Source organism: Gouania willdenowi, chromosome 3 (assembly GCF_900634775.1).
Source record: "Gouania willdenowi chromosome 3, fGouWil2.1, whole genome shotgun sequence".
Classification (NCBI taxonomy): domain Eukaryota; kingdom Metazoa; phylum Chordata; class Actinopteri; order Blenniiformes; family Gobiesocidae; genus Gouania; species Gouania willdenowi.
In genome coordinates, this window is record NC_041046.1 from 43,802,410 (window position 1) to 43,872,005 (window position 69,596).

General features: G+C 37.2%; 1 protein-coding gene and 1 long non-coding RNA gene across 5 annotated transcripts in view; one reads left to right on the forward strand and one right to left on the reverse strand.

Moving 5' to 3' along the window:
* The first annotated feature begins 9,055 nt into the window (after positions 1 to 9,055).
* large2 (LARGE xylosyl- and glucuronyltransferase 2) lies at positions 9,056 to 60,711 on the forward strand. 4 transcript variants are annotated; one of them, XM_028436215.1, is made up of 16 exons: positions 9,056 to 9,124; positions 12,819 to 12,890; positions 39,433 to 39,675; positions 43,534 to 43,823; positions 44,884 to 44,966; positions 45,460 to 45,583; positions 47,570 to 47,741; positions 48,723 to 48,827; positions 48,898 to 49,010; positions 50,388 to 50,513; positions 53,814 to 53,969; positions 54,692 to 54,855; positions 56,092 to 56,370; positions 56,464 to 56,610; positions 57,398 to 57,593; positions 58,138 to 60,711. In XM_028436215.1, exons 3-16 carry the CDS (start codon positions 39,576 to 39,578, stop codon positions 58,333 to 58,335), a joined length of 2,253 nt encoding a protein of 750 aa, XP_028292016.1. In that variant the 5' UTR covers positions 9,056 to 9,124; positions 12,819 to 12,890; positions 39,433 to 39,575; the 3' UTR covers positions 58,336 to 60,711. The 4 variants fall into 4 exon arrangements, with proteins under 4 accessions (XP_028292016.1, XP_028292024.1, XP_028292009.1 ...); XM_028436223.1 differs by lacking the exon at positions 9,056 to 9,124 and adding an exon at positions 9,149 to 9,182; XM_028436208.1 differs by lacking the exon at positions 9,056 to 9,124 and adding an exon at positions 11,777 to 11,824.
* An 8,066-nt stretch (positions 60,712 to 68,777) lies between these two features.
* Positions 68,778 to 69,596, reverse strand: part of LOC114455176 (uncharacterized) — a 5,766-nt gene continuing 4,947 nt past the window's right edge. Inside the window, exon 3 of the long non-coding RNA XR_003672654.1 lies at positions 68,778 to 68,901. This is a non-coding gene — a long non-coding RNA (uncharacterized LOC114455176). The remainder of the gene's footprint in view (positions 68,902 to 69,596) is intronic.

Consider the following 69,596-nt stretch of genomic DNA (forward strand, 5'->3'; position numbering starts at 1 on the left):
AAAGTTAAAATACTCATCATTTTTTTTCAAACCTAAACTCTGCTGTGATCATCAGTTATCATCACCTTACATCAACTGCTCATTTTTTGTCATATATGACGATGATTGACAGCCTCGGATCTTGCGTAGCTCTCTTTGTGAATAGCAGTTACGTCGTGAAGGGAAGCCGAGACACCATTAAACTTTTCCGTCTTTTCTGAGCTCCTAGTACTGGTACTAGCCTCTATGAAATACTTAAGTTTGTGGTGTAGCTGGGCTGCGTAAGTCATCAGGGCAGTACACTAAATGGGCGGGGCGTGTTACCAGGGCTCCTCCCGCCGGACCCTACTGCGCAGACTCTGGCTCCAAATTACGTCAAAATTTGCAAGATGGAAACGGCCCTAAGCGCCGTATTTTGTTCTTCAAGAACGTTGAGTGGGAACAGCTACAGTCCACGCCCACTGGTTTAAAACCTTTGACTTTCTGAGCAGGAACATCAGTGACATCTTGGGTTTTGGATGAGATGGTGAACACGTTAACATGAGAGCTTTAATTCCACTTTAATTCAGAATAAAAGTTAAATCCTCTTTAAATTGACCATGTAAATACCAAATTCCGAATAAAAATGGCCATTCCAAATTCATCTTAAATCCAAATTAAGTGGCTGGTTTATTCTGATTTTAATTCCGAATGGAATAATTCCTTGATCTTGTAAATGTTTAATTCTGCTTTAAATACATCACATTCTCCCCCTGTCCAATCAGAACCCTTCCTAACCCACAGATCTAAAGCAGAAATGAATAAAGGCCATTAAACACGTTTTCCATGTAAATGTCAATTCAGAAATACCATTTCCATGTAAACACGTAGCAGAACACTTTAATTCTGAATTATTTAATTCTGAATCATTAATTTCAAATTAAAAAAAAACATCACATAACCGTGGCCACTGTCCCAAAACCTGTTGGTGTAGGTGTAGTTGGTGTCATAGACATAGATTATTAACATTCCAGAAGGTGAAATCCATCATATCGCTTCATATTACGTCAGATTTTCCGTTTCTCTGACCACACATTTATAAAGACAAATTACATTTAAACATGCATGTGAAGCTACAGTATGTTCAGTGTCACATTGTCATTTCCACTTGATTTTTATTGTTGATTTTTGGAGGAACATTTTTTGAATGATAATAATATTACAATTACCATTTTAGGAAGTGAGTTCCATATTTTCCACCTGTTTTCACAGAATATCTGAGGGTTTATTTACATGTCATGAGATTTGCTACACTTACAGGACATTTGTTTCACAGAGACAAATATAGTGAAAATGTGTGAGATTGTCCCAAAATATGTGGGTGAGCGTTTAGTCTGTGTTCTATTGATATTTCCACATCCAGGAGTGAATTTCGTCATATTTTGAGATATCTTGTGAGATTTAACATTTCTGGCTCCAGGGGAAAATACGTGTGAGAGGATCTTTTGTGTCATTGCAATTTCCACTTGATTCCAATTGGTCGGTGCAAGATTCGGAGAAACGAGGCCCGTCTTGGTTAAAGTGGAAGGAAGGGGGGGTGGGTGAGTCACTTCCCCTTCAAACATATGCTCGTGTTTGTTGTCACGTATTTACACATTAGAGCAGAACGTCACAGACGTGTTCTCCAGGTGAACGTCAGCCTGACAAACTGTCAGAGTCTGAGAATAAACGACGTCCCAGTGGAGCGACGATGGAGTGATTATCAGTTAGTGACGCTGAAGGTGTCCACCAACAATAAGAGAGTAAACACACACACACACACGTCTGTTACTGATGTGTGTGTGTTAGGTAATATTTTGTGTTTCTGTTGTCATATTACACGAAAACAACAAAATTACACAAATTAAAAGAAAAATATATAAAATGATTTCAAAAACACCGAAGTCAGCATCAAAAATACACAAAATTGTAAAACGACAAACAAGAAAAATACACAACGATACACAAAAAACAAATATATAAAATACACACATTAAAAGAAAAATATGCAATTAGTTTAAAAACACAAAACAAGAAATACACAAAATGGCAAATGCAACAATACACAAAAAACAAAAATATAGGAAGATACACAAAAAGACCAGAAAAGTACACAAAACCACAAACAATACACAAAAGAAAAATATATAAAATGTCAAAACACCAAGAAAAATCCACAAGTTGACAAACGCAACAATACACAAAAACAAACATTTCTAATAATGCACAAAAGGACCAGAAAAGTACACAAAACCACAAAAGATACACAAATGAAAAGAAAAATGTAATAGAATGTCAAAAACACACAAATCAACAATAAAAACATACAATGTATGTCAAAAAATATTAAAAAACAACAAAATCACACAAAAGGACAAACACAATACATAAAAAAATAAAAAATCAGAAAATACGCAAATTAAAAAAAAAATATAAAGTGATTAAAAAAAAAAAAACCACACAAAACAACAAGAAAAATTCACAAAATAATACCAAAAATATACAAAATGGCAAATGCATCAATACACAAAAAACAAAAATATAGGAAGATACACAAAAAGACCAGAAAAGTACACAAAACCACAAACAATACACAAAAGAAAAATATATAAAATGTCAAAACACCAAGAAAAATCCACAAGTTGACAAACGCAACAATACACAAAAACAAACATTTCTAATAATGCACAAAAGGACCAGAAAAGTACACAAAACCACAAAAGATACACAAATGAAGAGAAAAATGTAATAGAATGTCAAAAACACACAAATCAACAATAAAAACATACAATGTATGTCAAAAAATATTAAAAAACAACAAAATCACACAAAAGGACAAACACAATACATAAAAAAATAAAAAATCAGAAAATACGCAAATTAAAAAAAAAATATAAAGTGATTAAAAAAAAAAAAAAACACACAAAACAACAAGAAAAATTCACAAAATAATACCAAAAATATACAAAATGACAACCACAAACAATACACAAAAGAAAAATATATAAAATGTCAAAACACCAAGAAAAATCCACAAGTTGACAAACGCAACAATACACAAAAACAAACATTTCTAATAATGCACAAAAGGACCAGAAAAGTACACAAAACCACAAAAGATACACAAATGAAGAGAAAAATGTAATAGAATGTCAAAAACACACAAATCAACAATAAAAACATACAATGTATGTCAAAAAATATTAAAAAACAACAAAATCACACAAAAGGACAAACACAATACATAAAAAAATAAAAAATCAGAAAATACGCAAATAAAAAAAAAAATATAAAGTGATTAAAAAAAAAAAAAAACACACAAAACAACAAGAAAAATTCACAAAATAATACCAAAAATATACAAAATGACAAACACAACAATACACAAAAAACAAAAATATAGAAAAATACACAAAAGGACCAGAAAAGATAACTATATACAAAAAACAAAAATCCACAAAAAGGAGAGGTGCTGTGACTGTAATGCTAAGCAGGACGGAGCAGCAAAGACTGTATGGATGTGATTGATGGTTAAATTTCCCTGTGACTGGTTTCCAGCATCAGATCCAATAATGTGACAGGATGAGGATGAGAGCCCAGAGGAGCGTTAATCTCATCAGGTCAGCAGTGATTTGAAGCTGCGCTGATGGTTTATTCCCAGCGTTCCCTCAGTTTGGTTGATGTAAGACGTGCCACGGCTAGCGCTGAACCTGAGCTAATCAGAGTCAGAATCAGACATGTTTTTAATGGCCAGGTACAGTTTTAAGGACAGTACAAGGAATTTGTCTTGGTAGTTGGTAATCAGAGCGTAAAGGGAGGCAGCTGTTGGAGCCATGACATCACATGGTGGAGATGGTGGAGCTCCTGCACACAGAGACCATGGTGTAGATGGTGATGCTCCCTGAGGCGTGGGACGTATTATCTCGTCCTCATTCCAAAGGAAAGGAAGGAGGACATTTTCCTATTTTAGTAACAGCATGTGTCACTGGGTGTTGGAGAAAAACTCTCTCAGGTTTTCACTTTTCTCACACGTTCGTCTCGTTTCACGTCTGTCACATTCATTAGAGCATATTTTAGGATGTCTGATTGGCTTTGGGAACTCACCTCATTCCCAGGAGACGCCATGTTGTTCTTCCTCCTCCTCCTCCTCCTCCTCTCTGAGGAACATGTGACAAACACAAAAAGCTCAGATTGAAATATGATATTTCACCATAGACTCTCTATAGGAGCAGAAATACACAGAGTAATCCTGAGGTGACCTCAACATGATATGTGAACTCTGATTGGCTGAAAACACAAAAATGGCGACGCCCACATATAAAAGGATTTCTGACACAAATTAGTACCAAAGTTTTATTATTCAATTGACCTTTTTTCAAAACCCCGCCCACAAACAGTCATTGTCCAATCATACGTCCAAGGAACCGTTACCATGTAAACAATTTCCGACATGCTCAGAGCAGGCCCAATGGTGAAGCGGTGTGCTCGTGGCTTGTACACGTCAGATACCAGGTACCCAAGAGTTTGGCTGGGGGAGTCGTGTTCTTTTTGTTCCCGAAAGCCTAAAACACAACTGGAGCAATGTCTACAATCAACTATAAAACTATAAAAACGTCTCAGGGTTGTGTGTGTCAGTATGTGTGTATGTGTAGTATGGATGTAACGATTAATCGTAAGGCAGTTAAAAATCAATTCATAAGTATCACGGTTCACATCGATACTGTGAAAATGGAATCGCAGTACTTTTTTAAAATATATCTATTTATCCTTCTTTTGTCCAGAAGTGTAGGCGGCGGGCGGAATCTGCTACTACTTTGTTTCTGGCTGCCTTCTACTCTTAAACATGTTCATAAATGATTCCTTACCCCTTTAGCACTGAAAGAACATCTGTAATATTACGTGAATATCTGTAAAAGTCACGTTTTTCTATTAGCTCTGTCTGCTAGCATAGCATCTCTTCTTCACTGCTACATGCCAACCGACCACTAGGTTACCACTGCCCTCTGCTGGTCCAAACAAATATCTGATGTAAAATACAGTGCAGTGTTTGTTTTTTTTTAAAGTCCAATTGTTAAGGCACAAAATACATTTTCAGTTGCACTTTTAAAAAGAAAAAGAACTATTATGCAGTTTTGCATTGTTTACTATAGAACCAGAATTTAAATTAATAGGCTTCATCTTCATTTGTATTATTCCTTTATTTATTTCATTCAAGGTTTATTTTTAGTTAAATTGCATTGTTTTGAATAGTTTATCAAGGAATTATTTTGACAATGAAAAATAAAAGGAAAATAGTACAGTAATATTTTTCAGTCATCATTTGTCTACAGTCCCATTTTGTAAAATAAATCTTGAGAGAATCGTATCGTGAATCGTATCGGGAGTTGAGTGAATGGTTACATCCCTAATGTGTATGTTTTTAATGTTATCTCATCTTGTCTGCACTAATGTGTATGTTCAGCAAAATGACAATAAAGCTAGATTTGATTTTGATTAAATAACTATACATTCACATACCCAGTGAAGGAGTATACAGTTATTAGCAACTATAATATTACTTTTTTACTATTAATATTTCAGTCGACATCCTCCTGAAGCATACAAATCTCCCAGTCTTTATGAATCTATATTAACAGGCTTTGTTAGCACTTAGCAGCGTTATTAGCTGCTATCTTATTAGCTTTAGTTTCAGCTAGCTATAGCTAATGTAACAGATAGTTTTATTAAGATCCATATTAGCTGTGGTAACACTCTTATAGCTTAAAGAGGATATGAACAATATAATAAAAGAAAACTTACCCAGCACTTCAGGAGCATGACTGGTCCAGTATGTACAGTATTAGCTTCAATAGTTGTAATGTTCTCTTGGTTGTTTATTTCATATATTGAATACATCCCTCCACAGCATGTGTCTGTATTTGGAGGATATTATGCACATATTGCTCCAAAGAGAGTCATGACGGACAGTAAATAAGGGGGGCGGGTCTTTTGCAAAAGGTCATTTACATTTGTCAATGACTCTTTCTTACTATGGATTTTATATTTTGTTAAGCGCACTGAGATGATTTTGTTGTAATTTGCGCTATATAAATAAAGTTGAATTGAATTAATTCTGTTATTGATTTTTGTCGACGATGCCAACTAATCGTTGCCCTTAGTCTGTAGTGGTGAGTGTTTTCTGGAAGATGATGTGGAGCTGTGGGGGTCTCTCTGTGGGGGTCTCTCTGTGGGGGTCTCTCTGTGGGGGTCTCTCTGTGGGGGTCCCTCTGTGGGGGTCCCTGATGGCTCTGATAGAAACACAGAGTAAGAAAGTAATAAAGTGACTTTAGCGCTTTGTTCTGAAAACGGACTCAACAGGAAGTCCCAGCCCTCAGTGATCTTTGTGTCATCTCATCATCAGAATGTTCTAGAAAACTCTGCAGTTTGCTTTTGTTCACCTCTGAAACTCTCATAGGTCCAGTGACCACACACACACACACACACACGCACACGCACACACACGCACACGCACACACACAGTTGATTTTAACCCTAATTTTGTCACTGATTTCCTGTTGAATAGATTAATCTTAAATGTAACAGATAAATTAAATATATTAGTTTTGATCATATTTGAATTATTTATTTTTTATTATGTATTTCTATCTCTCTTCCTGGCTATAACTCACATGCCTGGGTGTTGGACTGTTTTTGTGTATTTTCTTCTCATTCTTTATGTCACTTTGTGTATTTTTTTTTTTTTACTTATTTGTGTAATTTGGATTTTTTTTTCTGTATTCCTGTGCATTTTTGTTGTCCTTTTATGTGTTTTTGTTTTAAATATTTGTTTTTTTGTGTATTTTTGTGATTCTGTGTATTTGTATTGTTGTTGTTTTTGTGATCATTTTCTGTACATTTCAGGTAAATTAGTGACTTTTTGTTGTCGTTTTGTGTTTTTTTCCTTTTTCAGTTACTATTTACTCTTTATTTTGTGTCATTTTTTACATTTCTTTTACATCTTTCTGTAATTATGTGTATGACAGTCTCAGTGTTTTGTGTACTTCTGATTTTGTTTTGTTTATTTTTATGTACAATTTTTATTGTACAATTCAGACAATTTTGTGTATTTTTGTAGTAATATTTTGTTTTTTTCAGATATTTTTGAAATGTTTTTGTGTGATTTTTTTGGTATAATTTTCTGTATTATGTGCATTTTTTTGTCACATTGTGTTTTATTTTTTTGTGTGTTGTCATTTTGTGTATTTTTGTTTGTTATTTTCTTGTTCATTTTTTGTACATTTCAGATCATTTTGTGTAGTTTTGAATTCCTCTTTTGTGTTTTTGGGCATTTTGTCTTTTTTCTTTTGTTTTATCAAAGTTTTCTCCCGTTTTGTATATTTTTGAAGTGCATTGGTATGAGGGCGGGGCTTATTGAGAAAAGTGACATAGGAGCTTTAATCTCAAGTCTCCATTAACATCCTTTTTTCTAAAGAATCTGAAACATTAAAGCTGCAGGAATGTAACATATATTTATGAATATAATGAATAAATTGTGGCTCATTGATTGGTTGAGAGCTCTTCTAACTGATGGTCTTTCCTTCCTCCCATTGGTCGATTCCCGTCTTAAAGTGACAGCTTTTATCTCTTCATTCACACGTCAGACCCAGTGACACATGGTAAACTGGTCTTGTTAGAGATAACGTACGACACTTTCTATAATGAAGCGTCTTCTCTCGCCAGGATTAGGTTTTTACATTTTCACTGTCACGCTCTCGTCTGTCACTCACCACTGGTTGGAACGTAGCGTTAGCTTAGCATCTCCTGTCAGTGTCGGGGCTTTAAACAATGTTCCTCTTCATACTCAGACTCTATTTCACCTAATATTTGAAACAACTCTGACCTGCTGAAGTTATTTGTTAAAATATGCACATATTTAGGTGAAATTTAACCCTCATTATGGCACTGATTTAATTTTAATCATATTAGAATTAATTTATATATTTTTCTTTCTCTCTTCCTGGAATAAAAGTCACAGATAAGTCACTCCGGGCTATACGTCACATGCCCCCAATGCTTGGAATTGACCACATGTGATGCTGATTGACAACCTTTTTCAGCCAATAGGGGGCCTCCTTTTTTAAGCAGTGCTCTGGTTTTTTAGTTTTACAATGTAATTATCTCGCTCTACAACATAAGTCACTTTTAAATATTACATTTCAACAAAATACTGGCAGAGCATCAGTTTTAGTTATAGAAATGGAGATATAGATATAGATATACATAGTTCGATATATATATAGATGATGATGGTGGATGTTGGTCTATAATTGGACAAATCACTTGGATCAAAGGTTGTTTTTTTTTTAATGCGCTTTGATTATAGTGGTTTTAAAGGCCTGTGGTACATAACCTGTTATTAAAGATGTGTTAATCCAGTTCATTTTCATTCATGTACCCCGTATGACAATTTGCGTACCACTGGGGGTACCCGTACCCCACTTTGGGAAGCAAGGCACTAGACACTAAAAACAAATGACCTTAACTTTATGTAATTTATGTGGCATTTATTTCCCATCAATTATGTTTACTGTCATTTCAAATGACAATAAAAAGTCTTAAAAAGTCTTGAATTTAATTTTACTTAAACTGTAGAAAACCTGTTTTCACTTCAACCTGCTCTTATTTTGTAGTTTTCTGTGTTTTTCTTCATGTTCCAGACGAGTTGCTACAGATCTTTGCTCTCTGATGTTTTTTTGATGTTTTTCCTGTAATACATAATGCAGATAATTAATAGCTAGTGCACATTCAGCAGTTTTTCCGCTTTCCCTGCTTTGATTTTGGGAGATGCTGTCTAAATAATTTGGTTAGAATATTTTGGCCTCCCGGCAGAGAGGCAGCCATGTGGCCTCCGCCCTTCCTCCTCCGTCTCCTTCAGGGGGAAAGAATGGAAATGGAAGCTTTTAACCCTCCTCCACTTTGCCTTTCCCTCCTCCTTCCCTTCAACTGCAGCCAAAAAATCTCTCTCCCAAAGTCCCTGAACTCATCTAAAAATCTCTCTTTTCTCTCGCTCTGTTTTTCACAGCTGCGTCTTCTTTCACCGTCAGCGCCTCATCGAGAGGTGACGCTTAAAATCATCCTGAAACTTTACGTGAGTGAGAACCAAAAGCTTCAGTGAGAGATGGACGTTTGTGTGTGGACGGAGTTCTGTGAGTTTAGAAACGATGTGGAGACGTGACGTGTTTGACACAGATTATACTACATATTTTCACACTTTTCACCATAACATCTCATTCAAACGGGTACATAAACAAACGGACATGACAATTTTCACACTAGATCGCTCCTTCGCGCTCCATCTTTTAATATTTAGGCGTCCTGTTTTCACTCCTGAAATCTAGTAATGTACATAATACTTTTATTAATCTCCATTGAGCTTATTTAGCAGGTTTTTTGGGACGTCAAATTAGTAAAAACCATTAAAACAGAAACCGTTTTTCCCCTGAAATGGAATTTAGAAACATAAATAGAACATGTGAGGCTGTACACCAGGTGTTCTCAACCTTGGGGTCAGGAACCATATTTGGGGTCACTAGACATGGGGAGAGGGTCACCATATGCCTTCAAGATATTGGGATTTTTTTTGTTTTTGGAACAATTTGAGCGCATTTTTGCTTATTTTTACCTCAACTTGCCGTATTTTAACATTTTTTCATCACTTTTTCTTGCCATATTTTTGCTGCTTTTAATGCATTTTTGCCACATTCTTCTCCATCACATTTCAATGCTTTTTCTGCAAATTTTTTCTACTTTCGAGACATGTTCAGCACTTAAAAACCCTTTCCGCCACTTTTCCACCTAATGTCACATATATTGACTCATTATTGTCACTTTTAACCTCTTTTAACCATATTTCATGATTATTTTTGCCAATTTAACCACTTTCACCAGTTTAAAGTAATTGTTCCAATATTGCCACTTTCAACCGTTTTTCTCTCTGTTTTTTCCCACTCTTAACTTTTAACCAATTTTTATGTTTTTTTTTTTTACTTGTCTGCACATGCTGTCAAAGGTTTGCATTTTTTTGTTTGTTATTGCAATTAAATAAATGTCATTATTTTATTGCACAATTGTGACCATCACCAGCCCTCCCTAAGGAAGGGTAAGAAACACTTTATTAAAGGGGGATATAAAAGGAGAGGGCAGTGTTACACCGGGGTGGGGGGGTGGTGGGAGGTGGAAGAGAGCAGGGAGGAGCGATTCAAGGAAGAGAAATGGAAGGGTGGGAAAGAGTTGATTACTGTAAAGTGAGATGTGAAGTTGTAGGCGTGAGGCATAGCTATAATGGTGGTGGCTGTGGACAGAGGGAAGGAGTGAGTGGTAATACCTGAAACAGGTTTTTGGGATCAACGTGTCTAAAGTTAAGCCCACTACAAGTTTTATCCCACAGTCCAAGGCATGCTAGTGCATCGTAGACCGACGTATGTGCAAGAAACTGCCACTGCAAACCCAAGCGCCGCCCCGAACTCGAGGACGCAGCCAGAATAGCAGAAAGAGCAGGCAACCCCCCCCCGCCGAGCAGCCCCCCAGACGCCCCCAAGACACCAAGCCGAGAGGCAGCCACCGCCCCCCACATACACACCCGAGAAAGCACCCAGAAGCCGAGGAGCCGGCGCACTCCGCCACCGCCCCCAACCCCCAACCCCAAGGCCCCCCACCGACAACTTCTGTTTTTTAAAATCCCATTTCACCACCTTTTCCACCATTTTTTAGTCACTTTGAACCATTTTATTAGTGATTAAAACCAGGATTTCCATCTTTAAGATGACTATAATAATAATAATAAACGTTCCTGGATAACAGTGGATATTATTCAGATGAATAAATAAATGTGGTTATCACAGATTCATAGAACAATAGACCATCATTTTACTGACTTTATGGAAAAACCCCAAAAATCTCTCTCCTTATAGATGGTCCTGTCTCCACATGACTGTTCTTCAATGTTCATGTCTGTGTTCAACCACCTTCCAGGTCATTGAATCCCACGTAGCCGTGTAATTACGTAGCGTGAGATTATGAGAGAAATTTGACATATTTGTCCTTTTGTTATTTGATCCAAAACAACCACAGATATTTCTGAGTTGTTGGGAAAAAAGTTCAGATTATTTTTTCAGAACGCAAATAATGTTTTTTTCGTCTGTTTTACGTCATCATGGAACATTAGTCCTTAAATGTGTTGTTATGTGAACTGATGCATCATATTATTTGTCCAGAGAAAATATCAGTGATTCTTTCTGAGGATGAATCACGACTCAAAGGAAGTTTCTCCTCCTCGTCGTCGTCACTCGTGTGGAAATGTAGTATTTTTTATTTTTTTTAATATGATGAGTGCTGTTGTATTTGGCACTTTATTAATAAAATGGAATTGAATGACAGACCTGTGACCTGTGTGCGTTGATGGATGGAGCGTGTGCTGTCTTTGATTGAATATCTGTCTGTGCTTTAATAAAGCCTGAAGCTGTGGAGCATTAATCTAAGAGTGGCTCACAGACACAAGCAGGTCGACGGATACGGATACAGAGAGGGAGATCAGTTACTTCTGTCAGGAAAACTAAGACGGACTCCAATTATACCAAAGCCCATCGTCTTATTTCACCTTTCAGACGTAATTACCAACAAACGAAATGTTAAAAAAATGCCTAAAAAGGATTAATTAAGTTAAATGTTAAATATAATTCTAATTTTATCTGCTTTGGAAGTTGAAATATGGTGAATTACATGATTTTTCTTCCTTTTCCAGAGAAAAACTGGCCTTGAATAAGATGGGAATCAGAAATTTTCCATAACAGTGAGTGTTGGATATCAGTCGTATGAGCTCTGATTAATTTAGTGGTTCTCAAACTGCACAAACACACAAACACTTTTGCGTGCGCACGCCGCACACACAAATACCTGTGTGCACACACACAAACATCCGTATGCGCACACAAAAACTTGTGCGCACACACACAAATATCCTTGCGCGCACATACAAACACTCGTGCACACACACACAAACACCAGTGAACAAACACAAACACTCGTGCATGCACACAAACAAACATTGATTAATTTGTATTTATTTTGGGGAAACTTTGCGGGAGAATTGGCTTGCGCGCGGTGTTTGTGTGTGCGCGCAAGCAAACACTCGTTCACACACACACAAATTCCAATGCGCACATACACAAACATTGGTGCGCAGCGCGCACACAAAAATTTGGGTGCGTACACACACAAACAACGGTGCCCACACACACAAATTACTTAATTTTGTGATTAATTTTTATTAATTTTGTGATTCATTTTTTATTAATTTTGTGATTCATTTTTATTAATTTTGTGATTAATTTTTAATAATTTTGTGATTTATTTTTTATTAATTTTGTGATTCATTTTTATTAATTCTGTGATTAATTTTTATTAATTTTGTGATTAATTTTGTGTAAACTTTGTGGAAGAATTAAGGCAAAATTGCTGGATTTTGGAAACATTTTGAGTTTTTTCAGCAATTTGTCTTTAAAAATGATTACCATCATGTGATGTAAACATGTGAACTAAACATGTGAGCGGCGCGCTTTGCAAATATTGTAAAGTTTAATTGAATTTGTGTATTTTGAGGTTCTGCGATATCTACAATCGAATTAGTTGATAATTTACATTTTTACACATTGATTTTTCATGTTTTTACTTTACTTTGGGCCAAATTGGATGCTCTAAAGGGCCGTAATTGGCCCCCGGCCTTGAGTTTGACACATGTGCTTTATATAATCTTAGTGATGTTGTGTGTTGTGTTTCTCTGACAGACTGAGTGGATTCTACTACAGTGTCTCACCGTCACCATCGTTTTCCCACCTTTCTTCACACTCGTGGATCTGGTGAGTTACGCTCTTCATCTTCTTCTTCTGTTTGGGTCCCACGCTGGGACGTGTGTGTTGGAGTGTGTGTCGCTGCTGTGTGACATCAGTAAAGTGTGGGTGTGTGGGTGTGTGTGGGTCCAATCCCTGAGGCTGCAGCAGCAATAATTCATGTGAGTTGGAAGCGTTGGAGCTCATGGACAGATTGATGCCCCAGTGTTGGAGGCTTTGTTGTGTTGTTTCCATATGGTTCTGATGGAGCTGATGATTCTTCCTAAACAGGAGAGACTTGTTCTTATTGATTGTTGTTGTTTTTACTCTGAGCTCCAGCTTTTAATCGAGACGCATTAAACAAATCCACCTTCTTTATCAAAGCCTTTAAAGAAAGTCAGCAGCTCAACTTAATCACTGCACAGGAAACATCCTCTCTCTCTGTGTGTGCGTGTGTGTGCGTGTGTGCGTGCGTGCGCGCTGTGCATCCTCCCACACTTTCACACCTTGACAAAGTAGCTTTACTTTTAATTAGTCCTCCTCCTGTTCAGGAAACACAATCACAGCGTTTCTTCTGTGTGTTAGTGTTAATGGCCTGCACTTCCATCTCTAAGGGGGAACAAAGGGGAGAGATTTCTGGGGTCCATCCATAAAGTCAGCAAAATGATGGTTCATTGTTCTATGAATCTGTGATAACCACATTTATTTATTCATCTGAATAATATCCACTGTTATCCAGGAACGTTTATTAATATTATTATTATTATAGTCATCTTAAAGATGGAAATCATGGTTTTATTAACAAATAAAATGGGTTCAAAGTGACCAAAAATGGTGGAAAAGGAGGTGAAATGGGATTTTAAAAACCACAGAAATGAGTTAAAAGTTGCACTTTAGAGTGGACAATAACGGACAGAAAAAGTGTTAAAAACGGTTCAAAGTGTTAATACTAGGTGTGTGCTTTGAAATGAATATGATACGATTCACGATTTGCATGTCATGATAGCATATATCCCAATATTAAACAATATGATATAAATGTGCGATATATTGTGATATCAATTATTACTTTACAAGTACAAACTGGTATGAGATACAATTTATTTCATTATTTTTAAACTTGCGAGAACAAGTAAATGGAACTGTATTTCAAGTACAAATATCAAAAATAAGAGCTATGTTTATCAAACTGTCAAATCACATTTTTCAAAACACTTTAACTTTTGCTTGTACAGCAGATTCTGATTCTGTCAATTTCTTCAGTTCTTTAAAAAAAAGTAACCACATGTGTCTATAAAAGGGCCCAGTATGTTCCAGTATCAACTTCAGCTAAAATGCATTGAGGAGTGTTTGCTTCATAATTGGACAGACACTGTGTATATCTCAGAATCAATGTTGTCTTAAAGTCAATATTGGCTTAAAAGTGGCAATTATTAGGAACAATTAGTTTAAACTGGCAAATAATGGGCATGATCAATGCTGAATGTGGTTAAATTGGCAAAAATAATCATTAAATATGTTGAAAAGAAAGGGCGCACGGTGGCTTAGTGGTTAGCACGTCCGCCTCACAGCAAGAAGGTCCTGGGTTCAAGCCCTGGGGTGGACACTTGGGTCCTTTCTGTGTGGAGTTTGCATGTTCTCCCCGTGCTGCGTGGGTTTCCTCCGGGTACTTCGGCTTCCTCCCACAATCCAAAAACATGACTGTAAGGTTGATTGGAGTCTCTAAATTGCCCATAGGAGTGAATGAGAGTGAATGGTTGTCTGTGTCTCTGTTGCCCTGTGATGGACTGGCGCCCTGTCCAGGGTGTACCCCCGCCAAGCGCCCTATGAGAGCCGGAGATTGGCACCGGCAGACCCCCGCGACCCTGTTAAACGGGAATAAGCGGGTATGAAAATGGATGGATGGATGTTGAAAAGAGGTTAAAAGTGACAATAATGGGTCAACATATGTGACATTAGGTGTAAAAGTGATGGAAAGGGTTTATAAGTGATGAACATGTTGTGAAATATGATGTAGAATGTCAGAAAAGGCAGTAACGTAGCAAAAAAATGCATTAAAAGGAGCAAGAATGGCAAACATGGCAAGAAAAAGTGATGAAAATAAGTTAAACTAAGCAAAACCTGTATTTACAAGGCAAATATGTATTTGGCATTTGAAAATTGGAAAAACTGGCAAAAATGACAACCTGCATCTGGATTTGTTGACAAGTTTGTTCTTTTTACTAATTAAATTGAAAGTAATAATGTAGGAAAAACAGAAGACTGACCTTGAGTGAAGGTCAAGGTCACACGTTGTTCAATGGTACCAGTCTGAGCACTGGATCTCAATTTATGGCCAAGTTTTTTTTTGTGACAGTTTTTTTTGGTCCAATGAAATAAAATACTCCACCTGAGATGAGCTTTTCATAAATGTTAGCATCAAACTTGTATGATAAATATTGGGAGAGATATAGAAAATGTTGGTTTTTAACACTTGATGCGACGTTGACCTTGACATTTTGACTCCATAAAAGGTCGACTCCACATCCTTGACATTGTCCCTATGAGATGACATGTGTCATTAGTGCTGCATTAATAAGTCTATAGGAGGAGTTATAGGACAAAGGAGTTCCAGAAGAAGAATTAATAAGAATTCTACGATAACAATTTATTTGGACATTTTCAATGACCAAAAACAAATATAAGTTTGTTTTAGTTTTAGAAAAAGAGTAGAAATAACGTCTGTTTTTACTACCCATGCTGGAAATTAAAACGCACAAATTACTGCAAAAAAAAGTGAAAGACATACGTGATGTTCCAAAGCATGTTGATGAGGGTTCAGTACATGTCATATATTATTATTAACACTTGATTTAGTTTGGAAAATAATAAAAAAAAGAGTTTTAAACTATTCATTATCTCCATTTTTGTTTCAGGAAGAAGTCAAATCAGTTATTTAAGCAACAAAAATACACAAAATGAATTTCTAAATTACACAAAACAGCAGCAAAATGAACTTTCCTTTATTAATGCTCTGATTGCTCATTATTTTAAATGCTAACATGAATGTAGGTCATGTGACCCTCTGATCAGATACAGTCACATGTTTTTTGTTTCCCACTGTGATAAATGTATCTAATATTAATGTAGACGCTGAAACAGGAAGCTATAGCAGACTATAATAACTGTAAATAATAACTGCTATAACGTATTCATGCAACTTTAAATCGACTTATACTTCAGTGCGACATAGTCGAAATGTTCTATTTAAATACACAAGAGGCTCCTCCCTCATTTTCCAGATTTTTTAATGTAATTATTTAAGCAATGTTATGGCTGTAGTAAATATGTTTTTTCATAGATGTATGAGCGATAGTGAAATACAGTTATATAATTTTATTGTAAATAAATTGGTTGTTTTTAGCAGTTTTATTGAAACTAATGAGTGACTTTTTTGCAGTGCAGACTCACTCATGTCGTCACAGAGTCTCAAACACAAAACGTACTCCACTACACCTAATCCCATGACCTTTGACCCCGCCCCTTCACTGGTACCCCTGCCTCTGATTGGACGTGTGACAACCAGAGAGGATCATGTGATCTGTAGCGGCGCCGCCTGGGCTTTGTTTTAATGAGGAGAGATTTCAGAGTCTAGAGTGAATATAGTCAACGTCTCATCTATTATAGAAACGGCACCAGATCAGGACAATGATGCAGAGCGAAAAGGTGCAGGTAGAAATAATAATAATAATGAATGAAAAACAATATATAATAATAATATAATAATAAGAACAATTCATAGTACATTAATACAACATTACACATATAACAAAAATGCAACCTATTATTATTATTATTATTATTATTATTATTATTATTATTATTATTATTATTATTAATAATAATAATAATAATACAATATGATAAACAAAATATGATAATAATAAAATATAATTTTAATAATAATATAAAATATAATAATAAGAAAAATACATATTACATAGATACAACAATGCACCTTTAAAAAATAAATGTTTTTATATTATTATTATTATTAATAACAATAATGTTAAGTACAATATGTTTTATTATTATAATGTATTTATACAAGGTGTTTAAAAAAATTAATTAAAAAACATAACTTTTAGGATTTTTTTATAAAAAACTAAATTAAAACGAGGTTTTTTTAAAAACCATGAAGCCATTATTGGTAAGAAGCGTGAGGAGAACATGCAAACTTCACAGGATCCTCATCCTTTTTGCTCCGTTATTGGACAAATCAGGCGTGGGATAAAGAGGAGGAGCCTGAACGTCCAATCAGCATCAGGCTGCAGCGTACTGCTGCTCTCATTATTGGATGTGTGTCTCTTCCTCTTCCTCTTCCTCTTCCTCACAGTCTGTGGGAGAAGATGAATATGTGAGAGGAAATGAACTCTCAGCTCTACTTCATCATTTAACCTCTCCTCCTCCTTTATCAGTGATGCTCCTCCTTCTTTATCAGTGATGCTCCGCCCTCACTCTCTGCTGCTGACACATGAACCACAATCAGGAAATGAGATCCAGGAGAATCTTTCCTAGCGCTGCGTTCTTTAAGGATCCTCCACTGTTTTTACAAATGTGTCCTAAAACCTTTCAAATATCCCCATTAATAGATCAATATCTAACAAAATACATTATTTTACACCATATCCCTTTAATAATGAAACTAGTTTATTGTTTGAGAACCTGTGAAATGATGTCATTGATACTCTGAAAATTAAATCGCAGTACTTTTTTAAAATATATCTATTTATCCTTCTCTTGTCCAGAAGTGTAGGCGGCGGGCGGAATCTGCTACTACTTTCTTTCTGGCCGCCTACTACTCTTAAACATGTTCATAAATGATTCATTACTCCTTTAGCACCAAAAGAACATCTGTAATATTACGTGAATATCTGTAAAAGTCACATTTTTCTATTAGCTCTGTCTGCTAGCATAGCATCTCTTCTTCACTGCTAGAATAACTGCATGCTAACCGACCACTGGGTTACCAGCGCCCTCTGCTGGTCCAAACACATATCTGACGTAAATACAGTGCAGACTGTTTTTTTTTTTTAAGTCCAAATGTTAAGGCACAAAATACATTTTCAGTTTCACTTTTAAAAAGAAAAAGAACTATTATGCAGTTTTGCATTGTTTACTATAGAACCAGAATTTAAATTAATAGACTTCTTCTTCATTTGTATTATTCCTTTATTTATTTCATTCAGGATTTATTTTTAGTTAAATTGCATTGTTTTGAATAGTTTATCAAGGGATTCTTTTGACAATTAAAAATAAAAGGAAAATAGTACAGCATTTTATAAAGGAATATTTTTCACTCATCATTTTTCTACAGTCCCATTTTGTAAAATAAATCGATCGTGAGAGAATCGTATCGTGAACCCAGTATTGTGAATTGAATTGTATCGGGAGTTGAGTGCATAATTACATCCCTATATATATATATATATATACTGTATGTGTGTGTACTGGGTGTGGTGGTTAGTACAGAGTGGTTTCCATCAGTCCTGCCACTACTGCTGATGGGATGTAAATCATGAATGACCTCCTAGTATAAATATGGATTATATGTCTACAGTATTAGCCACGGCTAACAAACACACATAAATCAGCCTTTCAGTGACTTCACCAACAAACACACAAAGTGCTTTAATATTCTAACGTTATTATTATTATTATTATTATTATTATTAGTCTGTCATATTATGACATTTTGCGAAAAAATTTATATTTCTGTTTAAGGAGAAGAAATGTGTGTAAATGTGACATTTTGTCCAAAATCATGAGGTTATATTTTGTGTCGTTGTGTTTGGTTTGAAAAAATTGTACAAAATAAAAAAAATTTCCATTTCAAAATGTGAATTCCATATTTTCCATTAGTTTCCATGACGACAGAGAGTCATCCTCCTCTCATGTTCACAGCTGGCGTGTCACGCCTCCATCTCTGTGTGTTTCATGTGACACACGCACAGGTTAACAAAATAAAAGACACACACAGGTTAACAAAATAAAAGACACGTGCAGGTTAACAAAATAAAAGACACGCGCAGGTTAACAAAATAAAAGACACGCACGCGATAACAAAATAAAAGACACGCACAGATTAACACATCAGCAGAAGGATGGGATTTATTTAGTTTTTATTCTGCAGAAAACCACAGCTTTCTCATCATTTCCTCCTGTTCTCATTGGTTCACACGGGTTTGTTTTAGTGTTTCTGTGCCTTCATTTAACACCATGTTAGACAATAGGAGAAGACGTTACACATGTGATGTATGTATGAAGGATGAAACCTCAGTGTAAATAGACAGTAAACATTTATAAACTACGGCAGAGATGGAAATTGATCACATTGAGGCAACTTTTGTGAAATTTTGGAGTCGTTATTGAAGTCATTTTCTGTGTTTTTGGAGAGAAAGAGTTTTTGTGTTTTTTTTTAAATTTGAGTTTTTTGTTGGGATTTTGAATGTTTTTGAGGTCTTTTAATGTGTTTTTGCAAAACGTTTGTGTATTTTTTTTTTATCATTTTGTGTATATTTTTGTGTTTTTGTTGTCATTCTGAGTATTTTTTGTTAGTTTATGTTTCTTCTGGTAATTTGTGTCTGTATTGAAGTTGTTTTGTGTATTTTTCGGTGTACTTTTCTGTCATTTTGTGTATGTTTTTGTGTGTTCTCGTCGTAATTCTGAGTATTTTTTTTATTGTTTCATGTCCTCAATCATTTCATTCATTTTTGTAGATATTTAAATTGTCTTTTTTTTCCTCTTATGTGTGTTTATTGAAACCAACCTCCTTCGGACGCTCTAAACCCAACCTGGCAACGCAGCTTCTGCAGCGGTTTTAATACTTTGCTCACTTACAGTTGCGTCTTATTTCACCGTAAAATAAATTCAGACATGTTTATTTATTGTTTACTGATTCATTTGTATTCAGGTCTGTTTGTATAATCATTATATAGAATGAGATGAAAAAGAACACAGGGATTGTCTCAATTCAGCGTTCAACAGAGACGAAAAGGCCTTTAAAACCTGGACTAAACATAGACATAAAATAACTAATTAAACAGCGTGAGAAGTTTTTTGTGTGTGTGCGTGTGTGACCACACACACACACACACACACACACACACACACAGGATCAGCTTTAGCTCAGGGCTGAGTCACAGATGAACAGGTAGGACGTACACAGTGTAGGTGATGCTGAGAATAGACTCTCAGCTGCTCCTCTGACCCTCTCTGCTGTCCTCACGCTCAGAGAGTGTGTGTGCGTGTGTGTGCGTGTGTGTGCGTGTGTGTGTGTGTGTGTGTGTGTGTGTAGCCAGAGGGCAGCTTGTGTTTACGATGAACACGACGCAGAGAGCTGCAATAAACAGTGATCCTCAGCGTGTGATGTTTATTAAACAGCTGAACATGCTGCAGGTTTCTGATATCATCCAACATTTAATTTCTAATATTTACTGATAGACCCGCCCACAAATGGTCACATTACATAAATGGTTTTCAAACCCTTTTTGGGTATTTCCTACTTTTAATGAAGATGAACTTGTGCCCATTTCCCCACAATAATCCTGACAAAATAACACATTTTCAAATGTATTAAATTAATGGAACACGTAACACCGTATTTCATAATGAATGAAATCAAAAACTAAATCAAACTAATTACCTTCATAGAAAACTAACAAATGTAAAAGTGCAGTAGACAAAAATACAGGAAATTAAAAAAAAAAACATAGTTTACAAAAAAGTTCATTCAGTGCACGTATGAAATAAACTTAGAGGGAACAAATAACATCAAACTCAAAAACTAAATTAAATTAATCACATGTAAAAGTGTTGGTTAATTGCTAATAGTTAATGAGTTAAAAACACAGGAAATGAAGGAACATTGTTTGTAATCTGTAACTTTTTCAGTCAGTTTAACTATTGTTATACGTTGAGAAGCACTACATTGTGTAATAGAATAATAGAAATGACACATGCATTTAACTTTTAATGTGATTTATTTCACATAAAACCTCATCTGTGCAAAATAAGAAAACTAGACCCGTGTTAATTTGTTTAGCAATTTCTTTTTATTTTGAGAACTTCATTAACGAGACGGGATTTTTAGCAAACATCAAACTTCTCCAGTTTTCCACTATCACGAAAAACGGACAGAAAAAACGTATCGTGTTCTGAATCTAAACCATTTTTCCCCTTTGTTTATTTAAAATCAGACACCGAAATACTTCACATATCACACATTTACACACTATCGTTCACCAAAAAACATGTGATTTAATGTCTAGAAAGTTTAACAGATGGAAAAATAAGTCAAATTCTGAATAATAATAATAATAATAATAATAATAATAATAATAATAATAATAATAATAACTATTACAGTAATATTAATAGTTTATAAACAGAGAACTGCTCTGAGTCTTTCCTGCAGTAATGCTAACAGGCTGCTGTGCCTCAGCAGCTGAATGTAAAAGAGCAATATTTAGTTTTTCAAGGTTTCAAATTTATTCTACAGTTCATTTATATTGACACTGGAATTAAAAAAAAAAAAAAATCATTATTTAAATTAATTGTGCTCTCTTTGTGCCAAATAGAAGATCTGTGAAAAAAAAAACAAGTGTCACATGGACCCATAATATATCTGTACCAAAGGACATGAACGGATCTATTCGTTGTACATCTAATATATCAGTGTCTGGAGGGAATCTCTAGGATCTTTTTTTAACCACTGGCGTCGTCATCGTCTTCTTCTTCACTGGTTGTAAATCACACTGAGGTAAAAGGAAGCGCGTTAGCAACTTAACACCAACACTTCCCTTTGCTCTGACGGGGTCAGAGGTCAGGTTTACCCCCCCTAGTGGCAAATAAACAAAACATGAGGAGTAATGTTTAGAGTCTCCCTGGTGATAGACACGGATTAGCTTTCCTTTACACCTGCTGCCACGCTTAGCCTTTATAATTCAATCTGAGCGGGTTATACACACACACACACACACACACACACACACACCCATCAAAGAAGCACATGAGATGAATATTAACTATAATAATAATAATTATCTGTAGCGTCACTGAGATCCTCTCCTGCCCTCAGGCGCTGTGCGTGTGTGCGTGTGTGTGTTTCTTCCGGAGACGAGATAAGAACTTCCCTCCCTCTGCTGATCTCCATCATTAATGAAGCATTATTCAGCAGAGCTTTGTTAGCTCAGGCGTGTGTGTGTGCGTGCGTGCGTGTGCGTGCGTGCGCGTGCGTGTGTGCGTGTGTGTGTGTGTGCGTGTGTTCCTCCTGCAGTGCTTGATGATGGGAACGCTCCTCCCTGCCTCCAGGCGCTGTAGAACAGGGTTCCTACTGGGAGCACTGGGGGAAACATGGCAGTGACTATAAAGTTCTGATCAAATCCTGCAGCTCCTCCTGAGTCGGAGTGAGGATGAGGATGAGGATGATGATGAAGATGGAGGTGGAATCATGAAGCAGCCATAATGTTAATATGACTCTTTGACTCATAAAGTTAAAAATAGTTAGTAGAAGATCTCTTGAGTTCTGAGTGTAGTGTGTGGTGTGTGTGAACCATCTATAAAACCTGGCATCAGCTGTGTTTATGTAGCGCATTAGCACAGGTTGATGTGATTATGGGTTATTTGAGTTATTAATAATGACGTTTCTGGGGGGTTTGTTTGAGGATCTCCTTTGGAAAACATTAAAAAAAGGACCAAATATAAGCGCAATTGTCAGTACACCCACACATGAACCCACCCAGCGCTCCTCCCTCATACATACAGCGACACAAAATTTCCACACTTATTGTGTTTATGGGTTATTTTGAATCATTAATTACGTTTCTGGGGGGTTTGTTTGAGGATTTCCTTTGGAAAATGCATTTTTCTGACAGAAGTGTTGTTTTCGTCTATGGAGGTTGAAGTATTCTATCCAATAGGCAACCCACCATTTTGCCCGCGTGATGTTGTTCAGAATGTTTAGTGCACGTGGCAAATAGCATGTGTGAAAGCAAACCAAACCAAATTAAAATGCAACAAAGTAGCAGATTCACCACCTGAACCGCACCGAGTTCACTCTGGTGTGAAAGCACCCTCAGACGACATGGTTATAATGAACCATATACATGTGGACATTCACACGGACACACAGACGTCGGCGAACGAAACAGACTTCATCGGTACATGAAGCACCAGAGCTTCTCTCATGACACACGGATCATTATAAAGTAAATTTTTCACTCAACGTCCTGTATTCAATTCAATTCAATTCAACTTTGTTGTATATTGAGCTATACAATAAAATCATCTCAATGTGCTTATCAAAATATAAAATTCATAATAAGAAAGAAAAAACCCAACAAGATCCACATAAACAAGTATTTAGCGACAGTGGGAAGAAACAACTCCCTTTAACAGGAATAAATCTCCATTAGAACCAGGTTCAGAGGTGGCAGCCATCTGCGTGGACTGGTTGTGGTTAGTAAACAGAAGGACCAACAGAACAGGATAGAGAGATAGAACATCAGAGTGTCTCAGACTAGTTGAGCCGTGAACCACAGAACAGGAAGTGACATCATCAGCTTCACAACATCTGAAACAGAGCAGAGAGAGAAGGACGAGGAGAAGACACTGACTGCAGAAAAACATGATACATTATTATAAAGTCTGTGTTGGCCTTGGGCCTTATTCCCAGTGCCTAGTCAGCACTTATTATAAAGGTGATCAATCTCTTCCTGTTTATTGATAAGCTATCAGTGACTCTAAGGTCTGTAAATGTGAGCGTTCACAGACGAGCTCTAGTGATGAGGTTATGTTATGATTCAGTCCTGTTCATGTTTAGTGGAGGTAGAACAGCTGTTGTCAACCACTGGCTCTTGACCAAAGTCAAACTATATTTTTGTCGAGCTGCTGCTTCAAAACTACAATCTAAATAAAGTGAAAACAGTTCTCACGGGGTCTTCTATGTTGGAGCCGACAAAAAAGGTTTTGTTCTGTGTTTTTTTCCCGATAGACGTGAATACGTCACGTTCTCCCCCTGTCCAATCAGAACCCTTCCCAACCCCCAGACCTAAAGAGGAATTTAATAAAGCAATATTCCACATTTACACATGTCACTTCTGGCACAACATCTGAGGTATTACAACATGATATGATGGACTAATGACTAGCTATAGCTGTAGAGGATATCAATATCCCTATGACCTATGAAACACTATGTTTTGGGGACAACTTTAAGCATATTTTCCGCTGTAAAACAGGTGGACCAACGGCTGGATGCAAAGTCTGGCATGACCTCAGCACATGCTTGTCTTGGTGCATTTCTTCTATGTATAGATATTAAAGTAATGACTCCATGTTTGGCATGATTTCAGGAAATGTAATAGCATGTAGCGACATCTGATTAAGGGAAGGTAACGAAATGGAAAAAAACAGAAAGCTGTAAACTGATACAGAAATAAGCCTAAAATTCTGAATTGTGAAACAGAAAATCTGAGCCTAGTTTAAAGGACAAATGTGTCAGATTGTTCCTTCAAAGTAAGAGCATATGTCTGCTGAAATAAATGGCATACTGTCTAGCAAGTGTTGCAAAAATGGACAGACATGTCAAATCTTATAGTGCATTTTTTTATTGCGTTGTTTGCAATAGTTACTGTAACTCCATGAACCGTAATAAGCAGGTTTGACATGTTTCGGGAACTTTTATCATCAGTTATAGGATCTAATTACAGGAAGCCACTGGAACGGAAACAAAGGGAAACTTTTGAAATGGAAAATGGGAAGTCTTTCTTTCTATTCTTTTCTTTCTCTTTCTTCTCTTCTTCTTTCTTTCTTTCTTTCTTTCTTTCTTTCTTTCTTTCTTTCTTTCTTTCTTTCTTTCCACTGCAGAGCACTAGGAGTAATGTTGTGTTTACGTTGTAGAGACGGCGTCACTTTGTGAGCTCATAAACCGTTTAAAGGTCCAGGTGTTAATATACACTGGTGACCAGTAGCAGGTGTTGGTCCCAGTAACACAGCTGCAGAAATCCCATAAAACACACAGAGGTCACTCCCTCCCATAGACGTCTGCATTCCACAACACAACGCTCCTTTGACTCTGTGTAACCTGACACCTCCTCTTTCTACCTGCACTCCACCGTGGGCTGGACTATGGGGACAAATCAGAGCCCATTACACGGCGTGTTTGTGCACGAGGACGAGGAGGAGGAGCTGAGTCAGGGAAGGAGGGCGTGGATAAGAACAGAAGTGGAGGAACTGGGACACAAGTCTTTTTTTATTCGGAGCGTGGACGCGTTTGTTCTGCAAATCTAGAACCACGTGCACGCTGAGAGGAGGGAGGTCAAAGGTCACTGCTGCTGGTGTTTCTAAGTGAAGCTCTCCGACGGGACACGGAGCAGGTAAATCTGACGGATGAATGTGTGCACACAGACGCTCCGCTTGTTTCCACATGAAAGGAAACACCGTTAGTTAGAGGAGTGCACTGACCTGAATCCAGCACGTCAGGAAGGAACGTACGTGCACCCTAGTTTCTCCTGGAATCGTGCTAAACATGCTAAACATGCTAATAGAGATGAAGAGACCACTACTGTTATATTTTTTAGTGAAGCACCACAATCCGTCCACCAAAAATTGCCGTCTGAAACAGCATGTTGTGATGATGTGACAAACCAGTGCGGTCCTTAGACTTTGTGTGCGTCTCCAAGAACATGCGTGGATAATAAATAAAGCAGAGAAGCTGATCTTCATCAAGAACTTCAATGCATTATCGGTGGTGGAAACTGAAACGTATCATCTCTGCGAACGTGACATTCAGTGGAATCGGCGGGTGACACATGTTGGTTTGCTACACGTGTAGACATTCAGCCTCTGGTTTGAAATATATTAAAACATTTGAGTGAGAATTTCACTTTCAGTCAAATATAGCAGAGCTCAGTTTTCCAGATCTTATATCACATAACAGCATTCTTTTTTTTTTTCTCTCAAATTGTTGAAAGAACTCTAAATTTTTCCAAAATCTGGCAAATTTTCCTCAAATTATTCCATGAAACTTTCCAAAATGACCAAAATGAGCTTAATCTAAGTGAAGATTCTGCAGGGACTGATACACTCACATTCTTTTTCATCCATTTATCATTTATAGGTGGAATTGCAAACCAGGGCACATTCATGTTTGAATTTCAACTTTTTCCCACAAAATCTGTGGCCCACTTAAGATCAAGCTGGTCCGTAATCGACCCCTGAACTAAATGAGTTCCATACCCCTGTGTTAAACATTCATTCATCTGTTTTCAGGTGAGAAAAAGATTGTGCATATGTGAGATAATGCCTGAAATATTATAGATCGCCGTTTCTGTTTCAGAAGGTGAATTCTATGTTTTGCATCGATCAGGGAAAATGTGCGTGAACGTGGTCAGAAAGAGTGTCTGTGGTTGACTGGAGCTGCTTCCAGAGGAGGATTAAACCTGATTGGTCTTGGTTTCATTTGTTTTCACACTGAGCTCTTCAAAGAAAATCAGGTTTTGACCTGAATGCAACACGTCAGGAAGTGTGTGCGTGTGTACACAAGTGGGCTGAGGGCTCGCCCTTTGTGTGTGTTTTCATCTTTAATCAACATGTCCGTGCTTGAAACATTTACTTAACACAAGGCTTTAGTGTCAACTTCTGAATCAACAAGCTATTGCTTCTTTTCAGTTTTTCTCTCGTGATCTGAGTGATATTTTCTCACTAATATGGAAGTATTGTTAACACTGTGTGGGGTTGCCATGTGTGACTCTGTATAGCAGACAGGGTTGCCAGAATGGCAGGTTTTCTGTAGCATATTTGGAAATTTTTACCCATTTTGCCTCAAAATGTCCCACAACCTTTTAGTTTAAACTGTTGTTTTCTTCCAACACTCCTTCACACCTGTATGGAAACTGGATGGAGGGAGGAGCCTAATGATTAACCCTAAACCTGACTTGAATTACCCATAAACTAAATCAGAAACCATAACTAAACTATTGTCAAAATGCATTTTTAAAAACGTTCTTTAGTTCCAAACTTTGATTAAAACAAATGTTGATATTTTTACTTTCTTTAATTGTATTTAATGTGTTTAGTCAAAATGTGTTGAATACACATTTTAAATCTGTGACTTTTATTGTTCTACTTCAAGCAGTAACAGATTACAAGCCTCCATGTTTCTCCTGCGAGGCTTCACCAGCAGCTCTAAATGCATTATTCACAATCTACATCTGTTTGAATTAAACATACAGCGCTGATTTAAAACCACTCCCTAAACACGCAGCAGGAATACTGTGTGAACCTGGACACCAGAGACAGTCTGTGATCTGACATGTTATCACCAAGTAAGAACCACAACAACAGGGAAATCACGCTGAAATCTTACCAAACATTTGGTTTTTGAGGAATCTTGGTTAGCGTAAATGTTTCGTAGCGCAGAGATTTGATAAGATAAAGATTAAGTAACGTAAAGATTTTAGCACAATGTGCCTGCGATACCCGTGCAATGAAATCTTGCTCCATGAAATCTCTGCGTTCCAAAAACTGCTTTAATAAAACTCTGCTTTAATGAATCTCTGAGCTACTATATCACTGTGCTATGAAATAATTGTGCTAATATCTGCACTGGGAAATACTGTGATACAAAATGTCATAAATCTTTGAGGTTAGAAAACTCGGCAAAATGAAATCGTCAGGTTTCAAAATGTCTGCGCTAACGAATCTTGTGTAGCGTGAATGTTTCGTAGCGTGAAGATTTAATAGGATGAAGATTAGGTAACGTGGGATTTTAGCGCAATGTGTCTGTGATACTCGCACAAAGAAAACCGCGTTATGAAAACTTCACTCTAAGAAATCTACCAACTAAGAAATCTTTGCGATACAAAGTCTTGACACGATGGAATCTTTGTGCTGTTTTATATTTTGCAAAATATCAAGGCTACAAAATATTTTATCACTACAAAATCTGTGTTTTGAAATCTCTGCGCTTAGAAATCTTTAAGATACAACAAATTCTTTGCGCCACAAAATCTTTGCAATGCAAAATCTATTTGCTTAGAAATCTTTGCAATGCAAAATCTATTTGTGATACTAAATCCTTGCGATTCAATTATAATACAGTTCAAACTTTCTGATACATTTAGTTGCTCCCTAAGCCAGACGAGTGGCTTTAACGGATAAACCTCAAACTGCTGTCAGTAATCTTTAACGTCTCCGGTCGGGTGTGAAAAACTCCACCCAGCTGAGAAACAATGGACACGTCCAGGGGGGGCTGCTGGGAAATGAAATGAAAGGTCGGCTCTGGTCAAACACACACTAATCCGTCCTCAGCTGATGAATCCCAGTCGACCTCACGGAGCCGCTCCGTCACACAGCAGATGGGCTCCAACGCACCTCACTGACCCACAGGGACGCGATCGCACTCAGAGCGCGTGGAAACGCGATCCAACAATGTCCAGCATGTGCTCACAGGAGTGTAGTGTAATTACACACACACACACACACACACACTATTCAGGAGTCATTTTGTGACTCATCTAAAATGGGCAGGAATTATAAAACAATGATCTATGAATAATGACACTTACAGCTTTTTACACAAAATGACTCCAAAAACACACCTAATTAATCCAAAACTCACTGGACTCCAATAACTTATTAACTGATACACAAGAGAGCAACAAAATACACAAAAATACGTTCTAACATGTCTCCAAAAACACACAAAATGACAAGAAAATGACAAGGAAAACAGTCAAATTGATGATTAGTCCCTTAATCAGGAATATCCCTGATTAAGCCCTGCAGATGGACTGACAGGCTCAACCATGTTACGACTGGTCTGTTATTGAACGATCCGAGTTAAAGACTCACATCTTTGTAGTGGATAACTTCTGAGAGGTCGTGTGCTGAGAACACAGAGGATGGAACGTCCTTAAACTCACTATAATCAGAATCATCAGAATCAGAATCAGAATCATCTTTATTCGCCAAGTGTATGTTGTACACACGAGGAATTTGACTCGGTCAACTGTGCTCTCTCCAATAGTGAAAACAAAAATTTTTCAACAATAAACAATCAGCTAGAAAAGATGAAAATAAGTATAAACATAAGTATAAATATAAACAGTAGTTAGACTAGAATGTGCAAATAACAAGATGATAATAATAATAATAATAATAATAATAATAATAATAATAATAATAATAATAATAATATAAAAAATAATTAAATAGATACAAAATAAAAATTAAAAAATAAGATAAAAGAAGGAAAATAATAGAAAAGAAAGATAATAATAAAATATAATAATAATAAAAGGAAAATAGTGCAGTAGAGCATTGATAAGTAGTGCAGGAGAACATTTAAATTAAAGATATGTACATGAACATTCTCAGTGTCAGATTGATCCAGGGTTGTTATGTTTGGTTCCAGGGTTTTTTCACAGAAACAGGACTGACACTCTTTGACTGTTTAGTGTTGATCAGAGTGACAGCCTGGGGGAAGAAACTGTTTTTATGGCGGGTTGTTTTGTACAGTGATCTGTAGCGTCTGCCAGAGGGGAGGAGTTTAAACAGATTGTGTGCAGGGTGGGAGGGGTCTGCAGTGATGCTACCTGCCCGTTTCCTGACCCTGGACAGGTATAAGTCTTGGATGGAGGGCAGATCAACACCAATGATCTTTTCTGCAGTCCTGACTATCCTTTGTAGTCTGTGTCTGTCTAGTTTGGTTGAAGATCCAAACCAGACAGTGATGGAGGTGCACAGAACAGACTGAATGATGGAGGTGTAGAACATGATCAGCAGCTCCTGGGGCAGGTTGAACTTCCTCAGCTGACGCAGGAAGTACATCCTCTGCTGTGCCTTTTTCCTGGTTGAGTCTATGTGGGAGGTCCACTTCAGGTCCTGTGAGATTGTGGATCCCAAGAACCTGAAGGAGTCCACGGTAGCCAATTCCCTATTTAAAATGGTAAGGGGGGGGAGTGGGGGGGGATTTCTTCTGAAGTCCACTGTCATCTCCACGGTCTTGAACGGGTTCAGTTCCAGGTGGTTCTGACTGCACCAGAGATCCAGCTGTTCCACCTCCCGTCTGAAGGCAGACTCGTCCCCGTCCCGGATGAGACCGATGACGGTGGTGTCATCTGCAAACTTCAGGAGTTTCACAGAGGGGTCCCCTGAGGTGCAGTCATTGGTGTAGAGGGAGAATAGCAGTGGGGAGAGAACACACCCCTGGGGGGCGCCAGTGCTGAGTGACCGGGTGCCAGATGTGATGCTTCCCAGCCTTACTTGCTGCTTCCTGTCAGTCAGGAAGTTGGTGATCCACTGACAGGTGGAGGCCGGCACTGTGAGCTGGGTGAGTTTCTGGTGAAGGATGTCCGGGATGATGGTGTTGAATGCAGAGCTGAAATCCACAAACAGGATCCTAGCGTAGGTCCCTGGGGAGTCGAGGTGGTGCAGGATGTAGTTCAGTCCAATGTTGACTGCATCCTCCACTGACTTGTTTGCCCGATAGGCAAACTGCAGGGGGTCCAGCAGGGGTCCTGTGATCTTTTTCAGGTGGCTCAGAACCAGCCTCTCAAAGGACTTCATGACTACAGACGGATAACCACAAAGGGATAAAGGATTCAGAGGAATCGATTCACTGAAAGAATCATTATTAACCAACGCAAACACTCAGGACTCAAAGGACTCAAAACATCAAGACACGAAAGCAGTCAGGACTCAAACGATCTGGGTACAGGACTCGAAAGAGTCGGGACTCAAAACATCTGCTCAGAAGACACAAAAAGAGTCGTTCGCGTGTGTGCGCGTGTGTGCGCGTGTGTGTGTGTGTGTGTGTGTGTGTGTTCTATGAGACCCCAGTAATAATAGCGACTGATATTTCAGAAGCTAATGAGGATCTTAATAAAATGAAAAGATTCAAAACATCTGCTCATAAAAAGAATCAGGACTCAAACGATCCAGTTAAAAATGGATGTTTTTTGTTCCCATTTTGCTACATTATTTATCACCAAAATGAACTTTTTATTTTTACATTTAAAGTTAATTTAATGTACCCATTAATTAATGTTTTTAGTCGAGTTAATGCACTTTTTACAGTTTATTTTTTCCATTAGGAACTAATGATGGATGCATTTTTAAAAACCCATCTGATCCAACCTTTTATTGAATTCTATTCATGCTTTTATCAAATATCATTATTCACAGATTCTCCCTCATTATAAAACCATTAAAAATATATCATAAAGGGGCGGTGTTTGGCTCGGTGGGTAGAGCGCCCGCCCCATGTGCAGAGGCCGTGGTTCCTCACCTGCAGCGGGTCCAGGTTCGATTCCCGGCCTGGGACCCTTTCCTGCGTGTCATTCCCTGCTCTCTCTGGCCCCTTTCCTGTCAGGCGGCTGTCATGTGAAGGCCACTGGAGCCAAAAAAAATCCTTTAAAAAAAAAAAAAAAAAAAAAAAAAAAAAAAAAAAAAAAAAAAAAAAAAAAAAATATATCATAATGTGTTTTTCTCACTGCATGCTTTTCATGGTGTTTTGGAAAATGGTTTTAAAATCAGTTCCAAATGAAAGTTTCATAACCCAATAATGTAATGCATGTTTGTGCAGAGATTATATTCATGTTTCCTGTCTGTACTTCAACGACTGCTGTAGGGGTCAAAGGTCAAACACAACATGGGGGCCCTTTAGGGGTGGATCCATTATTTATAGCGGTTAGCTTCTGTTAGCCTCCCACTGCTTTTCCTTTGCACTGCGAGAATTGTTGTTACTTTAGCGAGTAGAATAAAATGTTTTCAATAAGTTATTCGTCAAAACGAGTGGTTCTCAAACTTTTTAACCCCACGACCCTCCAAAATAAAGGTTCCAGAGAGTGGGGACCCTCCAAAATAAAGGTCCCAGAGAGCGGGGACCCCCACTGTAGCTGAAGGTGGTTGAACAGACAACAGTCATGTGGAGACAGGACCATCTATAAGGGGGAATAAAGGGGGTCAGATTCTTGGGGTCCATCCATAAAGTCAGTAAAATGATGGTCCATTGTTCTATGAATCTGTGATAACCACATTTATTTATTCATCTGAATAATATCCACTGTTATCCAGGAACATGTATTATTATTATATGGGTTCAAACTGACTAAAAATGGTGGAAAAGGAGGTGAAATTGGATTTTTTTAAAACACAATAATTGGTTAAAAGTTGCAAATTAGAGTGGATCAAAACAGACAAAGTGGGAAAAAATAGTTCAAAGTGTCAATATTGGAAGAATTAGTTTAAACTGGTAATTAATGGGCATGACAAATTGTGGATGTGGTTAAATTGGCAAAAATAAGCATGAAATATGGTTAAAAGAGCTTAAAAGTGACAATAATGGGTCAACATATGTGACATTAGGTGGAAAGGGTTTATAAGTGCTGAACACATCTTAAAATATGATGTAGAATTGTCAGAAATGGGAGAAATGTAGCAAAAATGTATTAAAAGGAGCAAAAATATGGCAAGAAAAAGGGATGAAAATAGGTTAAAATATGGCATGTTTTAATATGAAATAATATGGGTTAAAAGTGACCAAAAATGATGGAAAAGGAGGTGATATTGGATTTTAAAAACACACGGAAATTGGCTAAAAGTTGCAAATTAGAGTGGGTTAAAACAGACAGAACAAGTGGTTAAAAAAAAGGGGTTAAAAGTGTCATTATCGGCAGAAGTTGGGCGAGGGGGGGTTGGGATAATGTAATTAAAAAAGTAAGAACAATTATCATACTTTAAACTGGCAAATATGGGCTTGCCAAAAATGAATGTGGTTAATAAGTGACAATAATTGGACAACATACAGTATGTGACATTAGGTGGAAAAGTGGTGGAAAATGTGCAGAAAAGGCATTGAAATGTATTTAGTACTAATTACAACAAAAGTTCTCTGAATAATTTCCACTGTGTTTACTATTATTATTATAGTCATCTAAAAGATGGAAATCCTTGATTTAATCAGAAATAAAATGTGTTCAAAGTGACCAAAAATGATGGAAAAGGTGGTGAAAATGGGATTTAAAAAAACATAGAAATTGATTAGTAGTTGGAAATTAGAGTGGATAAAAACAGACAGAAAAAGTGGTAAAAATGAGTTTTTTAAAGTGGTAGAAATGGGGGAAGGGCAGTGGGGGTAATTTAAAAAGTAGAAACAAATTAGTTTAAAATGGGCATGACAAGTTGTGGATGTGGTTAAATTTATAGTTAAAAGAGGTTAAAGGTGACAATAATGAAATAACATATGCAAGGTTTAGGTGGTAAAAGTGGTGGAAAGGGTTTATAAGTGCTGAACATGTCTGGAAAAAGGAAAAATGTGCAGAAAAGACATTAAAATGTGATGTAGAAGCTATAGACAATGATAAGACAGTGTAGGCCTCATAGATTAATTCATTAAAGATCATTTGCTATAAAACATTTTTAGAAAGATGTGGAGACTTATTGACATTGTGGGAAAAGTTTGGTGCAATGCATTGTGGGATATGGAGCTCCGTAGACTATGAATCTGTGATAACCACATTTGTTTATTTATCTGAATAATATAAGTTTATGATTTTTTGTGCCATAATATGCAGTCAAATTAAAGATGTAAATCATTGTTTTAATCAGAAATTAAAAGGGTTCAAAGTGATTGAAAATGATGGCGAAATAGGATTTTAAAAACCACAGAAATTGGTTGAAAGTTGTAAATTAGAGAGGACAAAAACTAGGAACAATTAGTTTAAACTGGCAAATAATGGGCATGATAAATGGTGAATGTGGTTAAACTGGTGAAAAGAGGTTAAGTGTTGAAAATGTTTTGAAAGTGGAAAAAAAATGTGCAGAAAAGGCATTGAAATTTGATGGAAAAGTGTCAGAAATGGGAGAAATGTAGAAAAAAAACAAAAAAAGATCAAAATATGGCAATAAAAGGTGATAAAAATAGGTTAAAATATGGCGAGGTTGGTGTTGTTGCAGAAAAAGGGCAAAAATGGGCTGAAAATGTTGGTTTACAGAGAATCGATGGAACAATTGACTGGTTGTGTGGGAGAAACCAGTCAGAGGTGAAATCTACTCACATTACTTTATTTTAACGTTATTATCCAGGTGTTGTTTTAACAGTGAGGGTTGTTTTTTTTAAACTGTCCGTTATTATCTGAGCTTTAGGAGTTTGATCCACATTGTTTGTAGTGAACAGAAGCTGGAGGTTAAACTCCTCCTCCTCAGTGACACTGACCTTCACTAGAACACCTTTGTCTGGGTGTTTACGAGCAGTAAAGGCTTCTTCAGCTCCACCTCCTTCGTCTCTGTCCACGTTTTCCTCTAATCAGGTTCAATCTTGCTTTTTATCGTCTGTCTTCTGTTTACAGCCCTCGTGTCCTCTGTTGTCCTCACACACACACACACACACACACACACACAGATATGTATCTTCACTTTTACCTCCTTCACACCACCTTTGTGCTCTTTACTTTTCTTCCTCTACGTCCCACCATGATGGAGTACGTGGCTTTAATGCAGACATGGGAAACTGGAGGCTCGGGGGGCCACAGGAAGCACGTGGACTAATTATGTGTGGCCCCAAAACAGAAAGAATTAAATGACAAAAATACACAAAATGACAAAAAAAATTGACAAAATTACAGGAAAAAAACAAAAAGACAAGAAGAAAATGCACGTAACGACTCCAAAAACACAAAATAAAGAGAAAAAAATCCAAAATGACAAAGTAATAAATGAAATGTATTGAAAATCACACAAAATGAGAACAAAAATACACAAAGTGAGAGAAATATTTACAAAATATATTTTTTTCCTCTTTTTTGTAATTTACAGTTTTTATATATTGCACTGTTTTTATTATTATGTTTTTATTGTAAAGTGTCCTTGGGTGGCCCCTTTTAAAATTAAATTATTATTATTTATTATTAAAATGACTCCAAAAATACTCAAAATAACCAAAAAAAACACACAAAATCAGAGAAATATTTACGTAATGACTCCAGAAAATATTTCACTTTTATGTCGTTCTGTTTTTCATTTTTTTCTCAATTGTCATTTGATGTGTTTTTGGAGACATTTTGTGTAGTTTTGTGTTCATTTAATGTATTTTCTTGTCGTTTTGTGCACTTTTGTAGTTATTTTATGCATTGGTTTCGGGGGCCGCACAAAATTAGACATTGGACCGCGTGTGGCCCCCGGCCCAACAGTTGCACATGTCTGCAATAGACCAAAGTATTTTACTGTGAAAAATGTCTGGTAACATTCTGTGATGAAGGAAAATGGACGAACATCCCGACACAGAAATAGGTTTATGACACCAACATGTTTGACTTTATTCTTCTTCCTCATTGTGGAGATAAACAGACCTGGAGATTCTTCCTCCTCCTCCTCTTCCTCTGTTATCTCACGCCTCCTTTTCTTTTTATTCCTGCTGTCTCAGCACCTTTTCACTCCTTCCTGTGCGTCGCCTCTAATGAACTCATAAATCATCTCCACGTACGGACGGGGGAACTTGTACGTGAGATAGAGGGAGAGTTATGATGAGGGGTGTCTGCTCTGCTTCTGATCCTCACACACACACACACACACCTTAGAGGACACGCCCACTTCAGCCATCAAACGCCTCCGTCTGTTCACTTCCTGTTTGAAAAGTCCATTGATCTGAAATCAAAGGTTTTAAACTTTTAACACATTAATACTCGTAAGTTTTCAAAGTTTGGGACCAAATGTGTTTTTTAATTTTAAAAAATTAAGATGAAATAATGTCAAAATAAATGATTTACTAATCTGAGCATTAATACAAGGAAGAACAAAATTTGTTATATTTAGTCATTTGGTTTGTTTTTGGAGTCACTTTGAGTAATTTCGTTTTCATTTTATGTATTTTTTTTCATAACTGTTAATTTTTGTTGTTTTTTCTGTCTTTGAAGTCATTTTGTGGAATGTTTAAATCATTGTCTATATTTTTCTGTCATTCTGTGTTTTTTCTAGTAATATTGTGTATTTTTTTATTTTGTACATTTTGTGTGTTTATTTCATGTGATTTTTGAGTCATTTTATATATTTTTCCATCATTTTGTGTATTTTAGTTGTGTGTGTGTTTTTAGAGTCATATAGTGTATGTTGTGTTATGTATGTTTTTTTTAATTTTGTTACATTTTGGATCCCTTTAATGTATTTTTCTGTCATTTTTTGTCACAAAGCGACAAAAAACACACAACAATGCATTGTGTGTTTTTTAGAGTCATAATGTGTCTTCGTATTTTTTTATGGTTAATGTTCATTTGTGCGATTTTGAAGTCATTTTATATAATTTTAATGTTTTTGTGTATTTTTGTTGTAATTTTATGTAGATATGTCATCGTCTCGTGCAATGTAACGTCATTTCATGGATTTTTTTTGTCATTTTGTATTTTTTTGTTGTCATTTTATGTATTTTCTTGTCATTTTGAATGTTTTTCGAGTCATTTTGTGGCTTTTTTTTGTAATTTTTCTTTTCATTTTGTGTAATTTGCTTGTCCTTTTGTGTTTACACACACACACACACACACACACACACACACTACCTGTCCTTCAGTCTGCTCCTGAAAACACATCAGTGCCGTGGCGGCGTCAGGTTGTCGTGTTTGATTACGCAGAAACATAAAAGTGAGGAACGGCCGCGAGGTGGTTTTTACAGCTCTGTCGTTTTAAAAGTGCGTTTGTAGGAGGAAGTGAGGAGTCGAGCTAATTAAAAGTAACGTGGCAGCTCTGCTTCGTCACGATAACAAGTGAGTCAGGATGTAAATCCTGGTAGGCCGTAACATTATGACCACAGCAGGTGCTCACGTCACCAATTCCATTCATAATGCACTGCAATACACATTAAAAGGTTACATCATAGAAATACGCATTTATTTTAACCACAACCAGCAGAAATATATGATTTTTATCCATTTTAACATGGAAAACTATTTTTTTAAAATAAAAAATAGAGGATGGCAGTAACATAAAAAAACACTGCCAAATGGGGTTAATTTAACAGAATCAGAATCACTGTAATGATCACCAGGGGAATTTATTATGTTATGAATGAGAGTGATCCAATAAAGGCTGAATAAAACTAAAAAACATTATAAACATAAACGCAGATGATTCTAAGTAAAACTATCAGTACATAAACAATAGAAACATATGTTATTAAAATGTCAAAACATTACAGTGGTGTATTGTAATATTCTGAAAAAAACTTGTCATAATATAAGAAAAAACTTGTAATAATATGAGGGTAAAAAGCTCTATTCCAAAAATGTCTTTCTGAGCCAATTTTTGCTTATTTTTACACCATATTTTAACCTATTTTTATCACTTTTTATTGCCATGTTTATACTTTTCTGCACATTTTCCCACTTTCGAGACATTTCAACCCTTTTCACCTAATGTCACACATGTTTTTACCAATTTAACCACATTCACCATTTATCATGCCCATTATTTGCCTGTTTAAAACAATATTAACTTTTAACCAATTTCTGTAGTTTTTAAAATCTCATTTCACCACCGTTTCCACCATTTTCGATCACTTTTAACCTATTTTATTTCTCATTAAAACAATATATACTATGGCACAAATAATAATAAACTTCCTGGATAACAGTGAATATTATTCAGATAAATAAACAAATGTGGTTATGACAGATTCATAGTTTATGGAACTCCATATCCCACAATGCATTGCACCACACTTTTCCCACGGTGTCAATAAGGCCTACACTGTCTCATTGTCTCCAGTAGCTTTAGGCCTTAAAACAACGTTTTTCTCTCTTTAAACAAGCTGGGGACAAAGTGAGATCCTGGACAAGCCCCCTCTTTGTAACGACCCCTGGACGTTGACGAGCTGTTGTTGTTGCTTTAAAGAGACAAATGTTTTTCCATTTTCATACGAGCTAATGAGATAGCTGCACCTTTATTTTGACACATTTATCCTAAACCAGGACCTTAAAAGGAGAGCTTTGCTGCACTTGAGTTTGATTTTTGGATGAAACGTTGCGTGGTGAAGCAGTGCTGCTCTGAAAATAATGTGTTTGGTTTCCTTAAACTTTAATCCTTGTTTCCTTTCATGAATATTGAGTCCAAACAAGTGCTTTAAAGGCTTCAGTGAGAGGATAAAAGAAAGCCTGGCGGTGAGTCATTAAACAATGAGTGGCAGTGATGTGTAACGTTAGCTTCTGCTCTGCGTGGTTTGGTTGAACCTTGGAGCTTCTCCTCCCTGCTCTGGTTTCTCTGTGAGCATCTGTTTAATTAATGAGGGATTAATTAATCCTGCAGTAAAACAAAAACACAGAGAGAGATGGTCCAGCACAAGGACGGGTTTTATTTATTTAGATTTATTAATGTAAATCAATGCAGAAGAAGATTTAGAATTAGTTTTGTGATTTTAGATGTAGATTAAAATGATCCAACATTGGCCTCAAATGTACTTAGATCTATGACTAACAAAACATATTATATTCATTTAATTTCCTTTTAATAATGGGACTATTTTACAGTTTTAGTGTTTTGAAATCATGTGATTGATGATGTCACACGGCCCCACTGCCTGTAAACATCCTATTGTTTTCTATTGGAGTGAAACATTCAGCCTGATTTTTAGATCATTTTGTAGCTTTTTCAGTCACAATAACAACTTGTGGTGTTTTTAGTTTCTCAAAAAAACAGGAAAAGTTAAGAATTTTGATGTAAAAACCTCTGTTGTTTGCAGAAAGATAATAAAAACATTTATGACCAGAAAAATCATCTATGACCGTAGGTGGGGACAGTTCAAACTTTATGGTTTCGGAGAGAACAATGAAGCAGAGAAGAAGAGCTCTCCTAAGGGACCTTTATTCTCCCTTAAACAGTGTTCTGAGTTAGCGATTACATCACAGACTCCCGCCCAAAAGGACTTCTGTTCTCAGGGTTTGTGTGTCTTCAACTCAACTGTCCTTCATTTATTTGCTTAACTTCAGCCACCAGAGCGTGTCAGCGCACTGTTTAAGGGAGAGATAAAGATCCCTTAGGAGAGCTCTTCTTCTCTGCTTCACTGTCTACTACCAAGCCTCAGAGTTGGAACTGTCGCACCCTGCGGTCACTGATTTTTTCTGTAAACAACAGAGGTTTACATCAACATCTTTAACTTTTCCTGTTTTTTTAGAGAAACACAAGCAGCACAAGTTGTTGTTGTGACTGAAAAATCTGTTAAACGATTTAAAAATCAGGTTTTCACTCCAATAGTAAACAATGGGCTAATTACAGGCAGTGGGGCCGTGTGACATCATCAATCACATGATTAATATGGTTCATAATAATGTGTTTTGATAGACATACTGTAGATCTACTAATAAGGACATTTAGAAGGTTTTAGGCCACATTTGTACAAACAGTGGATGATTTCTTTAAATGTGCTCTCTTCTCCTTTGTTGCACATTTTTGGCTTTAATTAAAAGACTAATTCAAGTTTAAATTGCTGCACTAATAACATATTTATTGTTGGTTTGGGTGGTAATAATAATAATCACCTTCTCCACAGATGAAAAGATGCTGCTGGGTGTGGATGAGGAGCTGAGTCCGACCTGATCCGTCCTCCCTATCCCTCCCTCCCTCCCTCTACCCCTCCCCCTTTTCACCTTTACCCAATCCCCCCTCCCCCCAGACGCCGTCAGCCCACCCACCATGAACCTGCTGTGCCGCGGACGCCTCAAACTGCTGGTGGCGTCGCTCACGGCCATCGTCCTTTTCACCTGGTTCTACCTGCTGGCAGGAAACCTGGAGAGTGAGTACGAGACCATGAAATAACACCAGATTACGGAGATTTGACGCGCTATGGGGTTAAAATCTGCTAGAAGGGTGTGACATTATAGTTTTTATCTTAGAGATATTTTCATTTCAGAAGGGGAAGTTTTATGTAGATTTTTTTTCTCGTTTTTCTGCATGTTTACAGGAAGAAATAGAGTGAATGTGTGATATTGATAGAAAACATGCACGTGAGGTTCTGTTATATGGATATTATTATTTAATATATATATATTATAACCATATCATTTGTGTAATTTAGTGGAATTATTTGTGAGAAATTGCAAGATTTTTGGAAAAATGTGAGATTTCTTTCCATAATTTGCGATAAAAAATGACTGCATTCATGTTATTTAAGCATGTGGGAAAACTTTGAGGCCCTAATTGAATTATTTGGTAATATACACAATAAATCATGTTTTCTTTATCGTTTTTAATGTCTTCTGTGGGCTGAATTGGATGCTCTAAAAGGCCGGATTTGGCCCCCGGACCTTGAGTTGAGCAGTCTCCTTCATTTTGTTTCAAAGACTAGATTTCATGTGAGGTTTGAGATTCAGTCGTTTGCTACACTTGCTAAGCTAACATTAGCCTACCCGTTTACGAAGACAAATTGTGTTTAAATTCCTGCTTGATTTTTCAAAATAAAACAATAGGAATAATTTTAAAATAGTAATAGTAACACTTGCCATTTTGGTCTTTTTGTCCTAGATTAGATGATTACATTAGGACATTATTTCAGGAGATTCAGCTCATTTTCTTCTACACATAAAGTGTGTTTTTCTGACTTCTGCTGAGGTTGTGGTAGAAGGTCCATGTTTCCTGCGTTGCGTTGCTCTTCCTGAGTCCATGTTTCCTGTGTTGCGTTGCTCTTCTTGGATCCTAGATGTCGTATTCTAGAACAGCCTAGAGGGAAGTTGCTCAAATGTCAATGGTTTCTCCTCAGGGACAAAAATCCAGTGTCTGGGCTGCTGCTCACCGCTAGCATTAGCATTAGCATGTCCATCAACCATCCATCTATACATCCATCTGCTCATCCATCAGTCAGTCTATACATCCATCCATTGTGTTTGTTTTCCTCTGTTGTTGTTGCCCTGTGTTTGTGTGTGTGTGTGTGTGTGTGTGTGTGTGTGTGTGTGTGTGTGTGTGTGTGTGTGTGTGTGTGTGTGTGTGTGTGTGTGTGTGTGTGTGTGTGTGTGTGTGTGTGTGTGTGTGTGTGTGTGTGTGTGTGTGTGTGTGTGTGTGTGTGTGTGTGTGTGTGTGTGTGTGTGTGTGTGTGTGTGTGTGCTGCTGCTTTCCTCTTCTTCTTCCTCCTCTTCTTCCTCTTCCTCCTCTTCTTCCTCTTCCTCCTCCTCTTCTTCCTCTTCCTCCTCTTCTTCTTCTGCTCTGAATAAACTGGTGATAAAGGAGGAGAAGAAGATTGATGGCAGGAAACGTTGACGCTGTGGGTTTTTACGTCCTCGTCGACACCCTCGTGTGGTTTTTTGCCAAAAAGTGAAACTGCGTGTGTGTGAGAGGAGAATAAATCATGTTTAGAGCTGATTATTATAACGGCTGAGGAACATCAGCTCAGCTGTAGCAGCAGCAGCAGTTTGGTTCTGTAACGTGTGTGTGTGTGTGTGTGTGTGTGGCTGAGGCTTCTCTCTGGATGACTGTGCTCCCTAATGTCCCACTTTAAACTACCATTATCACTATGATTTGTGCCTACGGCGTGACTGTAGCCTCCACCTGTTCTTCTACGATATCTCGGTGCTAACGCTAACGCTGAGGCTAGCAGCGTCACGCACTAAAAAACATCTCACATCGGGAACGATGGGGCGTGTGTGAGAATGACTGATGACATTTGTCGGTGTGAACGATCCACTTCAGCTCAGAAATCATTCACTATCAACACATTTAGAGTTTTATGAAGAATAAACTCCAGATTTATTCAACTTGTCGTCACCAACATTAGTTTTGTGGCTCCAACATAAATGTGCAAAGTGGCAAAAAGTACAGAAAAACTGTTCAAGAACTGTTTAAAAACACACAAAACAACTTTAAACAAAAACATACAAAAAAACTACTCAAAATAGTTCAAATCTCAAATATATACGTTTTTTAAACTCAAAACATCATTTATTTTTGGATGTTTTTAAAGCCCAGGTGTGTCAACATTTCTGCCTTCGTCTGCAGAATGTTTTAAAGCTCTATATAAATAGAAACTTTATTTACAAAATTAAGGAAAAACACACAAAAAGGATTGAAAAAAAAAAACATCTGAAAATATACAAAACAAAAATGTAGAAAATGACTGCAAAAACATACACAGGCAGATTTCATTGTATTATTATTTAGACAAAAATCTGTCATTGAGATGGTGTTGATGATATTTTCCAATTGACCATGAAATTTGTCATTTTTTATGAACATTGAAATGAAATGGAAGTACATGTTACGTTGTGATGCATTGTAGTTGTTAAAAAACAAAACAAAAACAAATGACTTGCTTTTGCAGGATTTTTGTGAATTTTTGTTTAATTTTATTGTTGTGTTGTTTTCTGTCTGGAATCTTATTTTGTATCATCTCTTGTCATTTTGTGTTGTTTTGTTGTTGTTTTATTCATTTTCTGTTTTGCTGGCCCAATAAAATCAGGCTATTTTTTAACCCGTGCCGAGCTCCAAAAATACACAATATAATGAGCAAGTACACAAAAATACCCAAAATAATAGACAAATTATGTGAAAACTATACAAAATACACAAACTCTCTGTGTTGTTTCCTGTTAATGCTCTGATTGGTCGTTATTCTAATGCTGACACGAATGTTGGTCATGTGACCCTCTGATCAGATTCAATAACATGCTTGTGGCTCTGCTGTGATGTAAACATGAGGCCGTCAGTCGTTCTCGCTCTTTCTTGGTTCCACTCACACACTTTGTCCCTCTGTGGAAACATTCACACGCCGTCCGTCACTTACACAACGATCGAAGACGCAGGAGACGTGGAGGGAAACATGTGTGAGGAGACAATTTTCAGTCGTGTGACCCTGTAAAGCAAAGCCTCGTTTGTAGCGCGAGCAGGAAAAACGGGCGCGGCCTCGTGTGATGTCACCGGGGATTTGTGCGTCGATGATTTGAAAGCTGCGGTTTCTCCGTGTGAGAGTGAGATTGGCAGGAGACCCAGAGAGTTGGCAGGAGGAGGAGGAGGAGAAGTTTTGTGTTTGTGTGTGAGAAGGAGCTAATGTAGATGTGAGGCACGTAGATCTGCCTCTGTCTCACCTCCACGCGCGTTTCATGAGGAAATCTACATCTGCACGTCTTTCAAAGCGTGTCATCAGCAGCTCAGTTTGTACATACGCATGGAGTCTAACTTTTTCTCACTTGTCGTGTCTTTAACGTCATATTAGCATTTTCACACTCTGGAACTGCGCGTGCGCAACCTGGGGGGTCAAAAAACGTCACTCTACACATTTCACAACAAACCTAAATGTCCCTGACGACCCACCTTCAAACACGCCCATGGCTTTTACGCTGTTTCGACCACTTTTTGTAAAACCGATGAGAGTCAGTATCAAAGCGACAGACCTCTGCGTTCACGCTACTTCTACCAAGCTTTTACTTTATAATTGTTTTGTATTTTTTGTTTTTTCCTTTATTGTTAGTTTCTTTTTTTGACTTGTGTAGTTGTTTTAACAACTGTAAAGCTAGCAGCTAATTCGGCTTTTCTGCCTTGGAGACCGATACCAGGTTCCAACGGGAAAATGAATCTACATCTCGTCTAACCTTTGACCTCATGTGCGAGAACTGAACGAGAGCGAGATTTCTGAGGGTGTGAAAAGGCGTTTTGTTTTCCCCGACAGACGGGCGCTCGCTGCTGCTGACGCCGTGTCTTGCCGACACGCCCGCTGCCCAGGTGATGGAGCGAGCCGTGCTGGAGTCGCGGGTTCGCGAGGTGGAGGAGGAGAACCGGCAAATCCGACAGCAGCTCAGCCAATCGCAAGGCACCGCTGCTCAGCCGCCGGATGGTAACTACGGCAACCAGCAATGGGGCGTGTCGGCGGACACGGGGACGGAGGATGGAGACAACACGGCCGAGGAGAAGAACAACCACACAGAGTGTCCGCGCTCGCCGTCCGTCCAGAAGTGTGAGGTGAGGCGACGCACACACACACAGTTTTGATTTGACAAACACGTTCTTGTGGAACGTACAAACCTGTTACAGCAGGTGGTTTCTCTCACTGTAACGTAAATATATATATTTTTAAAAAGGTTTTACATAAATACATAGACTGTTTGCATAAAACTGAGAAGCGAATGCATGAACATTTTCACAAAGTACGTAAAAGTTTTATTTCTGTCCGTAAAACTTTTCACATATGCAAGTAAAACATTTACGTATGTAAAGGTATAACTTACATACGTAACATATGTAAAGGTTGTACTTAAGTCCGTAAATGTTTTACTTATGTATTTAAAGGTTTTTCTTCAGTCTGTAAAGATATTACTTTAGTCCGTAAAGGTTTTTACTAACGTACATAAAGGTTTTACTTCTGTACGTAAATGTTTTACTTTAGTCCGTAAAGGTTTTACTAACGTACGTAAAGGTATAACTTACATATGTAAATGTTTTACTTTAGTCCGTAAAGGTTTTACTAACGTACGTATTACTTGCATAGAACTTTTTCGTGAAGAAATAAACAGAAATTTCCCTAAATTTTAACCTTTTATAAGAAATCTATTCAATATTTTTTTGCATTGAATGTTGCAAAGTTAATCATCTGTAAACAAAATCTAATAAAAAACATTTTAATTTACATATTGTATATAAAACATGTACGTGAGGGTATGTTCTGTGTCTATATTGTAATTTCTGCCTGTTTTGATTGAGACAAAATGTGAAATAAACAAACAAACAATGATTGGATTCAGTTCCAGGAGGAGAATTGTCTGATTTCCGGTGATTGGTGTGAATCCGTCACATTCATTCAGACCTACAGCGTCGACAGGCAGTGAAATCAGAGGAAAAAACGGTGGCGTTTCTTTGAAGTTGTTTTTAGCTTCAGTGTGTGGCGGAGGAAACTGACACGGCGCTGCATAAATTCAGCGGCGTGCTGTAAGAGAACAAGCGAGACACTTAGGCGAGGGGACGGCGCTGAATACTGATGATGTTTTTCTAATCTCAGCTTCTTCCTCTTCTCGTGTCTCTGCAGCTGATCCACGTGGCGTGCGTCTGTGCCGGTCACAACGCCAGCAGGGACGTGGTGACGCTGGTGAAGTCAGTGCTGTTTCACAGGTGAGTCCACGTCCTCATCCGACCTCCATCCAACCTCCATCTGACGTCACAACAACAATAAACAAAACAACAGCAAAAGCATCAAAACATACAGAATGACTGAGAAATGTGCAAAGTGACAACGAAAATGACGAAAACAACAAAAACGTGGAAAATTACACAAAAGTCAGAGGACAACAAAAATACAAAAAAAAAAAACTAAATACAAAATGAATAAAATAATATACAAAATTACAACAAAAAGACACGAACCAACAACAAGAAAATGAAAAACAACAACAAAATTACAGAAATTAAGTGTTAAATATACAAAATTACGACCAAAAAGTGACTAAAGAACCACCAAAATATGAAACAATTACAGTAAAATGCACAGAATGATGATAGAAACACTGCGTTGTGCTCAGATGTATCCCTCTTCTGTCCGTAGTTCTCCTGACTGAGGACACGGTCACAATCTGTCCTGATGTTTGTTTTCTCCTCTGCTCTTCAGGAGGAATCCTCTCCACTTCCACTTCATCACTGACACGGTGGCTCATCGTATCCTCAGCGCTCTGTTCCAGTCCTGGATGGTTCCATCTGTGCACGTCAGCTTCTACGATGCAGACGAGCTCAAGGTAAACACTGACGGCCACCAGCCACTGGATCAACCAGAGACACATTAAACACATCAAAGATCACAGCCCATTACATCATCATTTACATCATTGTTATACATGAAATTAATTGTTTACATCAGGGACGGACGGCCACATGTAGCCGACAACAAAACAGCACAAAATGATAGGAAAATTCAAAAAAATTACGCCAAAAACATAGAAGATGATAACGTTTATTCATAAAACTAAACAATTTTACCCCTAATAACACACAAAGTGACAAGAATACACAAAACTACACAATATTACTGCAAAAATACACAAAAATAACTACAAAAATACAAAAATAATTGCTCCAAAAAACCAAAAAAATTACAATGAATATATAACAACTAAAAAATGACTTAAAAACACACAAAATGACAACACATTCATACAAAGCGACACAATATTACTGCTAAAACACACAAAACAACTATTACACAAAAAAATTACAGAAAAATACACTCTTTAACTACAAGAATGCACAAAACTCCACTATATTATGTCATAAATCCACAAAACAGCTCCATTAACACATAAAACAGCAGAATAATGTACAAAATTACTGAAAAAATATACAAAACAACAACAATTATTCAGAAATCACAGAAAAATACACAATAATAAAAAAAAAACAATGATTCCATAAACACACAAAATCACAACAAGTATGTGAAAACTGTAAAACAACGACTCAAAATGACAATTAAAGCTGTGACGAGCAACGATACATCATGGACCACTACTTGGTTCAGACCAGCAACGTGAACCAGTCTAAGTTCCTCCATCAGATCCAAAGTTCACACAAACACAGTGACGGAGAAGAACCTGCAGCAACACTAGCTAACTAAGCTAAGCTAACCCACTGACACATAACACTGGGCTAAGAGCTAATGCTAACCACTTCATGAAAGGAAGAGACGAGTAAAAAGTCCACATTTTACCGTCATTAAACCACAAACGGCCACAGATTTATTAATGGTCAGATTTGACACTTTTATACAAAGATAAAATCTAACATGTCACACATCATATGAAATACATTTTGACTATTCATCAGTCCCGACTTGTGAAATGCAATATTTTTAATGATATTTCACGTGTTCACAGACGAAGCTGGTCCCATTGACAGTAATGTAAATATTATTACACCTAAATATCGTAGTAATAGTAATGATCTCAGTAATTAATGATTAAATCGTCAGCTTGATCTGGTTTAATTATAGTAAATCAGTGAGATATTTATCAACCATAACTTTATGTAACTCATTATCAGATATAAAATAAACTAGATTCAGCAGCAGTGGTTTATATTAAACAGTAAAAACACTATTTTTGCTTTTCATGTGCTTTTTTTATTTATTTTTTTAAATAATTTCAATTTAAATGAGGAAATAAATAAATTATACACAATAACAATAATAGTGACCCATATGCACGAACATGTTTCATAAAATATCAGCCCATGAGCTCTATGAGTCAGCAGATATTGTAGCTTTTTTATTGTGTAAAGGTTGAAGTGATGATGTATTCAATTTAATTTGTTTGTAAGGAACCTGTTTACATTTTACATTGGGAATTTATTTATTTATTTGTATTTATTTATGTTTTTATTTATTTATTATTCATTTATTTATTTATTGTTTTTATTTGTTGCAATTTGACCCAGGCCAAATTTAAAAGATTATAGCAACATAGAGCAAATAAATGTACGATTTGTCATCTGATCAGTAGATGAATCATTTTAATCGTTATGAGAACATGCAATATCCTCATATCTCTGTAAAGGTGACATTCTTTATTTACTTCCTGTCTAATGTAACATGAGCTGTTATGCAGCAGTGACTCGTGAATCCTGATTCAGACCAAAGTTGTGACTCTTTAACCCGATTTGTTTGCCACTGGATGAGGACCTGTTAGAGGACACGTGTGACATCCGTGCTGTTTCTGTGTTTCTTTCAGTCCGAGGTGTCGTGGATACCCAACAAACACTACTCAGGGATTTACGGCTTGATGAAGCTAACGCTAACCAAAGCTTTGCCCGCCGACCTTTCCAAGGTCATCGTCCTGGATACGGACATCACGTTTGCCACCGACATCGCTGAGCTGTGGGGCATCTTTAGAAAGTTCACCGGTAAGGAACGCACAGACCATCACAGAAGCACTGGGAGCTAAGCTAAGCTAAGCTAAGCTACATGTGACGCTAGCTTGACTCATTTCCAAAAAATGATCATCAGTAAGTCACGTCTCGAACTATCCTGATTGTTGACATTTAGCAGAATTCCCCTTGTTTATTCAACATCTTCAGACCAAACCATAGATGTGACGTTTTCATTATGTTTGAATATTTTTTTTGTTGTTTGTCATTTTTTTTTCACAAAATATGCATTTTTTTTTTTTTCAAAAAATAAGCTGCAAAGTGGAATATTTGGTATGAAGTTATTACAGCCTTGAGTAAGTCAATAATTGATGAAAACATTGATTTTGAGGCATTATTACTTTTAGATTTATGAGCATTTATTAGAAAAAAAACAAAAACTATTTGAGCTTAGATACCAAAATGATACCCTTCATAAAAGTCTTTAAATTGTCATATTTAAAAAAAAAAAAAAAAAAAAATGTGCTTTTTTCACATCGGTTCTTTGCAACAATTTCAGACCTAACCATAAATATAAAGATTTTCATTATATTTTTATGCTTTTTGTCCAGTCTTTCAATGAGAAAAAACACAAATTATGCTTTTTTCCCCCGAAAAAATAAGGTGTATTTTGAAGGTCAAGGCTTAGATTTATTAGGTATTTATGGGAAAACCACTGTTATATGTCATGATAACAGTATATCTAATATATATGTGTTTATAATGGGACTCAAAGAGTGTCGATATATTTTATATTTCCTGTTCTATACATGTTGCAATAAAAGTGATTATAAACATGATATTAAAAGAAAACTCCTGATTAAAGTTCATTTAATTAGTATTTAAACTGAATGAGATATTGAGAGTTTAAAACACTGAATAAGCAGAAGGAAGATGTTTGGTCCGTAAAGGAGGCTAATGAGTGATTAATGCTAATCAATGGACTGATGGAGGGCTTTTATTTACTGTATGTGTCAGATAAGCAGGTGATCGGCCTGGTGGAGAACCAGAGCGACTGGTACCTGGGGAACCTGTGGAAGAACCACAAACCGTGGCCGGCGTTGGGACGAGGCTTTAACACGGGTAAAGAAAAGCAGATTCTGTCGCTCTAAAGTCTTTCCATTTCACGGATTTCCTTTTGTTCCGTTTCCAGGTGTAATCCTGCTGTACCTGGAGCGTCTGCGGAGAATCGGCTGGGAGCAAACGTGGAGGCTGACGGCGGAGAGAGAGCTAATGAGCATGCTCAGTACGTCGCTCGCTGACCAGGTGAGGAAACTACTCGTGACGTAGGCGTGGGTACCTTTCACATTTCAATCGATACTCCGTATATACTCGGTATCGGTACTTAACGGTATTCACTTTCTGTACTTGTTTTATTATGAAAATAATAATAATTTGATTTCCAAAGTGAGCCAGTGTGTGGGAGTGTTTTGTTTTACAAATAAAGAATGAAAACAAATGTACCAATCTGTTTTTGGGTCATTAAATGTCATTTCAATAAATGTCCAACACAAAAAAATTCTATTTTTCACAATTGTTCCGTAATTATTAAATGGGCACACTGTAGACCACTCATAGGCAACTGGTGGCCCAGGGGCCACGTGCGGCCCTCGGTCTATTTTCATGCAGCCCCCAAAGTAAATGTACAAAATGACAGAAAAATACACAAAACAAGAGCAAGAATACTTAAAAAAATACAAAGAATTACAACATTGCAGGAAAATACACTAAAAGACAAGCGAAAAAAACACAGAAAATACTTAAAAAACACACAAAAATGGACAAAAAAATACACAAAGTTACAGAAAATGACAACAAAAATGTTCCAAAAGACAAGAAAAACATGAAAAATGACTCTGCAAACCCACAGTATTAACGCACAAGCAAAACAACAAGAGAAATACACAAAAATTACTTCAAAAAACACTAAATGACACACACACAAATACACGATTTGACTCTAAAAAACATATATTTTACAGGAAGAATACACATACATATTACAGAAACACACACAAGGTTTCACAAAGAACAATAAAACAACAAACATACACAGAATGCGGGAAAATCACAGAAAATAACTATAAAAACGTTGTTTTTTCCTGTAGTAATGCTTACAGATGCTGTGATAAAAGTAGCCTACCTCTGCTTTACAGCATCTCATTTTAGTTTAAGGGCCACAAACGTGGACCAAAATACATTTGTTATGTTTTTGTGAAGGAAAGAAGCACAAATTCAAACAAAATCCTGAATGTTAAGCAATTGGTCAAAATTCCTTGACTTTGCCTGAAATCTGTGGGATAATTTCTGAGAATTTTCTAGGTTTTTAAAAACAATTGCGATTTAATATTAGTGTAAATAATGTAGTACTGCTACCTACATCAACATGTATGTTCATTTATTAAAAAAGTCCTGTTTTGCTGTATTTTTTTTTAACTTTAAACAAAATCTTCCTGTGGGCCAGACGAGTGGCTCTGGCGGGTCGTAGTTGGCCCGCGGGCCTTGAGTTTGACACGTGTTCATGTCATGGCGCCCCTTGGCTTTTTTGAAACTTTTTGAATTTGTATCGAGGTTTTTATTTAGCGTTCCTATAGGACAGTGAAGCTTTGCGTTGCATTAATTCTTTATTTCTTTTGATTTCAGGACATCTTTAACGCCTTCATAAAGCAGAACCCGGTGCTGGTTCATCAGTTGCCGTGTTTCTGGAACGTTCAGCTCTCAGATCACACGCGCTCAGAGCAGTGCTACACCGAAGTGTCCGACCTCAAGGTGACACACACACACACACACACACTAAATAAACACTTTAGTACTTTAAACACATTTTATTTGATAAAACAGGTTTTTAATCCACTTTTTATTTGATTGCACAGATTAATTTTCATATTTTAGGGTCATTTTAGATCAAACAAATATGCTAAACATTGATAAACCTTCAGTTAATTCTGTGAATAATGTTTAATCAGTGTATTTATGTACATGCTGCTGTGATGTGAAACGTCTCTTTATATTGTGATTTGTGTGTTTATCGCTTTGTTCTTTTTTTAATTATCTTTTGTTGTGGTGTAGGTGCATTTATTTCAGGGGTAGATAAGTGGATTAACTGGGTTCCAGATGCAAATGTGTATTATTAGTTCAGTTTAATCCTGTGAAGCTTTTTTTTTTTGGCTCCACAGATCCATAGATTACATAGATTTTACAAAAGATTACATGGATTAAGAAAATTATATTATATTATATTATTTATCTATAATAATAAATATAATATTAAATAAATATCGAATTATTTTTTTAAAATTTAAATAATAATAATAAAATTAGCATAAGTGATGATTAATGAGTAGTTTTAGTTCAATAGATTTCTTGTATTTATTTGTAATATTTAATTCAGAGCGGCCTTGAACGCAGCATTACGTGTGTTTCAAGCTGTGTTTCCAAAATAAAAGTGATATTTTCCACAAAGTATAAATGCTCTTTAAACGTGTTTCTGTTGAAGCTTATTTCGGAGCCTCGTACCTCTCGTAAAATCTTTGTGTAGTTGCGTAGAACGTGTTTCCATCGCACTTCTGCGACACATTTCAATGTTGAATCATCTGAAAAACTTCCTCATGAAAGCGAGAAAACTTTTTAGTGATATTTGAGTCTTTCTGTTATTGAGATTTTTAGATGTTTCACAAAAAGTCAGAAACTATGAATCCTTGTGTAAATGACCAACTAATTCAGTTGTAAAAATCTCCAAAATAATTCACACATTCAATGAAACTCCGCAATTTTAGCAGGGCTCACATTTCTACATGGTAACAGTCATTTTTAATCTGAAATTGTTAAAAAAAACTCTCAATTTTTCCCATATCCTGTAATTTTCTTCAAATTATTCAATAAAATTTCTCTAAATTACACAAAAATTGGTAACAAAATCAAATAAATTGAAATTAAAGATCCTGCAGGGACTGAAATCTGTCACTGTATACACTTCATCATTTATTTATACGTGGAAGTCAAACTAGAGCACAATAGTGATTTAAATACAAATTTTCACGCCTAAAATCGGCTCCGTTTTTGGCCCCTGAACTAAAATGAATTTGACGCCCCTGTTTTATAAGATCTGCAGTTTGCTGTCCATGGTCCTGAAGGAGGAAAATCAAGACAAAAACAGTCCCGTTAGTCTTTTTGTGTGTGTACTGGGCAATATATCGAGATTCTAGATATATCAAGTTTTTTATTTTGGCGATATAGAAAACTACAATATTGCCTCTAGCAGTACATTTTTATTTTATAGCTCATTTTGTACTAAACTATTTGTTTAAGGAGTTGTTGCTTTCACTACTTCTCAGAACAGCATGAAAAGCTCAGTTTCTTGTTGCCAAACGTACCTGTTTTATTGTGTTTTTTCTCTCCTTCTGTGTAATTTGTTGTTCTTTGGTGTATTTTTTTTAGTAATTTTGAGTGTTTTTGCCTCATTTTGTGTGTTTTTGCATGTACCGATATGTTGTTGTCTTATTAAGTGTTTGTGTTGGTCTTTTGTGTGTTTTTCTGTTAATTTGTGTTTTTTTGTATTAATTGTGTGTATTTTTAGCTATCATTTTGTGCATTTACTTTTGGGGCCATGGCTAATTGCCCATGTTTGTGATACACACATAAGTTATTTTCTTTCCCAATCTTAAAGCACTGTGATGTTATTTTAACCCTGATTGTTTTTCTGATTGTTGGTCCTCTTTTGACACCCCTGGTTTATAAGATTTAAGATCATCTGGAGTTTGCTGTCCTTGGTCCTGAAGGAGCAAAATCGAGACAAAAACAGTTCCGTAACTTATTCTTTTAGTGGCGGGTTCACTAAGACCTGAAATGTGGGCGTTCCCATTCAAATCTGGCTTTACGCGCATTCTCCACTGTGCGTAAGTCCTTTTCCTCTTACGTTCTTCTAACTAAGTGCAGCGCCCCCATAAGGTGAAACATTATATTGCACTAGAAATATAGTTACATTTGAAGCCACATGGACTCATGCATCACGCAGCAGCAGCTGTGATCACTCAGCTGCTGCTGCATGATTAATTAAAACTCTGACAGAAGCAGACTTTTGTCCACGTTGGTCACAGTGATTCAACTATTTTCATACTATGTCCAACGTAAAGTCACAGTTTGATCCACTACAGAGTGAAACATGCTGTCATATGCAGATGAGGATGGAACACAAACTGTTCCCACACATATTTTAATGAGACTCAGCTCAGGTCACTTTAAACTATTTATATTTAAAACTGTGTATTATGGAAGTTAATAATTCTGTTTCACTGTAAAATCTCTCTGTATTAAAGCAGGACGCTCTGTGGACACGTTATTTCCTCATATCTCCATCATCTAACTCTGTCACGCTTTACAGTGATGATGATGATGATGATGATGATGATGATGATCAAGGAGAAAGATTTTAACTGTGACTCGGAGAGAACAATGCGGCCGATCCTCAGTCAAACTGCATTAATCTGATCAATAATCTGATCAAATCAACCTGTTACATTGTTTATCAATGAAGGCGTTTCAAACTAAACTTTAACATTTTCACGGATTTCAATGAAATTTACAAGCGTTGGGAAAACTCCATGTTCCATGAATTCTAGACAGCCCAAAAAAATGACATCACTGCCTCCTTTCCTTCAGCCCGCCTTCATACGCGCTTTTTGGTCTCCTTAAACGTGGTGGGCGTGTCAGCAGCCTGGATCAGAGAATACGCGTAGGAGAGAAGTGCGTAACTGCAGGTGCGCAAAAAAGCGCTTAAGTCCAGATGAGAGAATAGAACCCTTAATGAATTGCATTGCATCCACTGCATTAATTTATTTGCATTTCCTCCTCCCATTTTTTTTGCGTCCCTTACGAGATCCGCCTACTTTACATATTCATCAGAGGGAAACACGCTAAATGGATTGAGGGCACATTCTGACGTGCTGAACACATGCAGTCCTGATTTCCTGGGGCTTGTACCTCTTGTTAGCACGTGGAGTGACTAAACCTTTAGTGACTCCGCCCCTTAGTGTGCATACTTATTGAAACAGTGGCATGTTGTGGTTACAGGTGATTCACTGGAACTCTCCGAAGAAGCTGCGTGTGAAGAACAAACACGTGGAGTTCTTCAGAAACCTCTACCTGACCTTCCTGGAGTACGACGGGAACCTGCTGAGACGAGAGTTGTTCGGCTGCCCCAGTCAGGCCAGTCCTGGGAGCGTCCAGGTGAGGCGCTGTTTCCACACTCAGATCATTGTCCATCTTTATCTAACGCAGTGGTTCTCAAACGTTCCTGGTTGTTTCCTACTTTGAACAAAGGTGAACTTTTAAGCCCCACCTTCCCCCAATGGAACAAGTAACGTCGTATTTCATAAGAAATTAAAATCAAAATGAAACTAATCACCTGCATAAAAAACAAATGTGAAAGTGCAACAGTGAAAAACACAGGAAATAATGACATAACAATGTTTGCAATCAGTGACAAAAAGCTTCAGAAAACAAAACAAGTAATTTAGTGCTAGAGAACAATTAACATCATGTTTCATAAATACATCAAAACTCAAAAACTAAATTAAATGAACGTTTATTGTTCCGCTTCACGTCACATGTCGACGTAAATCATTATTTTTGTGCTTTAGTTCCACGTTACATTTTTCTCCAGGTTCATATCTAACGCAGTCTAATAATTTATTTAATATATAATAATTTAATGCTCTTCATTTCTGCAACATTTTTAGGTTTTCATTATTACTTTCTTTTGTTTAGTGTTAATGATCTTTATTATCAATGAAGAGATGGACTGAAGAAGATTAGCATCAAATTAAAAATGTCCTGTTTGTCACGCCCCACCTGTTATACCTCCACTCCCCACCTGGGGGCGCGCCACACACTGAGAAACCCTGGATTAACGTGTGTGTGTGTCTGTCTGTCTGTGTGTGTGTCTGTAGCTGCAGACGGCTCTGGAGCAGCTGGACGAGGACGATCAGTGCTACGACTTCCGCCGTGAGCGTCTGACGGTGCACCGCGTCCACCTGTACTTCCTGCAGTACGAGTACACGCCAGTAGAGGACAGCACTGACATCACACTGGTGGCTCAGCTCTCTATGGACAGGTAACAACAACGATTTACATCTGCATATCAGCTGTAGAAGCTGGTGAATTTTATTTCACAAAAGGGCCTGGATTTTACAATTTTACAAACATTTTACTTACATTACATGTGTCACAATATGACGGTCAAAAACCGTCATTTCCCAACTTTATGTTACAAGGAAATCAAAGTCAATTTCTCAAGAAATTAATAATTTTTGCTGAAAACAACAAATAAGTTTTGCCCGACTATAAGTCACTTTTCTGTCTGGTGATGTCATGGTTTGAATATTTCTTGCTAAATGTTATGGAAACACCAAAAACACCAGATTGTGTGACCCTACTGGCCTAAATTTAATATATAAGACGTGTTATTATATACTGTATAAAGTTGGGACTGATACAAATGTAATTAGTGCATTCACTTTTTGCCATGATTAAAATTTTGTGCAGCTCCCCAAATCTACACACAAATACACAAAAAACATAAAGAATTATGGGGAAAAATATCCATTTGGACAACATAAAAATACACAACAAATATATAAAAATCTACCCAAAATGACTTAAAAACAAAAATTATTCAAAATGACAGGAAAAAAAACACAAAATGACAACAAAAACAAACAAAAATACACAAAATAATAAAAAGATACACAAAATAATAGAAAAATAAACAAAATGACTTAAAAACACACAAAGCCACAACGTTTGTACAAATATAAATATGGAACAAACTACAACAACAATAGACAAAATAGTAGCAAAATACACAAATATTCCAAAAACACAGAAAACAACTATTTTGTGAAAACCATAAGAAAAATACACCAAATAACAAATTAAATACACAGAACTAGAGAAATGTATGGTTTACTTGTTACATTCTTGTGTTTTGTGTGAAAAATATTGTGACCTTACTGCAAAGAAACTTTACGTACAGGTACAAATAAAGTAACCTGAACCTTAAATGTACTGCAAAAATACACAAAACCACAACAACAACAAAATACAAAATGAGAAAAAAAATACACGACTCAAAAAATAGACAAAACAGCAACAGAAACACACAAAGCCTTTGTTGTTTCCTGTTAATGCTCTGATTGGTCGTTAGTCTAATGCGTCATCATAACTTTGATTTAAAGTGTTTTTTAAGGATCACGTTTGGTTCCCAGTGCGAGCATCCGTCGTGTTTCTCTGTCATTTAAATACAGCAGCTTTGCTCTCGCTCTGACCCCCGTGTGTCCCCGCCCCACAGGTTGCAGATGCTGGAGGCCATCTGTAAGCACTGGGAGGGGCCTATCAGCCTGGCCCTCTACATGTCTGACGCTGAAGCTCAGCAGTTCCTGCGCTACGCCCAAGCCTCAGAGGTCCTCAAGAACCGTAAAAACGTGGGCTACCACGTGGTCTACAAGGAGGGTCAGTTCTACCCTGTCAACCTGGTGAGGAACGTGGCCCTGAAGAACGCCAACACGCCCTACGTGTTCCTCACCGACGTAGACTTCCTTCCCATGTACGGCCTCTACGACTACCTCAGGTGAGTTACCGTACGTTTCCTGACCACGATGATGTCGGTTCTGGTGCGACCCATTCCCATCGTGGCTCCGCCTCTTTCTTTCTTCTGTAACAGGAAGTCCGTGGTGCAGCTGGACATGGCTCACACTAAGAAGGCGTTGGTGGTTCCTGCGTTTGAGACGCTCCGTTACCGTCTGTCCTTCCCCAAATCCAAAGCTGAGCTGCTCTCCATGCTGGACATGGGGACCCTCTACACCTTCAGGTACCTTCACGTACCCTCGGGTACCTATTCAGCCTGAGACATTGAAGAACAGTCATGTGGAGACAGGACCATCTATAAGAGGAAATAAAGGGGAGAGATTTTTGGGGTCCATCCATAAAGTCATTAAAATGATGGTCTATTGTTCTATGAATCTGTGATAACCACATTTATTTATTCATCTGAATAATATCCACTGTTATCCAGTAAGTTAATTATTATTATAGTCATCTTAAAGATGGACATACTGGTTTTAATCACAAATAAAATGGGTTCAAAGTGATCAAAAATGATAGAAAAGGAGGTGAAATGGGATTTTCAGCAAATTACAGTGGGCAAAAACAGACAGAAAAAGTGGTAAAAAAGGGTTCAAAGTGTCAAAAATGGAACAATTATTTTAAACGGGTAAAATAATGGGCGCGACAAATGGTGAATGTGGTTAAATAGGCAAAAAAAATAAGCATGAAATATGATGAAAAGAGGTTAAAAGTGACAATAATCGGTCAAAATATGCAACGTTAGGTGGAAAAGTTGTGCAAAGGGTTTATAAGTGCTGACAATGTCGTGAACGTAGAAAAAATGCATAATAAGGAGTGAAAATGTGATGGAAAAAAAGGTAAAATATGGCAAGTTTGGAGTAGTTACAGAAAAATGGTAAAAAATGGGCTCAAATTGTAAAAAAAATATATATACTTTGTTTCTTGAAGGCACCTGGTGACCCTCTCCCAGCGTCTCACGACCACAGTTTGGTTTAATAAAGAGCTGGAACGCTTACATATGTTCTCTGCAGGTATCACGTGTGGCCGAAGGGCCACGCCCCCACTAACTACGCTAAGTGGCGAACGGCGACCACGCCCTACAGGGTGGAGTGGGAGGCGGACTTTGAGCCGTACGTGGTGGTCAGACGAGACTGTCCAGAGTACGATCAGCGCTTCGTGGGCTTTGGATGGAACAAAGTGTCCCACGTCATGGAGCTTGATGCTCAGGTACGTCCTCGGCACACAGGGGGAAGCATGAGTCAGCGTTTCTCATCACTGCTTTCACTTCCTTTCACTCCTTCCTCCATTACTGACTTCCTCTGTTTCTTTCTTTGGTTCCTTCCTTTCCTTTCTTTCTGACTTACTTTCCTTTCATTGTTTTCTTTCTTCGTAACTTTTGTTTCTTGTTTGTTGTTTCCTTTCCGTCCTTCGTCATTTCCTCCTTTCTTTCCTTCTCACCTTCTTTTCTTTCTCTGTTTCTTTCTTTCTTTTTTTTCACACTTTCCACTTCTTTTTCTTCTTATATATTTCTTATTTTTTCCTTTCCTTCCTTCCTATCTTTCCTTTGGTACTTGTTTCCTTTGTCATTTTTTCGTAGTTACTTTGTTCTTTCCTTCTTAAGCTTTCCATCTTTTCTCATTTCCTTTTATTTATTTCTAATTTTCCTTCTCTCTCTCTCTCTCTCTCTCTCTCTCTCTCTCTCTCTCTCTCTCTCTCTCTCTCTCTCTCTCTCTCTCTGAGCTAACCTCCATCTCTTTCTTCTTCTCTTTAGGAGTTTGATCTGATGGTCCTTCCCAACGCCTTCATGATCCACATGCCTCACGCTCCCAGCTTCGACATCTCTAAGTTCCGCTCCAGCTCTGGTTACCGTAACTGTCTGAACACGCTGAAGGACGAGTTCCACCAGGATCTGTCCAGGAAGTACGGCTCAGCGGCGCTGAAGTACCTGACGGCCCAGAGGAACATCTAGCCCCAGGTGGGCCCTTCACACCAGGAACCGCTCCGTCCGTCCAGTGAGGTCTCAGACGTGCACGAGGACAGGACGTCGCGGTCACGGACCACGCCTACCACGTGGACCACCTCTTTAGAACTTGTTCTGACAATCAGGGGCTTTTTCTCCACAGACCGGACCTGGATCTATCCCTGGAAACGTGGATTATACTTTCCCAGAACAAGTGGAGGAGAACAAAGCCTTATTATCACATTCATGAACATTCACAAAGATATTTAACGACTTTCCAGGAGCCAATGAGAGCAGGTGGCTTTGATGTTTTGGATTACAGCTTTACATGAGAATCACTTTATTTTAGCTTTTCCTGACTGAACCTGTGTCAACCCGTCCCGGGCCGAGTGTGTCCTGTCAGCGGTTTGGGCTTCAGGGAGGGGCTCTGTGTGTGTGAGTGTGTGTGCGTGTGTGTGCGTGTGTGTGTGAGTGTGTGTGCGCGTGCTTGTGCGTGCGTGTGCGCTTGTCATTACCTTACCCGTATCTTGCATGTGAACGCACACGTTTTCAAACCGAAGAACGCTGCATCTCACGTTTCCCACGTCCCTGAAAGCAGCACAAAACAAAGCCACTGATCCAAGCTTTTATTGTTTGTTTTGAATCATAAATAGTCTTTTGTCTAATCACTGGATGTCTGTGCCATCTACTGTAAGGTTTAGTTTGGACGAGGTTAGCATTTAGAGAGAGAAAAGTAGAAACCATTATTATTATTATTATTATTATTAGATTTGTTTCCTTTAGCCTCATTAGAGGATGAAACATGATTTATTCATCCATCCATCCATTCATGTGTCTTTTATGCCTTTCATCACTCCACTGCCATCAACAAGTCGCGATGATCTCATTTGATCATGTGACATTTCTGTCTTGGAGGAACATTGGTGAGGGACAGAAGTGGAGAGAGGCGTAACAGTTCCCACAGTCAACACAACCATAAAGTCTCCTCCTCAGCGCTCATTTGGTGGCGTTAGTGACTGGCCTGACATTAACGTGCAGGGTTCTCACCAGGAATGTTTCACAGCGTAGGGGGATTGCAAGGTGCATTTTAAATGTAGAACTCTCTGATGGCCAAATATTGTAAATTAAAGCTAAAGTTTTTTTTATCTTTGTTCCAGCCTTACTTTAAAGCCAAAAGTTATTTTGTTGAATAGTTGAAGGTGATGATGAATGTAGTTATGTTACTCATGCTTGGTATATACTCCACTAATAAATACACACACACTGTAGAGTCCAGAACTAACATTTGATTCAAAGACTGATTCAAAGACGCCCTTTTCAAATTTAAATGTGGTATTATGTAGGACCCACAGCAGTATTGGGACTGTTATGGACATAATCCCAGTGTAGGGGATCAAAGTCACAGCATAGTAGATCAAAATCACATCGTAGGGGATCAAAGTCACAGCGTAGGGGATCAAAATCACAGCGTAATGGATCAAAATCCCAGGCTTGGGAATCAAAGTCACAGCGTAGTGGATCAAAGTCACAGCGTAGTGGATCAAAGTCACAGCGTAGTGGGTCAAAGTCACAGCGTAGGGGATCACAATCACAAGCTAGGGGATCAATTTTCACAGCGTAGTGAATCAAAGTCACAGCGTAGTGGATCAAAGTCACAGCGTAGTGGATCAAAGTCACAGCGTAGTGGATCAAAGTCACAGCGTAGTGGATCAAAGTCACAGCGTAGTGGATTAAAGTCACAGCGTAGGGAATCACAATTATAGCGTTGGGGCCCATACGCTCATTAGCACTGGCGAGAACCCTGACGTGATCAGCAGATCAAGATTCATCCATAAACCTGAGTTCATAAATCTAAGAGACCATTTTTTTTGTTCTGTTGTTTTTCCCAGTTAAACCATCACATTATTTGTGAGTTGAGTCGATGTCGACTATCGGTACGTCGTGAAACTTACAAGGATTTACATTCCCACTGGATTTGTTTGTAAAGAAGCGTCTCCATCTGATCCTGCCTCATGTTGGAGATCACATGACATCATCAACCTTGTGTGTCCGTCTTCATCCTCACATCCTCATCGCTAACACTCACGTTAACGTCCGTGCGTGTGTCTGAGGAGACAAAGATCATCTCCACCGAGCAGCAGCAGATGCCGAGTGTCCGCCGAGCGTGCACGTTGCTCCGTGGCTGCGCGTGCACGCCTCCATGGAACTGTTGTTGATTGTGGTAAATGCTTAGTGCCTTTGCTGTGTTGTGAAACTGGATATTGATTGTACTGTTGCACCCACAGGGCCTGGGGACGGTTCAGGCGCTCTATTTATTATTGTTGACTCAAATCAATCATATTTTTCTATGTAAGTGCTTTAAATAAATTTGCCCTTTTTTATTCACTTGGCCTGCGTTTCTGTGCCTTGATATGATCAAAGCCTGTGGACCAAAGGTGAGTTACCAACGTTGTTTAAATTAATTTATACTATTTCATTCTGTTAGTCTTGATTTGTAACATTTCTGTTGTGAAAATGATAGTTTTTATGAACAAACCCACTTGTGTTTTTTCCTAAAGTAGAACCTGTTGTATTGACTCTAAACACATTCCCAGCAGAAAAACAATTCTTAATTCCTGTAACCAGGAAAATAACTCATAATTACTGAATGTGAACGTTGCGTTCAAACCATTTCTGTCTCTGCTGTCACAGTTTACATTTCAGACACATGTGGCCCATGGTTTGGTTTGTGTATATTTTGTCATTTTGAGTGTTTTTTGTTGTCGTTTTGTTATCTTTCAGTATATTTGTAGTCGTCTTATGGTGTGCACACACAAACACTCGTACGCACACACAAAAACATCGGTGCACACATACGCTAGCATCAGGCTAGCTACCAGAGAGGATTACGATACGTTTTGTGTTTTCCAAACTGTAGGACTGTTGAGCTACTTTATTCTTATTAATGTTATTATTATTTTTATCATCTTTACCTGCTGTTCAGCTCCTTCATTATCAACAGTGTGGCAGCACGTTTTTGTGAACTTTGGCCGAGCTTTGTTCTCCTCCGCCGCCGCTCTGCATCCAACCTGCTCTGCATCCAACCTGCTCTGTTGACTCAGTCGGGAGAGGCAGTATTTGTGTGTTTTGTTTTTAAATCTCTGCAGGTGAAGCGAACGTCTCTGCGTCACGGTCAGTGACATAAATCCCACGACGCAACTAATCGTTGGCAACACTTTTAATAGTCGATTTTTATCAATTTTATGGATTTGTTGTCTTGTGTGGGCTTTAGTCATTTTTTTGTCTTTTTGCATATTTTTCCCTTCTTTTTGTGGTGTTTTTTGTTCATTTTTCCATTTGTTTGTTTTTGTTTTTTTTTTTTTTTGTATTTTCTGTCATTTTGCAGCTTTTTGGAGTCATGCTATGCTGTTAATTTTGGGGGCCACACATTATTAGACCAAGGTTGTTTCTAATGTTTCACTCTGTGCCACAAACAGCAGAAGACGAAGAATCTATACAAACCGATGCATTCACAAATCATTTCTCATTAATATCAGCAGGGCTAATTAATGCAGAACTATATCAGACTTCATGAATCAAACTCCATTATAAGCTGTAAAGTAAAACCATCACACAGAGGGAGAAACTCCTGCTTTGTGAAAACGAGCTGCAGATCTCTGCGTCTAAACCTCCCACTCCGATCATAACCCAAACCCATTTCTTCTTCTGCTCCCATAAAGCTCGTCTCATAAACGCTCACGAGTCCACGGTGGAACACGATTGTTCCTTTGTTCTCAGCACTTTCACACTCCCCACATTAAAACATTTGGCTGAAGAATGTCTGTGATGGAGGAAATAAAGGACGGCGTGTGTTAAAATGACAGCTTTGGATAAAATAACACGAGTCCGAAGCAGTAAAAACTCCAGCACGGCTCATAAATGTAGGGGGATGAGTTTTCTCTCTAGGATAAACTGTCCAAACTCTCGTCCAATCACAGACGAGTACAGATTAAACACCTGTTTGTTCACCTGTGATTTAAAAGTCAAACAAGAAGAACAGCATAGACGTCTAGAAATATTCACAGATAGAACCATTTAAAAGTTTAGTAGATCAATACTTTGTAGACCCATGCCACATGACCTCACAGGTCACGTGATGTACAGCCCTCCACCGTCATGGAAGAACAAGCCACTTTGTGCTGTGTTTGGTTGTTCTAACACGGCTGGGACTGGACTACGCAAGTCTTTCTTCAGGACATTAATTAAACTAAATTAACTAAATAGTTTTATTTTCATTGATCCAAGTGTGCAGATCTATTTTCACACAAATTTATGTCATCAATAAAATAGCTCAGATTCTGAAAAACCAGCATTGCACACTCATATTACAGATGAATTATGAAAAATGAGCCTTCTTACCCTGGATTTAACCACATGGAGCCCGTTATGAATAAAAGCAGCTACTTCACAAATCCAATCTCAAACAAACTCATTGTGAGCTTCCAGTCCTTTAACTTTTCCTGTGGTCTATTGTGTATGAGCTATAGATGTAAAGATAGTTCACAACGTCAGGATAAGTCACTCTCAGGAAATAAGAGACATCTTCATTCCATTTGTCAACAGGAACGTTGTAGGGGTCATTCCCACTGATCAGACCCAGTTTCTCCTTCTACCGACTTCTCTCAACTTCTGGTAACGTGTCATCATAATCCATGGCCTCCGACATATTGAGGCCAAACGGAGACGACCTTTGACAATCGTTTAGCACATGTGCTGCTTTCAATAAGTCAAAAAATAACTCTATTATTCAACTAAACACCCCCACACAGGTGCATCCAAATAGGGCCGTCATCTTCCAACATGGTCGTCAGGGTCTGTCAGGTACACGCACCTCTTTACGCCTTTAGTCTATAAATCAGCCTGTTTGAGTGTCCTAACACCGAGAAAACCAGCAGCAGCAGCAGCAGCATATCCTAATGATAAAGACCACTACAGAAATAACAGAACAAGATTTAAAACAAGAAAAATACTCAAAATAACTTACACCACATAAAAAACACAAAATGAAAACAAAAATGCTCAGAATGTGTGCGAAACTGCATCAAATGACAATGACGGATAACAGAAAACCATAGAAAATGACAAGAAAAATACTCAAACATTTTTTTAAACTCAAGACCACTACAGAAATAAAAGACTTAAAAACAAATAAAAAAAATAGAACAAGCACAAAAAACTTATCAGACAAATAACTAAAACACACAATATGTTAACAACAAAACTTCAAAAACACCCAAAACGACAACAAAAACACACATGAATAATAGAAAAAAATTACAAAATGACAACTAAAACGCACAAAATTTATTTAAAAAAAATACAAAATGACCTGTGACACACATAAATACAGCAAAAATCACTTGGAAGTACTCCAAAACCAGACAAAATGACCACAAAACAAACCAAAAAAAAATTGAAAATGACAACAAAAATACATAGAATTATTTAAAAACACAAGACCACTACAGAAATAATAGAAAGATTCTTAAAAACAAAAAAGAAATGCACTAAATCACTTATCACACATAAAACAACAGCAAAAACACACAAAACAACAAAAGCACACAAAAAAGTTGTATAATAATAATATATGTAATTACTCAAACACACTAGATGATAACATAAATAACAGAAAAACACACAATGACTCATAACATTCACAAAAAACAGCAACAATCACACAGAACAACCAGACAAAACCACAACAAAAAACTCTTCCTGTGTCAATGCTCTGATTGGTCAGTATTCTAAATTAATATTGATCATGTGACCCTCAGACCAGATACAATCTCATGATAGTGATAAAAGTGATTAATAACTGTTCATAATGATAATTGTTCTCTCTCTAACTTCTCTATAGTTGGTTGATATTTACCTTTTAGGCTCAGCTTGAAGTGAATAAACTCATATTAATAATTATTAGTTGCTCTTGTCTCTTCGCCACTGGTTTAGGATCATTTCTTATAGAATGTGTATAAGTGCAGTCAGTGAAACTATCAGTGAGTTATCTGTTATAGTTTATCTCCTCTCTCTGAGATCTATGAGGACTCGCCCCGGGTCACCCTGGGGTGCTGTGGGTGGGGGAGTGATGAAGCCATCAGAGATGAACACAGGCCAATTATTAGTGTTGGAGCAGGAGAAGGATTGATGAAAAAGTGAATCCCAGCGCGGCTCAGAGGACTCATTCCTATCCTGGGATCAATGGCAATAACTGGTTCTCTGTGGGAGCTCAATAAGAGGAGGCTGTGCCATGATGATGCTCAGTGGAGGAGAACAATGATGTATCTACTATAGTTACTCTACGTTATTGTTCTGTCCACTGCTGCTCTGTGGAGGAGAAGAAAGGTCGCCCTGAGAAAAGCCTGAAAACACACACATTTAGAAACTTTAGGCTGCAGAGACAAGACTTTATAACGTGTGTGTAGTTTGCAGGGGGCGGAGTAAGTGGCCAAATGTTTTCATTCCAGTTTTCACAATTCTTAATATAATTTACATAATAAGTGTCAAAAACACAATGACAAGGAAATAAAACAAGTTCTGATGAACTACGGCAGGCCCGCTGAACATCTCCACGTCTCGGCAAATAGCACGTACCACATTCCCGAGAATTCAGTTAAATGACTCGGTTCCACCGAGTAAAAAAAATGGGGCCCCCTGGCGCCCCCGTGGCACATTCGGAGTAATGAACTCCATTCATATATTGGTATGTGTCAATGATTCGGTACCACCAACTGTAGCAATATTTGACTCACAAATAAATGAGAAAAAGACTTTAATGGAAATTTCCAAAAAAAAGGGGGGTGGGACCCTAATGAAATTGTGCGAGGCATAATCGTAGTCTATGTTGAATTATCTTTGAAATGAAAACAGCACTTGCAGTTTTCCTAATACAAAGTAATGCTAGATTATGACCAGCCCTGTGGCTGCACATGGTTGTCTATTAATTCACTTTTCTCAAACTTATATCAGGGCGGAGCCAGCAAAAAAGGTCGAGAAGACCTTTGTCCGAGGAACGGAGCAAATTCATGCAGTGACAGCTCAGCAGCAACACACAGCAATCACACACACTGTCGTCATGGCAACAGGCACGCACACACATTCACAACCCAGCGCTCCATCAGGCAGCACACACACAAATAACTCATTCATCCATCCATCCATCCATTTTCAGAGCTGCTTTGTCAGCACACACACACACACATTTCCACACTCTCTATTCCTCATACTGTTCACATGGTCACATGGGACTAGATGTGTGAAAGCACCCTTAGTGTCACTGTTGGATTAAGATTTTTCAGTGATCGGCTGCTACTGTCTTGGGAGAGCAAAGCTGTGCATGTAGCTGTGGGGTGGGGCAGGGGGCAGGGGGCGGGGGTTGCAGTGTTTTTTAAGATAATGACGTAACCAAAAGGGACCTTTAGGGGGAGCTCTAAATGCAAATGACTTACTTCTGTTTTAAAGCTCATGTATCCAGTGTTGTATCATATCATAAATAATAACACTGCTTAATTTGAACAACTTTACGCTCTCATTCTTTAAGTTACAGGAGGTGTTGAATATTTCAAGCAGCATTTTAGATTTCAGCAGTTCATGTTATGTTACAGCAGCAAAAATTAAGCAATGAATTTACAACATTAAACGACGCTCGACGCAATTTTTTGGCGTCAACATTATCAATTTTGTTATTCATCATTTTTGCATTATTGTTTGTTTGTTACACACATTGCGGTTGGTGTGAATCTCGAGACATTCTATATATTTAATTTTTTATTTTTTTTCCCTTTGGTAAGAATCTCAATATGCCTCATGACATCATGACCTCCATGTTTCATTATTTTAATCTTCCAGTGTGGAGCAGAATTCACCAAAAACCTTCAATTGTTCACCAATATTTAGAGGTTGTTGCAAACAGAACTCAATGCTGCGTTCATATGCCGGTAGATTTATGTCTTTATTATTCAATTAAATAAAGAAAAAGATTTACAAACAAAAATAATGGATTTGTAATTTAAAAAAAAGATTTGCAAACAAAACTAACATTACTAATTAAAAAATGCTGTTTATGTTTAGAAATAGAAAAGTTGTTCTCATGAAACTATACATTTTGTTTACGTTTTTTGCATTTTTGTTTGTATTTTTTTTGCTTGTTTGTTGTTTGTGTCTCAACTTCAACTTGTGGGCGTGGCCTCCACTGGACAATGTTAGAAGTCGTTTTATTGGTCAGTTTCAAACAATAGTTTTAGTTTCTCTTTAATGGTTTTAAATTTTGTTTTACATTTCTTAATTTTTATAAATTTCATGTAAAAAAAAATTGTGACGTTATTAATTTTTTCATCTATGTTCAAATTTATTTTGGAATTTTATGAAATAATTTTTATGTTATTTGTTTTTAGTCCATTTTTATCACAATGATAAAGAATTTGGGAGATTTAATAATAATAATAATAATAATAATAATGCATTAGATTTTACATAACGCTTTTTGATATTGAATTCAGGTCAAAAAAGTGTGACCATTAGCTTGTATTTAGATTGTGTTGATATTTATAGTTATTGTCCTGCTTTTTTACTATTGAAGGGAGTCTTTTAACGTTTCTTTATTATTTACTACTTTAGAATAATGTTTAGAATAATGCCATGTAAAGCGCTTTGAGTGACCAAAATAAGGCGCTATATAAATCCAATGTATTATTATTATTATTATTTAAAGTTCTTTTACCTCTCTTTCATCCATAACCCTTCCCTTTAGGCAATGACCTTTCAACAAACTCACTAAACTTGACTTCTGAATGGTTGCAGATTTCGGGGTGACTGGACGAGCCCCCGTGTGATCTTGGAGTTGTGAGAAAGCTCTTAAACAGAAACTGTCCAAACAAATCAAACCTACTTTTTTTTATCTCATGATTATTCGATGCTAAATTGATCGACGTGCTGACATTATTTGACATTGGTCTGTATTTTTATTTCAAATATTTGTTTCTCGATGTAAAACAGTCCGCAGTGCGATGATTGTGGAAGTGCTTTAATGGAGCGAGTGTCACCCAGAGACACACAGCTAATTAATTTCACTCTCAGCAGGGAATAATGTGAAGAGACGCTGGAGTGAAACATCCATCCTCTGCTTTTCTGTCTGTGCTGGAAATCCATTCATCAGTGCTTTAGCATTGCACTATTTATAACCACACATCAATAAAAAGAAGACATTCATTCTTCTGTATTTCTTCAGAGAAAACACGACTTGTTACGTAAGTCACTCAATAATCCAGGGGCAGACGTCTCCATTACTGTCAAACATACATGTTTCATAAGATGATATAATGCAGAAGATTTAAGTTTTTTGCTTCAAATTTGTTTTTTAAATCAATATGATGTCATTAAGTGCTGTCAGTGCTTTATGTGTAAATATTTATAAAATAAGGAAACAATGAATAAATATTCATTGAAACAGAAATGTCCGTCTGTTTATGGAGTTAAACTGTGGAATTCTTTGAGTGTGGAATTGAAATGTTGTACAAGTGTTTACAAATTTAAAAAAATGTACAAAGACAAAATTCTGAGGGATTATGGTAAAAAATATATATATATATATATATATATAACTGCAGAACTTTAAGACAAATTCCGCAGTTTTTGTTATGACTTGTGACCTGGTGAGGAGTTGGGATGGAAAGTTTGGAGAATCTAATTGATTTAATTTTTAAGGTATTAGGAACAGATAATAAAACATTTATTTTTTCTTTGTTCCTTTTTGTTCATGAATGAAAAACGGAATTTCCCCACGTATGAATAAACATAAGTTAAAAAAATAAAAATAAAATCAAACAAGGAATGTATTTGTATGTATAAAATAAGGAAATAAGGAATAGATTTACACATATATGTAAAATTGGGAAATAAGTAATATATGTGTGTGTGTATATGTATAAGGAATTAACAAATAGTTTTATGAATATAAAAAATAGGGAAATAGAATGTATTTATATATGTAAGATAAGGAAATAAAGAATATATGTATATATATTAAATAGGGAAATAAGGAATATATTTATAAACACTACCGGTCAAAAGATTTAGAACACCCTAATTTTTCAAGTTATTTATTGCAATTCAAGTTGTGCAAGTCCAATGAATCTTGAAATGGTCCAAAGGTAAAAACTGAACAGCTAGAATTTAAAAAAGGTTTGATCACCCAAAACAGAAAAATAATGTACATTTCAGAATTATACAAATAGTATTCAATTAAATAGTAGTAAATAGAATTATACACATTTTCAGGGAACATGAAGTGGGTTAATAATGTAAAACTGTTCTACAGAAATCAAGGTGCTACTCATTCCTACAGGTATTCACAGTGTTCAGCTGTTTTATCTGTAAAGGGTTAAAAGTTTGGAACACATTTTGGTCTAAAAATTGATTCCATGATTTCGTTTTCAACTCAATTTTCTTATTTGTTCTATGCTTTCATGTCAGAGTGCAATGACACAATAAACTTAATAGTTTTCAGTAAAGAACTGGAAAAAGTGTGGTGTTCTAAAACTTTTCACCAGTAGTGTATATGCAGTATAAAATAAGGAATATATTTTTATTTATAAAATGGGGAAAATCTTCACAAAGCACATTGTGACTGAGTAAAGAAAGTTATGAGAAAACGTATTTATTTTCCTATAGATTTTATACAGACTGTGTTGACGACCTTTGAACCCTGACAGCCTTCAGCCAGCCACGCTAACCACCGCCCACACACACACACACACACACAACTCATGGTTTCCAGGCCAACGGAGTCGTGGCAGCCGTCGACTAAACCAACGTTGTCGTGTTAAATTGATGATCACATTTATATTCAAGATGCTTCTTTCAGCCACAACAACAAGGAGGTCCCCTCAGCACACCAGGAAGCATCCACAATAAATCACTGTCCATGGATGCTTTTAATGTGCCGACACAGGAGATCAACATAATTTAATGCTTTTTTCCTTTTCTACAGGCAGCAGCGTCGGACGCCCGTGTTTGTCTGATAAAGGTGGAGCCGTACAAGTGATCGATCAATAGATTTTAGTCATAATTAGGATGAATAATTACCCTTATGCTTTCATTAATTACAGTGTGATGTGACAATGTGTGATGTAGTCGTGTTTACATGTTTACATTATTTGGATTAGTGTCGCTAGGCTAATCGAGCAGCAGAACTTCTTTCACCATCATGATCTCGCTTTATAAATTCATACAAA

Excerpts from the sequence above, each read along its gene's own strand:
- large2 (XM_028436215.1), top strand. The coding sequence starts at position 39,576 with ATGAACCTGCTGTGCCGCGGACGCCTCAAACTGCTGGTGGCGTCGCTC. Across the intron at positions 44,967-45,459 it reads AAGTCAGTGCTGTTTCACAG|GAGGAATCCTCTCCACTTCC; the intron begins GTGAGTCCACGT and ends TCTGCTCTTCAG. Across the intron at positions 47,742-48,722 it reads CATCTTTAGAAAGTTCACCG|ATAAGCAGGTGATCGGCCTG; the intron begins GTAAGGAACGCA and ends TGTATGTGTCAG.